Source organism: Papaver somniferum, chromosome 11 (assembly GCF_003573695.1).
Source record: "Papaver somniferum cultivar HN1 chromosome 11, ASM357369v1, whole genome shotgun sequence".
Lineage (NCBI taxonomy): Eukaryota > Viridiplantae > Streptophyta > Magnoliopsida > Ranunculales > Papaveraceae > Papaver > Papaver somniferum.
Genome location: NC_039368.1, coordinates 129102815 through 129173998, shown reverse-complemented (window position 1 = coordinate 129173998; position 71184 = coordinate 129102815). Strand labels below are relative to the sequence as shown.

Sequence of the window (71184 nt, the reverse complement as noted above, 5' to 3'; positions counted from 1 at the left end):
AACAAGATACTTGGAACATGAGAAATTTATACTATTAAGAAAGACATTTCTAACAAGATAATTTTTTATTTCTTAGAAATATTGTAGGATTATGTGATATAGGATTTTTTTTCTTCTTTTTAATCGACAAAAGTAAAGTTTTATGAAGTGCTTATTAAAAATAAGCATAAAAGATACAACCCAATTGCCAATAGACTTTGTTTAGTACAGACACCTACGGCAATATTAGAGGATTTTGAGGAAGAGGAAAAACATATGAACAACTAGTCCTGGCTTGGTTTCTTCCAACAACTAATAGTTCCCAAGTCAGGGAGCTCCGCAAAATTGGTCAGGTCAGGCTTAGAAAACAAAATTGTTCTTGTGCTGCTCGCATTTTGGTTAAGCTAGTAGAATCACAATAACCAACTATGAGCGTTTTTACGGTGTATCATCGGTTCAATTGATTTCAACAAGCTTTCGTTTATCATTTATACAATTGTTAGATCAAGCTCTCCAGTCTCCAGAAAGAGATTTGGCGAGAATTAACAGAGTTTAGTCTAGGAATTATGGCTCAATGTTAATGGCCCTCGTAGGATATTAGTTTACACAAAATTGATTAAAAGGACTAAAATCAATAATTTTTGGGTGAAAAAGACATCTAGTTTTGATACTATTTGAATGGACAAAAATATACAAATAGGCAGGATTTAACCAGTTTCATCTTACCGATTTTCATCTTATTTTTAATTTACATCAGGATGCATCCAGTTTCATCCTCGCTATTTTTTAAGTTTAAGTCAGGATGAATCCAGTTTCATCTTTCCTATTTTTTTGTGTCCATTTCATCCATACTAATTTTTTCTCGTCCATTTGGACCATGTTTTAAATTTTTTTGGACAAATGACCCATTTTCCGTTTAGTTTAACAATAAACATGCGGTACTCGTGTCTCCTTAATACAAAGAGAACTAAGAGCGTCTCCTATGACGAGTACAAAAAATCGTATGTGAAAATTTTATTAAGATCCTTATTTAAGAGAAACTGAAGTAATTTAAAATAAGAAATCACATGCCACTAGATGTTGACGAAAAACAAATAAGCTGAAAGTACCTCAAGAAAAAGAGATCAAAATAGTTCCCAGAGATAAGAGGGGACCCTTAAGCAGGAGGCCAAAGGGCCTGAATCATCTCAGTAATCGTTAATGAAATATAAATATGTTGAAGGAATTCACTATCTTCTTTTGCCAATGGAGAAGTGAATCCACCATCAAAACGTCCTTGACATGAAAGCACAATATTCTCGGCAGTATCCAGTCCATTCGCGCCACCTTCCGGATCTCCACGACGGAAGGATCCAGTTGCATCTTTCATAACACTGCCAATATCCTTATAATCCCGCCGGCAACCTTTCAAACGGACCATTACATCTGAACTTTGTTTTCCATCTTTCAAAAGCTGATGGATGTATGAATTAACCGAAATTCCTTTCTTCGTAGCATGTTCATATGCTACTACAGCAAGGTCTTCAATACCATAATTTTTACTTTTAGGGTTGGCTTCCAGAGATGCTACACAAAAACTATATGTTACCCTTTCCTGAAACCTTTCTACCGCATTCTTACATGCAGTATTTATTAGACCAGCACCATGAACATGACCTCCATGAAAGTTCACGAGAATAACAAGAAGAATGAACACCAAAGACGAAGAGAAACAAACTTGCTTCATCTTTCCGTGAAGAGAAGATGAACAAAGATGGAGTTTATTGTGCGTTTCGTGCATATATATATAGATTTTCGTTTGATATGGAGACATAGCCAGCTCATGAAAATTGCATGTAATAAAACATAACTAGTAACTTTTTATTGCCATATATATAATGTTTTATAACGGTAGGAGTAAAGATTTAAAATATGGTACAGTGTTGCTGGTTCTTTGATGTTTTACGTCTATTATACCATATGAGATGTTTGCCACAATATTTTATTTCAATACATTGAGATATGAAATTAAAATAAAATTAGAAAAAAAATTAATATGGGGAAAAATATGTTAACTTGAGGATTTTTTTATTCTCTCTTAAATAAAAATTTGGATGCGTAATGACTCAAGTATTTGTGGGAAGAAAATATGTTAACTTGAGGATTTTTTTATTCTCTCTTAAATAAAAATTTGGGGCGTAATGATTCAAGTATTTGTGGGAAGAAAATATGTTAACTTGAGGATTTTTATTCCCTCTTTAATAAAAATTTGGAGCGTAAACTCAAGTATTTGTGGGAAGAAAATATGTTAATTTGAGGAATATTTCTTCTTTTTAATCGACAAAAGTAAAGTTTTATGAAGTGCTTATTAAAAATAAGCATAAAAGATACAACCCAATTGCCAATAGACTTTGTTTAGTACAGACACCTACGGCAATATTAGAGGATTTCGAGGAAGAGGAAAAACATATGAACAACTAGTCCTGGCTTGGTTTCTTCCAACAACTAATAGTTCCTAAGTCAGGGAGCTCCGCAAAATTGGTCAGGTCAGGCTTAGAAAACAAAATTGTTCTTGTGCTGCTCGCATTTTGGTTAAGCTAGTAGAATCACAATAACCAACTATGAGCGTTTGTACGGTGTATCATCGGTTCAATTGATTTCAACGAGCTTTAGTTTTTCATTTATACAATTGTTAGATCAAGCTCTCCAGTCTCCAGAAAGAGATTTGGAGAGAATTAACAGAGTTTAGTCTAGGAATTATGGCTCAATGTTAATGGCCCTCGTAGGATATTAGTTTACACAAAATTGATTAAAAGGACTAAAATCAATAATTTTTGGGTGAAAAAGACATCTAGATTTGATATTATTTGAATGGACAAAAATATACAAATAGGCAGGATTTAACCAGTTTCATCTTACCGATTTTCATCTTATTTTTAATTTACATCAGGATGCATCCAGTTTCATCCTCGCTATTTTTTAAGTTTAAGCCAGGATGAATTCAATTTCATCTTTCCTATTTTTTTGTGTCCATTTCATCCATATTAATTTTTTCTCGTCCATTTGGACCATGTTTTAAATTTTTTTGGACAAATGATCCATTTTCCGTTTAGTTTAACAATAAACATGCGTACTCGTGTCTCCTTAATACAAAGAGAACTAAGAGCGTCTCCTATGACGAGTGTAAAAGATCGTATGCGAAAATAAATTTTATTGTGCGTTTCGTGCATATATATATATATATAGATTTTCGTTTGATATGGAGACATAGCCAGCTCATGAAAATTGCATGTAATAAAACATAACTAGTAACTTTTTATTGCCATATATATAATGTTTTATAACGGTAGGAGTGAAGCTTTAAAATATGGTACAGTGTTGCTGGTTCTTTGCTGTTTTACGTCTATTATACCATATGAGATGTTTGCCACAATATTTTATTTACATACATTGAGATATGAAATTAAAATAAAATTAGACAAGAAATTAATATGGGGAAAATATGTTAACTTGAGGATTTTTTTATTTTCTCTTAAATAAAAATTTGGGGCGTAATGACTCAAATATTTGTGGGAAGAAAATATGTTAACTTTGAGGAATATTTTTTTTTCTTAAATAAATATTTGGAGGATCCTGGGGACATTTTAGAGTTTCCAAGCAAAATGATAAACATATGGATGGGAAAGTCGCACCTAACAAGCCATTATTTTTTTATTTTTTTCTTCTTTGAAGCAAGTGATGATTTCTAAGCCTGATTTCTCAAGTAATGCAAGTCTGCTATCCACTTGGGTTAACCTTACCTGGCAACCCAAAATACATCCAAGTCTCCTCCTACCGTTGATTTCTTCGGAATCACCACCATTTCCGACTTTCTTCTTCTTTGAAATCATCTGTGTTGATTCCAAGCATGCTATATGTATTGCTAGAAAAAACAGAAATAAAAAGGGGACACATAACAGTGCAACAAGGAACTAAGACACAGTTTCGACGACGACAGAGAAAACTGAGTAACAGCTTCTCACAGAGCTAAAAAGAAAACTAACAAAATAAATCCGAAGCTGCCAAATACACGAGCAGCGACCTTATTTTTTCCTCCTTGAAAACTAACAAGTGAAAAAACCTTAAGAAAATCTTCATGATGACTTTCTCTATACCTGTCATCGGCTTGCTGATGATGAGAAGAGACCCAACAGTAGAGTAACAAGAGCTAACAGAATAGAGATTGGAGCAGTTGGCTGTCCATTGTATTTCATTTTCATCGTTCCAATTGAGAGAGACCACTTCAAATACTCTGCCTTCTTGTACACCCTTTAAAATCTACCTTCCATTGTCAAAATCTACCTCCCTCTCATCTGGCTCATTAATTTGTACTAGAAGCTCATCCATAACCTATCTACACAAGTACAAGCAGGAAAGTCCTGAACGATTGCCTTTATTTCTGTCCTCCAATGGCCAGGTTACACTGTAATCGCCTCCAGAAACTGCTGGTACATCCCAAGGTCTCTCCATAGCTTTCGTCTTTGCTTTCGATGTTGAGGACCATATACCGATGCAACAAAGCACTCTGAATTATTGATTCTACCCTGCTGACCATAATTAGCTACCATCTTCCACTGAGAGAGAGAGAGAGAGAGAGAGAGAGGGTGTCAATGATTGAGACAACTCAGGGGAGGTTCTATCCTCCCCCAAGTTTTGCCCTTTGCATTAATGCAAGTCGACTTGAGTTTCACTGAATTTCTTGCGGGTGTGAAGAAGATGTTATTGAAGTAAAGACCCGTACAGCTAACCAATCTGCTGCAACCCAGGTTGATGGCTGATGGGGTTAATATGTTAGTTGTCCCATGCAAGTTTTCATAAGTAATGTTGCTGATTTTTACTGCACTTGTCTGCAGTGGAAAAAAAACAGTATATACGTTAGCAAAAAGGGCATGTAGAAGACAGATGTATTGGAATAACACTTTCAGTGGTCACCAGTTTCTTTTTTTTTTATACGCTACTGTTAACCAATTGATAGATGCTAGTTCAATGTCTTGGAATGACAGTATCCTGAAGGCCCTCTCAAGTATTGTGAATGAAATTATAAAAATTGGAATACCAGATCATGGTATGGATCCATTGCTCAAGTATCTCGACGCACTATAACACAACTATATGGAGGGAGGGAAGCGGACAACTTACATCGACATTCAATATTCAAATTTTCCAATACACAGATAAGTTGAAGTTAATGATTTTAGAAAGACAAGTTGAAGTTGATTATAATAACAGTATATACGTTAGCAAAAAGATCCATTGCTCTGTTTATCTTCCTTCCCCATAGATTAATCAAAAAAATTTATCATCGACACTCTCTGTTCACAAGTTTTCGTTCCACTAGAAAGTTGAGAAAACCCACTTTGATATAAAAATGATAACCAAAAGTAATTAGGAATATAGCTGTGTTGTAAAACTTCAATAAAACAGGACAGCAGCACAAAGTTCAAAACATTTCAGTTTGGACAGCTCGTGTTCAATAATTTGTGTAGGACTTATTACACAATGAAAAAGAGGGATTCTTATCTCATTTTAAAGAAGAAAGGATAAGTTATCATATAAAAAATATATGAGAAAATAGTAAATTCAGGAACAAGTCAAATTCACTCTAATAAAACCTGTCAGTGTTTGCTTCAGAAAAACTTCACACAAGATTCATTACTCAACCAAATTCATTGGTTCTTGGATCATTTCAAAGAAGAGAAGATAAGATATTGAATAAAAAATATAAACAAACGCAAAGAGTTGAGTAACAAGTCTAAATCACGCTGAAAACTACTGACAGTAAACTCTCTACAGAAACCAAACAGAAATGCTTACAATAATGTAACTTACCTCTTTCGCAGATTCCGCAAAGTAGTGTTGGTCAATCAGTAAGGGATTCATCACATTGGTGAAGTTGGAATGCTTAAAAGAGATCGAATGGCACTCTCCCTGTCCGCCCTTCAAGAAAAAAGAGTTTAATTTGTAAGAATGACGCAAAGTAAATAAAAAATTATCGTATGTAGCGCAACAGATACTTACATGCCATGTTTTGATCCTTACACCATTCATTGTGCCAAAAAAATTTACTCTTTGCACATGAATTTCTTTAACCTCTGCCCTGTTCCCAAGCTCCCCCAAAGACCCGATACTACATCAAAAAAAAAGTATAAGACATTAGAGACTGTGTTTGACATTGATACACTTGAAGGTGTTCTTCGTTCTGCACCATTCATTTCCATCTGAGTAACAAAGAAATTCCCCCATCTAGCTATTTTTTGATTCACCAAAAGAAAAAAACTTATCTAACAATTTTGTTGTCATAGTCCTGCAAAATAGTGACATCTAAGGAAACAGTATAGTGGCAGCAAGTAAGAGATAAGCCTAGCTCCGACAGATATTCAGTAGGAGTTACAAAAGTGTTGATACATAATCACATGTACAATTTGTTTCCTTTATGCAAGACGAGAAGATCAATTCTTTAATACTACTGTAAAGTAGAGCTTCATGTGTTTGCATATAAGTAGTCAGGGCCTGGCTGATATGTTGTTACTCCACTAAGAAGTTCACACACAATGAACAAATTAAATTCAAACAATTTGAGAAGAAGTTCAGACACAAGGCAAACACACGAATTTTAATTTAGTAGAAAAATTATAGAATTTAGCAGGAGGCTCCTAATTTACACAAATGCAGAGTTGAAACAAAGTTTCAAAGATGTTTCTATTCCTATTCTAATAAGTGTGCTATCATAATGCACAAGCTCAAAAATGACATAATTAAATGAAAGCCTATCCATCATATCCTCTACTGTAGGTGGGAGATTTCTCAAATTCATGTTCTCTGCAGGAAGTGGAAAAGCGCTTATTTGGCAAAACAAGCAAAATGACACTACTGTACTACGGCTAGGTCTTCAAAGATTACAAGGCTGATACCAAACAACAGAACTTTTTAGATGAACTACTAGGCGTTCTGTGGAAAGATGCTTATTACAACTTGGATGCAAGGAATATGATCCTGCAGTCTGGTCGACAACTTGAATACCAGACTAAGATCGTGCAGTTCCAAGACTACCATAGTTGATAGTTGTTTTTTATGTTCGAATGTCTTTTTATTGTGTGGCTGATACCTCTTATCTACCACTATGCCATGCTCGCATCTGAAGCTGGGAAAAAGTATCAACCTTAAGGTATACTCAAGGAATTAGGTATAATTCATACAAAACCGATACTGGAAGCCTGCTTGTCTCCAATCTTCATAAATAAAGCAGCAAATTCTTGCATCAGAAGAATTTGTCCTGCCAGACTAAAGCTAAAGAACATCACATAAGAAAACATTTGGTGTATTGATTGTACCTGATTCCATGCCCAGGTCCGCAATGGCAATCATTGATGTAGACGTGAAAGCTGCTGTTGCCAACGGAAACACAATCGTCGCCTGAAACGACGACAAAGTTTGTTAGAGTTGAAATTATGTTTTTTACATAAATCAGATGTTTCAGAATAACGTACCGCTCCTGAAGTAACTGTTTCTGATGCTAACATTCTCAACGCTTTGTGTATGCAAGCCGTCCGTGTTTGGACTTTCTTCAGGGGAATCCACCTTCAGGTTTGTGATGTTAAAGTTACTCAAGTCCAACAAAGTAACGTGGAACATAGGGCTATTGGTGACCGTTACATCCTTCAACTGACTATTGCTAGTGGCAACGAAGTTAACTGAATGTGGCTGCGATTGGGAGCAACCCTGCGCAAACCAAAAGAGAAAGTCAAAGTCAATGGTCAAAGTAAACGGCAAAGTCAGGGGTCAAAGTCTATTGGAATTTACCGGACGGTTTCTATGTTTACTGTTGTGGCAGGAGTTCTCCCACCAACAATTACCACGACCATCGATTATTCCCCTCCCCTGTACAGTAAGCCCATCCACGTTTTTGAATACGATCCATTTATTAATGAAATTTGGCCATCCCCATTCTTTAAGGGTTAGAGGACCAACTATTGTTCCAGATATCTGCAAGATTGCATTAAAAAAATATATATTAGAATTAAGTTCAAATTGTTTGAATTTAAGCTCCCTGGAAATTATGATTTTTCAAATTCAGTTTCGCTGCTTATATTTTCATATGATTCTTCTCGTTTTCATATAATCCTGTATGTAAAGGCATAATTTTCATGGCCGTGAAAGCATCATGTCACTAGCCGAACACGACAGAGAATACTTCACTCACAATTTTGGATAACGCCCAATGAACATCAGTTTGTTCGAGTATGGCTTATCATTAATCTTATTTAGAGAAAATCAATCAATGATTAACTTAATCTAAACATGATATGCTGTGTAAACCAGAAAACTCTAACAATACACACCTGAACGACGATATTTCTAGTCACACAAGGGCCACTAAACTCGATTGATTTAAGAAGAAAGGTTTTTCCTTTTGGAACGACCATTATCGGTGTGCTTGTTCCTCCCTTGCACGTCGCATTCCAAGCGTCCGTAAATGCCTAGAGATGAAACCAGAAAAAGGATATCAGACAATCATCAATAACTTTACGTAAAAAACAATATCCAAATATTGACAAAGGAAAGTATATAAATGGATTCTCATAGAGACTTTGCTTTAACATACTTTCAGAAGTCATTCTCCAAATGAAGTTATAACCAAATATACCAGACACGGTAAAGAACATATAGTGATTTTCACATAAAAATGGTCAAAGGTTCCAAACAAGCTCAAAAACAAGTTCAATACATTGTGATACAGATACCAACTCCTAACAACACAAAAAAGGGTTTAAACTCACATGGTTTACCATCACCAATTCATTCCACAACAAGCTACTACCCATGCTTGAATGGTGAGTCAGTCAAATTTAAGACATGGAATCGGTAAACCAACTACTCGCGCGTTATGGGAAAATCTAAAACAGGATACTGATTCTTCGTACAAAACATGGATATAATCAAATCCTTGATCAGTGAGTTTTAAATTCATACTTGATCAAAAAAGCAAGAACTTCGATATAGTTGGTCAAAAATTCAGTCAATTTCGTCGCAAAAGCAAATTGAACATGGATTAAGGGATCTTTATCAGCAATTGGAGAAAAATCAAAGCAAGTGGGGTTTGAGACAGGGAGATTAAACCAATAACTCAGAAGCATCAGTATGTGCAAGAAACCAAGAACCGAATGAATTACAATGTCTGTCTAGTTCGTCTGTCTAGTTCAACATGAAAAGCAGCTGTGATATGGATGTATTTTGTTAACAATACTCAATTGTTGCAACAAAAGGATGGTGTAGCAGTTTTCTATCCATTTACCTATCTTGCTAAGACCTAAACAAGAAAAGACAAATTTATTGTTGAAGAGAAACCCCATATTGTGTCCAAATTTACAAGCTTATTGGTTTAGGGTTCAGACATATGCAAGAGGGAAATCAGAGAAATTCATTCAAGAACAAGCCCCAACTATTTTTTGGGGATTTTTTTTTTCTCAATCAACAAAATCCAGGAAATTAAGATCAAAACCATATAAATAGAAAGAAAACGTACCCTTTTATGATTAATTTATCTCTTATTCAGAAACAGAAACCAAAAACAGAAACCCCAATTGGGGTTAGGGTTTATCTAGCTAGAGAGAAAATTAAAGAGCTCTATCTATCTATCTAAACAGATCCATCTCTGTAATTTTCTCAATCTAAAGCTAGAGATTTTGATTCCTTTTTGTGTTTCAAATCACCACCAACTCCATTATTAACTCTCTCTCTCTCTCTCTTTCTATTAAAAATTGGGGGTTAGGGTTTACTGGTTTGAAATCTGATCTGATGGTCTTGGATCTCTCTCTATATAGCTAGAGAGAAAATCACAGAGCTCCTCTATCTAAACAGCTCCAGCTCTGTAATTTTCTCTCTATTTAGAGATGATTTTTCGATGTTCTGTGTTTCTACTCGCTCACTCCATTATCATCTCTCTCCCTCTCTTTAAACTTAACGGTCCGAATTCCTAGGTCATTGACTAATTTTGACTTGGACCAGAATTTAACAGTGGACTAGACCCTTGACCTCGGCCCAGCAAATATGGTTTTAGACCGACTCATGAAAATTCAACTTAATTATAAATAAATCAGTCGATGCTGGGTACTAACTTGAGTTTCATCATGAATGCCGTCGCCGATAGCACCGAAATTCAAGACGTTGAATGTTGATGGTATTGTCCTTTGAAGCAGATTTTGGTCATGATATATAGCTGCATCTGCAAGGCCGATAGGATCACTTTGTAAGGTATACATACTAATTATATATTAATGATCAAAGAGATTAACATAAAAAGGTTGATGTCATTTTGCAAATAAAGAACATGCATGGAGAATTACAGCTACAATTACCTGAATTTACTAGAAGAAATGTGATGAAGAAGAAGAAGAAGAAGATTGCCTTTGTTGGTCTTTCTTTTCTTAATGACTCCATGAGAAATCTAGAAGAAACAGAAGAGTATAATTAATTAATTAGAAATTTGGATCAAAGTTGAAAAACATTTGTAATCAACATGCATATGAGAGAACCAACATATGAAACTACCCTTGAAATCAATTTGCTAGAGATCTTGGTTCAAATAAGTGAAATTATTCTTGGGTCTGGTGTGGAGAAAGATCTTTGCTATATTAAGCAACAATACTACTTCATCGAGGTTAACAATGGCAAGAGCACCAACATTTGCTAAGAATTGGGTTGCAATTGCAACTCATTTGTGCATATCTCTATACTCCTATTAAGCTAGTTTTCACTATAATCAAGAACAAATTGCAAATAATGTACAACTTACAGAGAATTATCTGCCCTGGGGATGAGGATACTGTGAGTACTAATTAAAGATCTTGGGTCGAACGCAATTGATCCCGAGCAAAGCTGATATCTAAAATCATTTAAATCAACACTCGTGAAGACGGATATCAATCTCCACCATTCTCAAGAAGATCTCTGCAGATTTGATCTATTGAAGAAGACGGTAATGGTTTAAATCAACCTTTAAGATCACAATTGTAGAAGATCATCAAAGATAGATAACTATTGTTATTATTCTAATCTTTTCTGTAGATTATTTCTTTTCTGTAGTATCTGGAGACCTCCTCAGTTTCAAAACCAAAGATGAATACCTTCACAATGGCAAGAACACCAACATTTTCTAAGAAAAGGGTTGCAATCTCAAAAAGATCTCTGCAGATTTAATCTATTTAAGAAGACGGATATGGTTTCAATCAACCTTCAAGATCACAATTGTAGGAGATCATCAAATTGATAACTATTGTTATTATTCTAACCTTTTCTGTAGTAGCTGGAGACCTCCTCAGTTTCAAAACCAAAGATGAATACCTTCACAACAGTTTAGGGTAATTTTTGTCATGATGATTTTTGTTACCTAGTGGATCTCAACCATGTTAATCATATCGATTACCTTCTTAGAATTGAATGAGTTTACCATCTCATTTCCTCAAATGTTATTACAAGTTGTGTAGTTCACATGGACTCAGTTATGACATGCTACTTAATTTGGCCTTGAAAGAGTGGCTCATATATATAGTGAGGGTTGAATTATGTATCATCACCCACTCTTACCAGCCAATAAATTGATAATCTTCCTGCAAAAGACTTTCCCTCAGAGATTAGAGTTTCACGTTATTTGCTTCCAAAAATTAACATTCATAACCGAGTTGATTGATTGACTAATTGAAACCTAAAATTAAACAAATTAGCTAAGGCCATTATGAAAGGCAAAAACCCTTGATAAAGAAGAAAAATGGAAAGACCTTTAACATGCATGCAATTGAAAGGCTAGTAGTATATATAATTGTGAAACTTATGTATTTATGAATCTTTAATTAGAGATCAAAAGAATAAATTGAATGAGATCATAGTAGTTAAGCTTTTAGTCAAAAGGCTTGTGTCTTGCCAACTATCAAGTCCCAAAGGCAGGTTCAGTTAAGTAGAAATTCTTAATTTAAATTTGCCAGTTGAATTTAAGTTTGGTAAATTACATTGATGATGATGATGATGATGGATAGTGAAAGTTTTTGTTCTAGGAATAACTTTGACTAATGCATATATAGTTCAGTGCAGAAGAAGCAATTATAACCCTAGCAATTTTAGCAAATAAGGGAAAAACAGAGGAAACAGTAACCATGGAATAATTTAAGTAAAACAGAGGAAGGGGTCAGTGCCAAGTTCCCTTTTGTTGTTTTTTCATGTGCGCATTATCCATTTTCGAACTTTTTCCAAAAATGGCTTCTAAAATGTCACTCTCGACGTTTAAGGCTCTTAAAGAAGTTAGTCACTGAGCTGTTAAACACCGAACATGTTCACACCTACTGCAACTTATATACCGTCAGAGGATTAGATCTAACGGCGTGGAGGGAAGCGATTCAAACACTTGAGTTAGGTTGGGAAATGTTGCGGGGGATACTAAGCATTTTCAATATCTTTGTACACAAACAATGCTAATTATTGGATTTAAGTATTCTCCTTTATCTCTATCATAAAATTATCTTATTTTTGCTGTGGTAATCATGATTAATGTGTTGTTGTCGTTAGTTATACTCATGCATAGTCATGAATCTCTAATCCACGGCTCGGCCTTTAAAATAAAAAAACGGTCATGCAGAAATTCATGTTCAAAAATTTTGGACTCAAAGTGCTGAAGATAAAATTATTAATGTAAGGGGTGTTCAAACCTAGACTGCTCGACGTAAACTCTGGTCTATTAGTCGTTATGAACAATTGTTTTACACGAACTTTGCAAGAAAAAAAAAATAATTATAAGATTTCCCACCTTTCCAAATACCGCTCTATGGCCTAAATGCTCCAAAATACCCTGTAATACCATGACACCTAATAAAAAAACAGAAAATGGGTTTTATAGCCAAAAGAGCTCTTTTTCTGAGTTAAATGGACGGGCAGACTATTAGTCTGGGTGAAATGGATGGTAGCCACGTGGTTTCAGTTCAGACACTCATACCCTACTAATTCTTTAAACACGGGAAACATCTCCCAGTTCTCATCTCTTTCCTCGCTTTCTTCTTCTACCACAAAAGAATTTTCATCCTCTTCCGTCTTCATCCGCAGACAACCAACACCACCAGGATCAATATTATCTCCACCACCATCAGCATCTCCATCTCCACCATCACAAACACCAACAACAACATCATTAACACCACCATCGTAAAAATCAACAACATATCATCTCCACCAATAAAAACAACAAACTCACCATCAAAGACACCACCACCACCATCAACAACATCACCGTATTCCTTCATTATCTCGACCACTACAAACTCCATCAACACCATCATCGAAAACGCCGCCAATATCAAATTTTTTTTTTTGAAATACCCTAATTAAATTGAGGTTAATTTCTTAAACTGATTGAAGCTAATTAAAGAAATTGGGTTTCGTTTTCTATCAATTTCACAAGATGAGTAAGTTTCCAAAACCCAATTTTGATAAAGCCCTAAAAATATTTTTGATGCATTTGAATGAATGTTTCATATATCTTGTGTTATTACTGGATGAAACCGGTTTCGTCTTGTGTTTCCACAAGATGAGCCTGGTTTCATCATCTGTTGCTACTAGTTGAGTTTGTTGTACATCTTATATTTTACTGGATGAAACTGATTTCATCTTGAGTTTCCGTAGGATGAGCCTGGTTTCATCATTTGTTGCTAATAGATGAATGTTTTGTACATCTTCCTGTTTAGATTGGACTGATTTTAGTTTCATCCAAATTTTATACTAGGATGAAATTGGTTTCATCCTGTTTTATATGAAACCAATAATCTATTTCATCCATTTTAAACTAGGATGAAACCGGTTTCATCTACAGGTACGATAAATCTATGATTTTTGAATTCGGTATCACTCATTTTAAACAAGGATGAAATTGGGTTTCATCCTATACTAAATGGGGTTGAATTTGGTTTCACCCATTTTAAACTAGGATGCCACTGGTTTCATCCTACACTAATTTACTTTGTTTTTTGCTCTGTTTGAGGTTACTCTGTTTGAGGTTACTTATGGTTGTTGGAGGAGAAGATGTTCATGGGTTAATTGGGTTTGGTTTGAATTGGTGTTTGGTTGAGACAATTTGAGCTGGGGGTGGTGGTGCTGGTGGTGGTCTGATGTTTCTAAGAAGATGTAAAATTAAGGGTTTTACAGGCATGAAATGATGGTGATTTGAGCTGAGATTGCAATGGTGGTATATGTTGGACAGAGCATACTCTGTTTTTTGGTCTGTTTAGCTGTACTCTGTTTTTTTCTCCAATTATTGTATGGAATATCCACGTACTATGTTATTCTGTTTTTTGTTCTTGTAACTGAAATACACGTACATGTTGAAGGAGATTACTCTGTTTTTTGTTGAGATTGCAGGGTACTATGTTTTTTTCCAACCTTTACTAGCCCAGTAAACATTTGAAGAAGATAGGGACATATTGGTCTTTTCCAATTAATTAATAAAAAATATTCTGGGTGAAATATCCAAATTGGCTATTTAAACAATATTTTTTTTATTTCTGTCCATATAAACAGTATCTAAACCTAGAAATCTATTTCACCCAGAAATTCTTGCTTTTGGTCTTTTTGACCAATTTTGTAAAAAAAAATAGTCGTCATAGACTCATAGGTGATTAGTTTTCTCATGGTATGTTCATTTTTTTTTTTTGTAATACATATGGCTAATTGCAGCTGCACATTCAATACCCAAGGTTTTCGACTTTTGTAGGTTGGAATCTAATTCGCCCTTATTTGTTGGGTTTATTCGATTCAAGTAAGATTAGAGGCTGCACCCTCATAAGGTGTGTCTTAATAAGGATGCTATGCATGATAAATTTTTCTAAAGCTCGCCATTACCCTATTGGGATACTATTTTGTGTTACGCTGTGGCTCAATAGTTAACACACCCTCTAGTTTAGAAACATGGCACCGGTTGGGAAATATCGGTAGTCCGAATGGTCTTTGTTGAGCTAGCTTAGCGACATGCGTCATGCATGCTATACTTTAAAAACACCAACATGCAAAAGAAATGGCTTCATAAAATGACTTTTAAGTCATGCATGCTATGGCGGAGGGATCAAGTACTATAGAATTTTATTTCTTATTAAATCTAATTATAAATAAATTAGTAGTAACAAACAAAAACAAAAAAACTCTGAAATCTAACTGTTTTTGAAATTAATATTCATTTGTTTATTAAACTTAATTTAAATCTATTTGTCTGCGGTAGAAAACCAAAGATGATCTCATTATCTTAAGATGTTATATTTTAGTTTTGATCACGACATGTTCTAGCTCGTTAACGGTATCTTTAAAAGCTTTCAATCTCTTTTGTTACCACGGGGCACGAGTGACACCGGAATTCAGTCAATATATACTTAATTTCTTTTTATATCATTTGGTTATAGAGGGAGGATATGGACACTGTCATAGACTCATAGAGGATACCGTCATTTGCGCTGCAAAACTCTATGTTACTAGAAATGGTGTGTACTTCACATGGGTTCGGCTACTTGATTTGAAACTGTGACTGCTATGGGGCTCCATTACAAGTTCTTCATCTTAATTAAGAAACTTTCAATAACGCATTAGAGAGCACAAAAGTCATGAGTAATGCATTAAGATACATAGGTTTTGTGTAAGGAGTAGGTATGGTGTTTAACCCTTTGTAATAAATAAAATCTGACTTACACACTACACTCTCCCTTTCTCAATTTCTCCATTTGTTTCATTGTTTGCATGCCGCTGACAGAATCTGGTGCCAATAATAGGAAAAAGAAGGAAACAGGGAAGGGAGGGATGTGTTCAAATCTATACCGTCAGATGTGCTCAAATCTAGAACTTAAGAAGAAGAAAAAAATGCTAGTTGAAGCTGCCTAAAGTGCCAATTCGACAAGGGCACATGGTAAATTTCGCAGTGCTTTCCTAAACGAGGGACTAACCTTGAAGGTGCGTAATTACAAGCTCTCCATTTTAATTATAGAAAAATGTATTAGAGAGCAGAAAAGTTTAGTTTAATGACTTCAACTAGTTCCAAGTTGTCCATCTTCAAAAGAAAAGAAAGAAAGAGATCATGTTTAATGCATTACAGAAGATAGGTCCTGCTGTTTAAGGTAAGTGGGACTAGCAGAGATCACAAACTCAGTTCCCATTTATAGTAAGATGAAAAAAAGGAACAACCAAGGAAGAGGGGGGACCTTGGACTAGCAGAGATCACAAATTCAGTAGGGTTTCAACCTAGGTTTTGGCTAATTCCTTAAATCAGTATCCTTTAAAATTTGTTTCAAGTCTCTATCAGCTTACAACTTTTATGAAGATCTCATCCAGGTTCTACTCTAGCAGTAATAATGAATTGAATAGACTTCTAAAGATAAAACCCAGTCATTTACTTACACCACACTCTCTATTTCTCAATATATCCATTTGTTGCATGCTGCTGACAGAATCTGTTGTCAATAAGAAGAAAGAAAACAAGGAAGGGAGGGATGTGTTCAAATATATATCACATCAGATGTGTTCAGATCTACACCGTAGGTTGGATGTAATTAATTAACTCGGTTAAGAAGAAAAATGCTAATTGCAGCTGCCTAAAGTGCCCATTCAAGATTTCAGTGTGTATTATATATGCTGCAGCTAATTACGGCCTTCAACTTGAGAACATTAAAAATAAAATCCAACTGGTTAAACTGCTCATGTCATGGGGCACAGGGTGTACTTCACCGTTACCAGTGAAGTACGTTTTTGGTAACGGTGGCAGAAATCTGGTCAAGGGTACATGATAAATTTTGTTTGTGATGGTTCCCAGGCGGCTGAGTATTTATTCAATGCTTTTGTGAATGAGGAGGTCACTAAAACATGTTTTCTGTCGCATGTCTGATATTCACTCACTGTAAATATTTAGATTAATTAGATCACAATGTGAACACTGGCACAAAATTCAAGTTACGCGTCGAGATTTCGTCCAAAAGTCGGGTTTTGGATCACTAAGCAAATTTTTGATAGCTAGCTAGGCTAATTTAAAGAGACAAAGTGATTTTTTTTTAATAAGAGACAGGTAAGTTGGGTCAAGTGGAAATATTTGGGGCCACAACGGTCGACTTTGGGTCTCTAAAGCACGTCCAATTTTTGGCCACAGCCGAAACCCTTGAACAAAACTTAGATTACGTGTTAAAATATAGGCAAGAGTAGGATTTTGGATCGTTCATGAAAAAAATAACACACACGGACGAGAACAACCTCAGAATCCTTAATTTCTTTCGCTCTCACAAAAATTATATCAAGTAAAATGGTGAGCTTATATGTTGGCCGAGGACGTTGAGGGAGGATCATTCTCATAAAAATTAAACTTGTTGGAAGGATTTGATATGCACGCGTTGCTTAATGTTCCTATCCATCCTACACACAGTCATATCAACTTCATATAGTTGCTCGACTTTCGGTCTTGTGGTCATATGCTACTACTAAAGTAAGCTTGCTAGTATTCTTCTCTTTGTTGTATATTTCGACTACTCTAGTTACTGCATAATATCACACCAACGCTACCACTCTTTGTTACTGGGGTTGAACTTTCAAACTATACGTTCTTTTATATAAATCAATATAAGTAATATCAACTTACAAATGGCACAGTCTACAGTGGGGAACGGAAAAGGGATAAGGTCTTGGAAGGATAAATGACTAGATAGAGGGAGACTTCAATATTTATTTCCGGTTATTTTTAAGGCTGCCAAGGCGAAAGATGCGTCAATAGCTGATATGATTGTGAACAATAGATGGAATTGTGATTTCAGGAGGGCTTTGAATGCAAATGAGAGGTTAGAGTGGGACTTGCTTAGACGTGATTGTCCCGTTCCAGAGTTAGGGGAAGTTGAGGATGAAGTGCGTATTATGGAGAATTTTAGTGCCAAGAAGTGCTACGAGATTTTGACAGGTAATTATCCTTCATGTAATTTCGATTCTCATTTATGGAAGAGCTATATTCCAAACAAGGTAAGCTTCATTCTTTGGGCAAGTTTTCATGACTCTCTCCCTACTAGAGACATGTTAGTTCATCGCGGAATAAGCGTTCAAACTGATTTGTGTGTTTTTTGCAATGATGAAAGAGAAATTCTGATCATATGTTTCTCCATTGTCCGTATTCTTTTGCGATATGGGATTATTTTATCAAGGATTTTAATATATCATGGACGATGCCAAGAAATTTGTTACAATTGTTTGAAGCTTGGAATACCAATGTGCTTAAAGGAAGAGGGAAGGAGGTTTGGAAGATTATTCACAATGCTATTTGTTGGATATTATGGAAGGAGAGAAATGGGAGAGTATTTGGTGGTCGCCAGAAAAGTATTGCGGAGAATATTGATCTTGTTAAGCAACTTGTTGTCTTATGGTCTTGCGACTCAGATTCTTTTAAATTTGTTCCTCCTAGCCTCATTTGGAGCAATTGGGAAACTCTCATGAAAGAGTGATTAGCTTTGTCATTTGTATTTCTATTTTTCTCTTTTAATATAACATTCTTCGAAAAAATATAAGTAATCACAACTTAATATAATGGAAACTCCAGAATGCTCTTGCTAAGATTATCTAGGGGCCAAACATTTGTTCATTTTCGCACGTCATAATGAATTATGAAAAAAATCATGTTTAATGGCCTTGTTTGGTAACCATTATGATTATCTATTTATGATTATAGATAATCATAAACTGAAAAATGATTATATCATAATTATTTTTGAAATAAATTTTAACAAACAACTTTTTGGAATAACTGATTATCAAAAAATGAAAAATGATTAAAATGAGAAGTTGTTTGGTACACATGTTTATCATTATCATTTTAGTGTTTTTTTTATAAACCACAACACAGAAATTTAATTATAGATCTTCAATACACCAGCAGTTTGATCTTAGCTAGTTTCGGTATCGGAACCTATACATGGCATCCGCAATTTCTACTCTCATGTGATTCATTTCACTTCTTCTTTGTTGATGTGCGTACATACCACTAAACGTTGGTTCATCGGGCGGGGATGTATCAACATCTATGACATTTTCTTCATTTGCATAATATGCAAACAGTTCATCAGACTTGGATTCTGTCCTAATGAAATTGTGAATTGCACATGTTGCTATTAATATTTGTACCTGGGTGTTGTATGGAAATGAGGAAGGATCCCTCAAAATTGGAAAGCGAGATTTAAGAACTCCAAAGCTTCGCTCGATTGCATTCCTTAATGAAGAATGCCCAAAATTAAACAACTCCTTTGCAGTGAACCTTCCATTGCTTCCTCTTCTACAGTCATGTAAGTGATAACGAACTCCCCAATATGGAGCAAGAAAACCAGGCATGTTTGGATATCCAGCATCAACAACATAATACTATCCTAAAAATGTAAACAATGTTAGAGAATATTCGGCAACAATAACATCATTAGTCACAATACAAGTAGAGGGAATTCACAAGAAGGAAACGCATTCTGGTCAGAAAGAAGACATGGTACACAAACGACAGTGGTTTAGGTTCTAAGATATTCATGCTTATAATCCTGGACTTGACAGATTGTACTTCGAAAAGTTGAAATGAAAACTGCCATTAGCTACTACTATACATTCAATCCATTGAAAGTATGTCAGACCAAAGGAAACCCACAAAATTATAAGACTCTTACTAACACAACTTGTTTTAAAGACTATTATAAAAGGTGCAAACTCATATACTGAATTACTGTGTATATTCCATTTTGCTAAAAACGTAAGTAGTATATGCACATTTATGATTTATGTAACAAGTTAGCATCGGAAGATGAGACCTATCTTACTGACCATATTACATTTTGCCGGCTTAATATCTTACTGCCTCGCCTTAGAGATTTGATCCTGGTTAAACAACAAAAAGGCCGGTGCCATACATATATGTTGGCAACCATATAAAGCGGAAATTCAAAACAAATACCGGCGCACACTGAAATTTCTAAAGATTATAAATTAATCACCAAAAACATACCTTAGAGATGTTTCGCAGCAACCCATGACACTTACACAAAATGAGTGACAATGACATAAAGCTATTGCTGTTACTACTGGAAAAACTTAAATTTCTAGGCCGAGTTCCACTACAATACTAGTTCTACCAAAATAAAAAAGACTAACTATACTGGTGACTCAATGTACCAATCCAGACTTCTTGAGATGCAACTAAATCTGCTTCCACTATGGAGTGTTCCAAGCTTAGTGATACACTTTCTAAACAGCATTCGCTTTGAATATATAGACATATGGTAATCAAAAGTTAGGATACAATCGACAATACATAGCATACAATCGACAAAGCAATACCAATGACAGCGCAAAAGAGAGTACAAATTCATTGAATAACTATCTCAAATCAGGATATAAAAAAAATCATGTAGTTCGAGGTTCATATGATAAGCAAAATGTATAGCAAAATTAACTAACCTTCAGGGGCATGAGGAAACATCAGACTTCTATTACTCAAAGCTTCCCATAAAATTCTTGAGTCATTTGCAGATCCTTCCCATCCAGCGTAGATATATGTGAATTTCAAATCAAACGAACATACTGCCATCACGTTTTGCGATATATTTCCTTTCCTATCGAAGTATGGTGTTTGTTGGGATAGTGGTACAATCACTTTAATATGTGTTCCGTCTATAGCGCCAATACAATCCTATAAAATGTTTATGGAAATTTAAATTATAAGTTAAAAATGAGAATAAAAAAAAAGACAAAGCTATAAGAGATATCATCTGACGTACCTTGAACCATGGGAAATATTTAGAGTTGTTGAGTATTTCAGCTGGAGTCTCAGAAAAAGAAGGAGGTTTTATAAGTTCATTGGAAAGTTCCATGATGACTCTCAATACTTCATTGAAGTATCTACTTATAGTTTCACCGGAATGTTGAAATCTTTCTTGTAACATTCTATTATCTTCATTATGTCCAATTGTGAGTAGGAAAATCGCCAGCTGCTCTTCTATGGTAACCCATCTTCTGTCATGTAAAAGTTCTCTTTCTCTTAAAATGTGAGTCAACCTTAAGAAAACAAATTTATCCATGCGATACTACTCATAACATCTACGGGGATGGCCGTGCAAAATCTCTTGCATGTGTTGATGTCCCGTAAGTATAGAAGTTCTACAGGATTCCTTACATATGCGACCCTTAACGTTTTCGATAACTGCTGCAACCACAAGTAATAAGGTGCGTTCTTCAATCTCTTCTTCGGAGTCCATATCCTAATATATACAAACAATTGGTAAGGCTCAGTAAGAGGGAAACTAAAGAAGAGTAAATTGAACCAAACTGAATGTAGAGTAGGAAAACTAGAGAACAGTAGAATAAACAGGTTATCAATTTAAAAATAGTTCTCATGCCTCATCTACAACCAAAATTCAAAGGAAAGAGCAAGTGCATTAATCAGGACATATGCATAAGAACCAGTTGCAGTTGAACCGCCAAAAATGGTACACAACTCTTCATAGATAGGGAAACCATTTGTCTTATACTTTTTTTTATCCGGGTTTTCCTACGTCAAAACATTACAAATTATCTACTGACTACTTCCCATAATAATTCACAAATCAAAATACAACCTACAATAAAAACAAAGAGGGTGTTGTCAATTAAATTTACCCCAAGATATGCATCCCACACTCCTTCATCGTCAACTATAATCTTTTTATCTTCTGAATCCCATTCAATGCCACTAAGGGACATGAGTTTCTTCATGTCATTGTGTCTAACCCTCAACACATCATACCTATTCTTAATCTGATCCATAGTAAAACTCTGTCCATTTTTCTTGTTGAATTCATCTTTTACTTCAATCCAAGCTTCTTTCACAAATGATTTAGGCTTCTTACCGCAAAGTATTTGAACGATCAAAAGTTCGCATAGGCTTTTTTCCAAACTATTACACCATTTGGCAGTTTCAGTCGACATTCTAATGAACCCAATTTTTAAGAAAATGTTAGTAAATACCAGTCGGACAATTTCACAAACAGTTGGTGGGATTTCCAAAATCAAGAGCAGAGCATACTAAATTGAAATTAACAAAGAAAAAATTGATCAGTCTCACTTAAAATTTGTTTTGAGTCTCTATCATCTTTGTGTAACTTTTATGGACAGTCATCAAAGTGATCAGTCATTTACTTACACCACACTCTCTATTTCAGAATTTATCCATTTGTTGCATGCTGCTGACAGAATCTGTTGTCAATAAGAAGAAAGAAAAAAAGAGAGGGAGGGATGTGTTCAAACATATATCACATCAGATGTGTTCAGATCTAGACCGTAAATTGGATGTAATTAATTAACTCGGTTAAGAAGAAAAATACTAATTGCAGCTGCCTAAAGTGCCAATTCAAGATTCAGTACGTGTGTATTATGCGCAGCTAATAACGCCCTTCAACTTAGAATATTAAAACAACCTCGTTTGATTGGGGGCCAAAGAAACTAATTGGGATCCGGAATTTCCAAAACCGAATATTCTCAAGATATGCAATAAATTCTCAAAATCGGTTTTCAAAATTCCTGGAAATGCTTTGTCCAATATTTTCGAAATCTCTCATAGAAAATATCCAATTAGTAAATGAACATTACTAATTTTTATTTTCTAGAGATATGCATTTAATTGGTGGTAATTAAAGCATATTAAACTAACATAAAATATTCTTAATTTATTTCGGTCTGGGATCTCCTTTAGTAATTAAGGAATATATCTTTGAACAATAAAAGATAAGAGTTATTTTTCGTGTTCAAAGTATGTTCACATCTTTTCTTCGTAAATCCTCTTTCATCTTTATAATCTTGGAATCGATTATACCACACTTTGAAACAAGTTTAGAATTGATGCATCTGTATTCCAAGCCAACTATGTGATTGATGAAATATCAATTTACTAATCATGGGTTTACGGTTCTACCAAACACAAAGATCGGTATTACCTCAATATGGTTACTGGGACCGATTACATCGGTTACCAGGATCGGTTACATCAATTACCAGGACCAGTTATCATATACTCATGGTATTACTTGTGATCTGTTACACACAAGTCACTAGGATCGGTTACACCAATTACTAGGAACGGTTACGCCAATTACAAGGATCGACTGCACGTCTCTTTTTTGATCGGTCACACCAATTACTAGGATCGGTCACACCAATTACAAATTTCGATCATACCATCTTAAGTGATTACTTAGGATCGGTTACACTAAAAAAAGTCATATCAATACATAAGTCAGGCACTGTGACTAGTTATACCAAGATACATAACAAGTTATGATTGGTTCTACTAACTCACACATATTGGTAATCCAAATATATGCAATGAATAACAATACCAATAAGGCTAGCGATTTCCCTTTCGATTCATAAAACAAGTTCATGAATGTACTTTCTTTAAAAAAAATGTAAACATTGTTTCCTAGGATGAGATCTACACCTATACACATACACATAATCACAATAGCATTCATATGATTATGTCGATGTCATATATACGAAGTTCAAAAGATAAGTGTTATACTTCAGATCTTAATTCCTTAATACTATGATCATGTGATCATGTCTCACTACTAGAGTATATTCATTCACAGCTTCGCAGTTATGTTTTCAATATAGCACGAATTGAAAGATACGTTAGGAATGAAACTGTTCAAGTCAAATACTATTAACCTCAAGAGGAAGGATGATGTCATCGTTGTAGCTCGTTACTTCTTCACATTCTTCAAGTCTTCTTGTAATACTTGTATGTCTCATAATCCTATCTAGTCTAACCTATACGAAGTTTTCTCTAGTACATAATCAAGCGACTCTTTATATGAGTTTTGATTCACTAAAATATGACAACCAAACTTGACATACCGACACTTAATGAGTTCAACTGAGCTAAGCTCTAACAGAACCTTCGTATGACAGATGAAGATTCATTTGATGAGTTTAATCACAGTGTCTGAAATTTTTAATGCATCTTTTGCGTTGGGTAATACTATTCCTGAAAAGGATATTGTGATGAAAATTCTCAGATTGTTGCCATTTAGATACGGTTCTAAGAAGCATGCCATCGTTGAGGTAAATAACCTTGATACACTTTCCAAAAACACACTTGCTAGAAAGATAAAGATTTTTTATCTTGAACTGAGTCAATGAGAGAAACGTCACTTGTTAGGAAACCCAGTTGCTACATCTAATAATTAATATCGACATAGTAAAATGATTGATACAAGGGATGAGAATTGCTTTAATTCAACTCTTTCACTGTTCGTTCAACAGTTAAAGAAAACTCTTAGACAAAGTAAAAGAAAGTCTCAAAAGAAAACACATTCAATCAATAAAAAAGATGGAAAAGTTCAGAGGAAGATGTTTGTGAATGTTCTCTTAACTGCTTTGTTGATAATCACACTTGTCCTTCTAACAATTCTGATTATTCCATGATGTACAATCTTACTTCTCCAGAAGAATTTCAACTGGAAAAGGAATCCTTGATTAAAAGGATTGAGAACATGGAATGTCAACTGCTTAATCTAAGACAAGAAATTGCTATCTCTCGCAATTGTGATCCTAATAAGAAATGTCGAACTTCTTCGATAAACTCTTTTAAGTGCTATCAGCAGGTTACTCCTAAAATTATGTTATTCTCAAATCACTCTGACAAAAAGGATGATATAGAAAAACACATGGACATACCAAATGGTTCGTCTCTCTTGTGTGAAAATTTGGATCATCTAGAAACAATGTGCACAAAGGATCAAAAAAATTTCTCCTCTGTTAAACCATGTTTTCAGAAGAAGAAAAGGAAAGCTCCTAAGAAAGCTTCATCAAAAGAGATTTACAAAGCCATTCATAGTTTTCGAAAATCAATAAACACGGTATTCGGAGTTGTGTTGGAAAGAAAGGTTGTTATACATGATCCTTCGTCCATAAAGGAAAATCAGAAATATTGAATAAAAAATACTTCATCCCTCGTAAGAAACCGCCCCGTCCTGTTTTGGACTGGAAAAATTATAATCTGTAATAAGGTTTAAGATTGTTCTTGTTTTCCCTTGAGCAAGAACCATAATATTCAAGAGGGTTGTGATGAAATATCTCTGTTGTTTTTATAATTTGCTTCTAATTTTTTTGTTGCACGATTTTGATTATTGAGCCAAGAGCAGTTTATGTACATGAACGGTTTTCCTAATAAGACTTTTTCCTGGGGACATCCAAATTCTGTTAGGGTTTTTGGTCAAATGCCTTTTTGGAAAATTATCCCATATCTCATTGTTTTTCATATTAAGATTTCTCCTTGGTGAGAGCATTTCTTTTATCTCTTCTATCATGTCCTCATCAAGTCTTTCAAACAAAGAAAGTCATGTCTGGAGTGTCCTTTTTCCCTCTAATAAGGTTCGTTTCGATTCTTCTGATAATGAGACGTTCTCCGGCAAACGTGATTCCTCCCTTGGTGGGAACCCTTCTATTTCTTATTTTGATAAGCTCTCTTTAACCATGAATCTCGTCTTGGAACAAGTACGTGCCTTGAAGAGTGAACTTGAAGCTTCTTCCAAAAGACTTGAAGAAAAGATGGATAATCTTGAATCCAGGATTTATTTAATCAAAGATGTTCTTGATGAGTATAGGGAATATGAGAAGAGTATTCAAAGTAAGTGAAACGTTCTTTAGGAGCTGTTTTTTTTATGTCTAAGAAACTTCTTATGAGAATTTATTCTTGTGTTTTAAGAAGGATAACTAGGGTTTAGAATAGCAATTATTGTGATTACACATAGCTATTGCAAACGGTTTTCATCTTGCAATGTTTTTAGATTATTTAGAAGATGATTTTGCAATATTAATCTTTATGGTTTTATATATTGCAACTTGTTATGGGATATGTGTGTTTCCGTTCGTGAACTATGATTGTCCCATATATGCTCAAAATTTAAGCCTGTTATGTCATTATGCAAATAATTGGTGGAAGATAGGATGAACTTTTGTTTACAATGATTAAGTCTATTACATGTCTATATGCAAATATTGATGAAAGATAAAATGAATCTTTATTTATTCCGCATTGTTGGTCCTTCCCTGATCCACATCTTTGTGAATATACTGTGTTGCTCCGTAAGTTTTCTTATATTGAGCATGATGAATTAAATTAATCATTTACTTTATGGTTATTTCAATTGAGATTTTTGGATAAAAATTCATGTTCATGTGATTTGATTATGTCCAAAGAAATCCTTATTTTCTTTTAAAAGTAAGGTCACTCTTGTTATTCTTTCAGGAATGACATTTTATGGGGGATAGTTCTTAATTGAACTTCTGCTTAATTGCCATATCTTTGTGGGGAGTGCGTCTGTGAAGTATTGTATGAGTTTTCTTGTATGCTTATAAACTCCTTGATGAATACACTAAGTTTCGACTATGTGAAATCATCAAAACAAAATTGAGTTCTCTTTCGGTCATGAAGTATCTCTATGAAAATTTCATTAGGATCCCACTAGTTTTCGTAACTTTGCCAATTTATATTGACAAAAATGGGGAGTATTAATGTGTAGTTCACACTACAAATACATATGGTTTACGGATCATTATGTAAGGGGGAGTGGTTTTCATTGTGAGATGAAGTATCGACTAAGGGGGAGTGATACATATCACCATAGTATTGTTGTCAAAGTTGTGATACAATTGAACTTTGATGCTGGGTAATAATACTATGACATTGTATAAAAATGATTGAGAGCAAATGTTTTCTCATTTTTATGGCTAGGATCTTCAACAACTATGATGTTGAGTTGAACACGTTCAGAATCACTGGAGTACTTCAAAGTGACGAAGATTTCGAGTAATGTTGAAGAACCAAGGAGATCAAGCATTTGGATAAGAAGCTACAAAGTTTATTTATTTTGTAATCCATATGTATTGATAGTTTTGTCACTAAAATTGACAAAGGAGGAGGTTGTTGGAGCACTCGGTCAAACTCGCAAGCGTTTCTATCTCAAGCTTGTTTGTCAAGTTTAATAATCAAAACTATAAGTCTTGATTTCTAGTCTACTTATAGCTATGTCTCGGACTAGGATAGATTGTGTAGTTGAGCTTTATACTTCACGACGTTCATCAATTGAAGACGAAGAACTACTAAGGAGAGCTTATGGAACTTTACCAACAAAAGGTATGTGGAGACTGGAACTCATCTATCACTCGGAAAGTCTATTTCTACTTTATCTCCTATATTGAGACAAAAGTCGTATAACTATATAGTATTCGATTATACACCTTTGATATTTCGAGCTGAGTTTAATTCGCTTACATATTTCTTGAAATATGTGTTAGTAAGATTTCGGTTTAACCAAGTTCATCTTATATTGTTGACGAAAGAAAAAAGATGATCATGTGAAAATCGCCTGGAAACATCTTACATGATTTGTGTGAGAAAGTGAACCGCTCAAATTAAGATGTGGTCGGTCCACATATATTTTATATGTGTCACCTCTTAATATCTTGACAAATACTCGTATTAAAAACCCTCCCCCTCTAAATCTCCGTAACTGCTTTTCCTTTTTGAGAAAAAGTAGGTAGGTAAGACAAAAAGATAGATAATAAAACTGTTTTGGAGAAAAAAAATCTATGTGTCATTACATAAAGGGGGTCCACATACCTCAAGTATGTGGCCGACCACATCGTAGTCGTACCGCATTTGATGTAGACCTGGAATGTTTCGTATTGATTATTTCAATAAATTGAAAATTGCTTTGATGTTAATAGTTCGTGAAAACAACTATTGTCATCCTCTAAGAATATTCCAATGATCGAAATAGAGTTTAGACAACTTAACCGTAATTGCATTACAGACATAATATGTGTACTTGCATGTATGTTGATCTAAGACCGGTTTAGTATGCATACACATATGCGTACTGGCGAGGTCAGGTAAAGTCTGAGATCCTTGGTATGTGTACCAGTATGCGAACTGGTGAACTCAGTTGATGTTCGGGAACTGTTGTATGCGTACCTGTATGCGTACTGATTTCAACTGTTGTTTTGGATGGGTGATAATATGCGTATATGTACGCGTACTGTCGGACACAGTCCAAGTTCGGCTACTTTAGTATGCGTACCCATTTTCATACTTGAGTGGGTTATGTTCTAGAATCTGTTGTGTCATGAACCAATATATTTATATAATAAGGAATGCAATCTTTTTTAAACTGTGACTATAATGTTCATGAATTGATTCGAGTGAATCAAACCGATTTTGCTTTAATTGTGTTCTTATATACTTTTATGAGAATATAGCAATTGAAAAACTCTATAAGTGGTTTCATTTGAGTCATTTGAACTAGTTGTGGTTAAGATGAATAAGGTTAATATGAAAGTGTTCATATGGCTAACTTCGGTTAACTATTGTTGAGCGAACCTAGTGTACACGTGTAGGTACGGTTACTCAAACCTAAATGAAGTTACATTTTATTTGTTTGTAACAAGCTAAGTCCATCTAACGATGGAGAGATATTGCTTTGGTTTCAAGCAAACTTAGCTTGGCTCTTAGATCAGATTTCATCTAATAGTGAATATTGATTGCTCTATTCCAAAGTTATCAAACCCAGATTTTAAGTCTATATAAGGGAGAATTCTAGCAACTGGGAAACCTAACCTCCTATGTGATACTAGTTGCGACTAGAGTCGATTCTCCTTTTACCTTATGTTTATTACAAAACTCTGTAGGTTAACGACTTAAAAACTTCGTTGGAATTGTGAAGCCAGACCCAACTATTTTCTCTGTAGTTGTGTGTTCTGATCTTACTTCTACTATCGTTCTTGAGTATTATCTTTTCTAAGATTTTCTTGAGATTTATCATAGGTAAAATTAAAAGAAATCACAAACATCTTCATCTCATCGTTTGTGATTCCACAATATCTTGTATTGCTTCCATACGATTAAGATTATTGTGAGGTGATTGATAATACTAGGCTATTCTCCGGGAATATAAGTACGGTTTATCAATTGGTTTATGTTCACCTTGATTTATCATAAGACGGAACAAAACTCATATGTATTTCTGTGGGAGACAGATTTATCTATATGAATAGACTTTTCTATGTGAGATAGGTTTGTATATCAAGACTTCGACTTTGGGTCGTAGCAACTCTTAGTTGTGGGTGAGATCAGTTAAAGGAATCAAGTGCGTAGAATCTTGATGGGGTTCAGAGACGTAAGGAGCGCAACTGTACCTTGACCAGTGTGATATTTCTTAGGGCTCAACTACATTTCTGTGGGAGACAGATTTACCTATCCAAATAGACTTTTCTGTGTGAGATATATTTTTTTTATCAAGTCTTCGACTTTGGGTCATAGTAACTCTTAGTTGTGGGCGAGATCATCTAAGGGAATCAAGTGTGTAGAATCTTGTTGGGGTTCAAAGACGTAAGGAGCGCAAATGTACCTTGACCAGTGTGAGATTGGTTAGGTCTCAACTACATTCCAGTTTTTAAGTTCATTGGTAGTAGACTAGTGTATGTATCGGCTTAATACAGTGTGGTGTTCAAACTGGACTGGGTCCCGGGGTTTTTCTGCATTTGCGATTTCATCGTTAACAAATTTTTTGGTGTCTGTTTTATTTCTTTTGCGCATTATATTTTTTTATATAATAGAAATATCACAGGTTGTGCGTTAAGTTTAATCAGTTCTTGAATCCGGCCTTTGGGTTGTTGATTGAGTTGATTGATTCTTGGATATTGGTTTGTGATACCGTCCTAGTTATTTATCTTATTCAATCGGGATCAAAAATTCCTATTTGTTTGATTGCGGAATGAATTTAGAAATTGAGATATAACTCTTTGATATACTTTTATAAAGATTGTGTCTGAATGTCTAGTTGATTCTCTTGAAGGTATATTGGAGTTAGTCTATGCAGATTGCCGAACGAAATATTGTCTGTGGTTGTTAGACCCATGTTGTTTCACAAACCAATACATATGGATTACAAAATAAATAAACTTTGTACCTTTTCATTCATCATGCTTGATTTCTTTGGCTCTTCAACATTCCTTGAATTATTCTCTACTCCAAGTACTCCAGTGATACTCAACGTGTTCAACTAAGCATCATTGTTGTTGAAGATCCGTAGCCATAACAATAAGAAACTAGTTGTTCTCAATCATTTTTATACAGTGTCATCGTATTATTACACAACATCAAAGTCCAATTGCATCACAACTTTGACAATAATACTATGGTGATATTTATCACTCCCCCTTAGTCAATACTTCCATCTCACAATGAAAACCACTCCTCTTTACATAATGATCTGTAAACCATATGTATGTAGTGTGAACTACCAAATAATTCTCCCCTTTTCTATCAATATAAATTGGCAAAGCTACAGATTCGTTGTTCCTTTGTTGTTTGGAATACGATCAAAAGAAATTGTACCAGTGGGTGACTCTTGAAGTCGGAAGCGAATGGATACTGAGGAAACTAAGTGAATTAGGGGTAGTTGCTTAATCTCAAGGTATATGTATACTGAAAGTTATTTATTACTATGAAGTCTATTCAATTATATCTTCTAGTGAGACTAAGTCGTATGGCTATATAGAATTCGTGATAAACACAATTGAAATTTCGAGCTTAGTTTATCTCGTTTATATATTTCTCGAAATACAAGTTGGAAACTTTCTAGCTTTGGCTTAACTTCATCATCTACTTGACAACTTTAGTTGTAAACAATTCGTTGTTGGAAAATAAAAAGGAGGGGGTCTAACAGCCACACCCAATATTTCGTTCGACAATCTGTATGGATTAACTCCAATATAATTCCAAGAGAATCAACTAGACAGTCAAACTCAGTGAAGAAAATATATCAAAGGTTATATCTCAATACAATCTGCAATCGAGCAGATAGAGATCTGTGAGCCTGATTAATATGAGAAATAACTTGACCGGCACCAAACACCAATGTTCAAGTGTCAATCAATCCGGGACCTAGTCAATAATTTAACACCACACTGTACTAAGCCGCTACAAAAACTAGCCTACTATAAGTTAACTTCAGACTGGAATGTAGTTGCGCCCTAACCAAGTATCACACCTATTAAGGTACAATCGCGTTCCTTAAGTCTCTGAATCCCAGAAGGAATTTACGCACTTGATTCCCTTAGTTGATCTCACCCACAACTAAGCGTTTCTACGACCCAAAGTCAAAGAATTTATAAACAAAACTGTCTCCCACAGAAAAGTCTATTCTGATAGATAAATATGTTTCCCACGAAAATACCTACGAAGTTTTTGTTTCGTCTCTTGATAAATCAAGGTGAACAGGAACCAATTAATAATCCGGTCTTATATTTCGAAGAACAACCTAGAAATATCAATCACCTCGCAATAACTTAACTATATGGTAGTAGAATAAGTTATTGTGGAATCACAAAGAATGATGATACGAAGAGCTTTGTGATTACTTTTTATATCTTACCTATCAGAGATAAATCTCGAGCCAATCTTAGAGAAGATAGTACTCAATACGATATAAAATAGTTGGGTCTGGCTTCAGAATCCCAATGAAGTCTTTAAGTCGTTAATCTATAATGGTTTTAGGAAAAACCTAGGTTAAAGGAAAATCGACTCTAGTATGCAACTAGTATGACACATAAGGTGTGGGGATTAGGTTTTTCAGTTGCTATAGTTCTCTCATATATAGTCTTCAAATTAGGGTTTGATAGATTAGAAACAAAGCAATCAATATATATTCACCGTTAGATGAAAACGTGATTTAAGATTCAATCTAAGTTTGGTTAAAATCAAAGCAATATCTCTCCACCATTAGCTGGTCTTAGCTTGTTAAACACAAACGAAATATACCTTCATTTAGATATGGATAATCTTACCTAAACGTGTATATTGAGTTGGCTCAACAAGAGTTAACCGAAGTTAGCCATATGAGCACTTTTGTATCGACCACATTCATCTAAAACTTCTAGATCAAATGAATCTAATTGTGTTACTCATATAGTTTTTCAATTGTTTATATTCTCATAGAAGTATACAAGACATAATTGAAACAGAATCGGAATGATTCAAGAGAATCAATTCATGAACATTTAGCCACCGTTTGAAAAAACTGGATTCCTTAATTTATATTGTATATGCAATACAAGTCTCCAAAGTTTTCATGTTTCTTATGTTTGATTAATTTCAAACTTTTTTAATAAAAATATATGTGATTCTTGTGATAATTTTTGCATTTCAAAATGTAAAATGTTATATAGATCTTCTAATACTATTTTAATAATACTTTACTTTTCTAGGTTTTTGTTTATTGAGTTTGTTACATGGCATCACGATTTAGTATTTAATGGTACAAATTTATTTGGACTCCATATATATACAAAGTTAGTGAAAGTCGGAATAACAATGTCGCAGAGTTCTTTCCCGTTAAAGAAATCCTGCAACAATTGTTTCACTTTAGGAATCCGTGTCGATCGTTCACTAAAACAACATCTCTCAAGCATTTCTTGACATGATCCATACACTTCCTGTGCAAATCCATGTTCATCTGTTTGAATCTGACACGAGTAACAAACTGTGGGATGCCTTGCTTGCATTCTGAAAATATATCAACCTTGAGGTATATCTTCACGAATGTCTTACCGCTGCGAAATGTGTTGTTGGTAATATTAACATGCTTGACATTCTGCGTGTGAAGCCTGTCCGTGTTTGGACTGTTTCAGGAGAATCCACCCCGATATTCTGGACTTCAAAGTTGTTTAGATCCAACAACGTGACATGAAACATTGGACTGTTTTCTGGCAGTAATGTCTTTTAAATTTCCATTGCTTGTTCCTAACAAATTGATCGCATGCGGCTGATGTTTGGAGCATCCCTGTCGAAGACCAGAAAAAAAAATAAAAACCAAAACAATAAATTATATAATTCACTATTACAGAATGAATATCATGAGCATATAGTCGAGAATTGGGTAAAGGAAAACATAATGAGTATCGTGATTATTTGTGGAGCGATTCTAGATGTTATTTGAAATTAATATTTTCGATACTCCTTAGAATACTTGGTGGTCACTGGTTAGACACCGCATAAACCATTCATGTTGCTAACCCCTTGCAGGCATTCAAAAGACATAGGAAACTAAGTAAGGAAAAGCAGTGTCTATACATGCCAAATGCTCAATAAGTGAATTACTTTTTTTTTTGTTAAAAAACAGAATTCAATTTAATAAAACCGTAATAGTGACGAAATGATCACGAACAAGAATAACGAAAATATTAAGAAAATGATAACCTCTAAGTCGTAAACCTACAAGATTAGGTGAAAAACCTAAGGTTAAAGGAGAATCGACTCTAGCTATGAAACTAGTATCACACAGGAGTGTGGGGATTATGTTTCCCAGTTGCTAGAGTTCTCCTTTATATAGTTTTCAAATGAGGGTTTGCATCTAAGTTACCTTGGTAACAAAGCATTCAATATTCATCGTTAGATGAAAACCTGATTGAATCCAAGATAATATCTTTCAACCGTTAGATCGAACTTAGCTTGTTATACACAAATGAAATGTACCCTCATCTAGGTTTGAGTAACCATACCTAAACGTGTACACCATGTTGGCTCAACAATAGTTAACCGAAGTTAGCCATATGATCACTTTCATATCAACCTTGTTCATCTTAACCATAACTAGTTCGAATGACTCAAATGAAACTAGTTAAAGAGTTGTTCAATTGTTATATTATCATAGAACTATACAAGAACACAATTAAAGCAAAATCAGTTTGATTCACTCGAACCAATTCATGAACATTATAGCCACGGTTTGCAAAAAAATTGCATTCCTTATTATATAAATGTTTAAGTTCATGTATCCAACCGATTTTAGAACTTTAACCTTCAAGTACGCGAACGGGTATGCATACTTGAAATACCCGGACCAAGATTGGTTTTCTCCAGTACGTAAACGGGTACGTGTACTTCCAATCCTAGCAGAAAAACTCGGACATGAACCTCACGCCAGTACGTATACGGGTACGCATACATAGGTTCCCGGATTTCTCAAACCAACAGGTACGCATACGGGTACGCATACTGTGGTTCCCGGACATGGATTACATATGTGCAGGAATACACAACAAGTCACAATCTAATAATGGTTAAATGTTCTAAACTCTTATTTCAACCATTGAAATTTTCTTAGAGGATGACAATAGCCGTTTTCACACACTATTAGCATCAAAGCAATTTTCAAGTTATTGAAATAATCGTTACGAAACATTCCAATCATACGCCAAATGATTGTATCACAAACCATGTAAGGTGTTACTCAGCAATTTTTACATGATCATCTTTTTACTTGCGTCAAGAATATAAGATGAACTTGGTCGAAGCGAAAGCTTACCAACACATATTTCGAGAAATATGTCAGCGAGTTAAACTCAGCTCGAAATATCAGCATAATAGAAAACTATATAGCACTACGACTTATGTCTCAATATAGGAGATAGAGTAGAAATACACTTTCAAAGTGATAGATGAGTTTCAGTCTCCACATACCTTTTGTTGATGAAGTTCCACAAGCTCAACTTAGTATTTCTTCGTCTATAAATGATGAACGCCATGAAGTATAAAGCTCAACTACACAATTTATGTCCTAGTCCGAGACATCTATAAGTAGACTAGAAATCAATAAATATAGTTTTGATCACTAACGTTGACAAACATGCTTGAGTTAGCAACGCATGCGAGTTTGACCGAGCAGTGCTCTAACATTCTCTCTTGTGAACGACTATATAATTCCAGCAACTATAATCGTGTGAAAAATTGGAAATAGTCAGTTGATTTCTCTTGTTATAAGGTTAAAATTGAGTATTCAATTGAAGAAGTTAAAAGTGGTATGTATTTCTTTTTGATGAAGAGAAGAAAAAAACCCCAACAAAGTAGAGACTTCAAAGATGATGGAGGTGATGAACGAGAGAAAGAAGATGGAGTAGCAAGAGAAAGAATTCGATTTCCTAAAATCAATAAACCCTAAATATTTTAGGGGTTTTTCTAAATTAATCACGGTCATCGATTACTTGTCCTTTACCACCGCACACTCATCAAACAGAAGGAACAATGGTCATTTCAGTGTTTAACTAACTTTCGTAACTGTTAACATGGTCAACAACAGTCTTGTGACCCAAACTCTAATAAAAAATTTTGGTGACCTAAACGCAACTTTGGTCATTTTGTTACGACCCAATTTCAAAATATCCCTTCATTAAAAAAAACGCACGACTAAAATATTAATCATTTTCTATGAACAATATTGAAATAGATGAAACATCTGGCGATTTTGGGGCGACTTTTCTGGCGACTGAAAACCAGATTCGTCATCCCTCTTTCGCCTGTGAATTCAGCCCTTGCATCATTCCAATCTTCCTCCTCCTCGTTATTATTGTTGCCTACATCCAAAGATGCCATTGTTTTTCACAATTCGAGATTTCTGTTTCGGTTTATAGCAGTTACAGTTTCTTGTTTTTATTTTTGAAGAACATACCTAGAACACGATCATCCACCCCTAACCCCAGAACTCATCATCCTACCGCGTCTGATTCGCAATCTCCTACACTATCTCGAAGCCTAGCCATATCTACACAACGGGTTCACTGCCCCTTCAAAAATTATGATGGCTGCAGCGATGGAGTTCGAGGAAACGGTTATGTCAAAAGTGCATTGTATCGGCACGTCTCAGATATGCACTTTTGTACTGACAACACCAAAGAGATTTGCAGAGATAGAATACGGAATAATGCTGATTGCTTCGATGCTTGGGAGAGATTACCGTCGGACATGCAAATGTGGTTATGCATTAAATGCTTGCACATTCATGCATGGAAGAAACCTTGATCCTCCAAATCTCATCCTGCTGAAGTTTATGCCGGTCCTTTGAATGGCAATGAGGTTGATTTCCTTATTTATGTTGTAGTCAAACCTCCATACAACGCTGGTCCATCAAGTGTTAATCCTGAAAGGAATCATCCCATGACAGATGAAGAGGCAGTTCGTCTTACGGTGGAAATGTTAGACATGGTTATGAAGAAGCGTATCACCACTATTGTAAGTATCCCTGCACCATGTCGTCTGCAATTTTCACGCACCTTCAAAACTGCTTTGGACAATGTTATTGCCAGGCCAACGTGTGTGCAGACTTGGTTGCAACTGCTATTACTCCATGCATGCACTTTGAATCTCTATATCCCCAAGAGTTCAACTGAAGAGCGCTCCGGCACAAGGAAGAAGCTCCAGATAACGGCTATCAACCAGGCACTGCTGCAATGGAATGAACCTAATGGATGTTTTAATCTCACTCAAAAACTGTTGGGCTTTTCTAAACCGAAACCAAAACTAAAGCACAGGCCTGCTGCCAACAAGAAGAAGAACTCCAACGTAGATGCATGCAGAAAAAAGATCAGCTATGGACATTATTCTGCAGCTATTCGTATCTTGTCATCCAATGGAGTAGCACCTGCAACACCAGGCACACTATATGAGCTTCAGCAAAAGCATCCACCCTCACCCCCACCTGTGATTCCTCTTGCAGACATCTCAACTGCTGCTTTGACGGTAGACACAACTTCTGTGCTAGCAGCAATTAAGAGCTTTCCGAAAGGGACCGCATGCGGCAGAGATGGCCTTAGAGCCCAACATCTACTTGATGCTTTGAAAGGACCTGCCGCTGCTGAGGACTTGCTCCAATCAATAGCTGCAGTTGTCAACCTATGGATTTCTGGTAAGTGCCCATCTATCCTTGGAGAATATGTCGCCAGTGCGCCTCTCACCCCATTGCTGAAACCTGGCGGAGGCCTGAGACCAATCACAGTTGGCACTATATGGAGGATATTGTGCTTTAAACTAGCTGCAACCTCCGTTAGCAAGGAAATGACGGAATATCTTGGCACCTATCAGTTCAGTGTGGGAATACCTTATGGTGCTGAAGGTATATGCATGCTGCTAACAGGCTACTAGAAGTGAAAGGCAGTGATTCCAACACGACCATGTTGTTGATCGACTTCTCCAATGCCTTTAACCTTGTGGACAGATCTACATTAATCCAGGAGGTACGGACTCATTGCCCTAGCATCGCACGATGGGTAGAATTCTGCTACTCAACACCGGCCAGGTTATATTACAATGATAATATCCTCTCATCGGCAAAGGGCGTCTAGCAGAGAGACCCCTTAGGACCTCTCCTATTCGCTTTAGTTTTGCAGCCACTAGCACAATCGATTGCATCTCAATGCAAGCTCGACTTCCATGCATGGTACCTAGATGATGGGACCATTGGAGGGGACACTCTTGAGGTTGCAAAAGCTTTGAAGATCTTGAAAGTGGAAGGCCCAAGGAGAGGATTACATCTGAATATTGCCAAAACGGAAATCTTCTGGCCAACACCTGATCCTAGAAGACCTGGTGTTTTTCCGACACGCATAGGGAAGCAATCCGTTGGTGGTAAGCTGCTGGGAGGGCCTGTTAGTATCGACATGCAATACTGCAGTAATCTGGTGCATGCTAGAGTAGACAAAACCGTGCAGCTTATGGAGTGTATTCAAAAACTGGAAGACCCACAGAGCGAACTGCTTCTTTTACGAAGTTGTAGTGGCGTCTCAAAGTTATACTTTTCTTTGCGCACTACTAATCCACAGGCTATACAATCAGCTGCTGCAGAGTTTGACAAGCACCTTATGCAATACTTAAGCAAATTAGTGGTTGGGGACGGTGCAGATTTTGGCGTGGTACAACAACGCATCGTTACCCTGCCAATCAAAGAAGGAGGGCTCGGTATACTCACCATGTCGGACACAGGAAAGTACTGCTATATTGCTTCTCGTGCTCAAACTCAACTCCCGCAAAAATTTATTCTATCTAGCTCTTCTACCCTGGAATCGAGTTGTAGCTACCTGTCTGCCTTGGAGTCATACACACAGGCCTGTGGTTTATCTCAATCCAACTTTAACATCAACGACGCCGCCCCTAAGTTCATGAAGACACTGGCGGTTAAATACTTTGGTGTTTTTAAGGACAAGATACCCACAGACTACTTCCTCTCTGAGCGTGATTTATTTCTTTGGCAAAGCAATAGATTGCCGCACGCAATGGATTTCCTCAAAGCCATCCCAATCAACGGGCTTAACCAGACTGTTGGGCCTAGACATTTCCGCGCAGTCCTTCAATACCGCAGTCCATAATATTGGGCCTAGACATTTCCGTGCAGTCCATAATATTGGGCATACCAAAATCTTCTTAGGCATACAAGGCACTAGTCCTAACTTGGGTGACCTTATAAGGGGTACCCTATGGGGTGGTTCAATTACCTATATGCCCTTAAATCCTTTAAATTACTACTAATCTATCCATAACCCTAATACAAAACCTATAATCAACTACACCTAAAATCAGTTTCATTCACCTTCTTCTTCTTCCTCTCCACAGCCGAACTCATTCACCCTTCCCTTTCTTTTTTTTTTCATCGCGGAAATTTAATTGTCGATTCGTGAAACTATATAATGGGTCGTCGTAAGGCAGTATCGATCGAGTGAACAACCTATTGATGAAGAAGAAGATTTAGAGAGTGAAGAACAAACTCAAAATCAACCACAAAATCAACCGGAAGAAGAGATTGAAGAAGAACCAACTCCGTAAATGAGAATAAGAAGGTTAGTTCTACAAACCCATCTCATATTTGATGTTTTTGATTGTTTTGGTCGATTTAATTCGTCAAAATCATGTGTTCTGCGGCGGTTACAGGGTACGGTTCAGCGTAAAACAAATGTTAGATGTGCGCCGAGCTGTTCTTGAAACTGAACCCTGAAAGTGCACATGAACGACTCAGCGTAGATCTGACATCCGTTTTGAGCCGAACTTAGTGACACAGAGACTTATATTTAGGATCGGCTTATTCGATGGTTTTAGTTTTGTGCCGAATATGTTTTGTGAATTTCAGAAATTTTGCATGTGCGTAGGATCGGTTTGTATGGTAGTATTAGTTTTGTGCCGAATAAATGTTGTTTGAATTTCAGAATTTTTGCATGTGCTTAGGATCGGCTTGTATGGTTGTATTAGTTTTTCGCCGAATAAATGTTGATTGAATTTCAGAATTTTTGCATGTGCTTAGGATCGGCTTGTATGGTTGTATTAGTTTTGCGCCGAATAAATGTTTCAATTCATAAGTCTAGATTCGGCTTATTCGATAGTATTAGGGTTGCGCCGAATATCATTGTTAAAATTTCATAAATTTTACAAGTGTATAGGATCGGCTTATTTATATGATATCATGTTGCGCCGAATACATGTTTGAGTTCATAATCATAGTTTCGGCTTATTCGACGGTATCGGTTGTGAGCCGAATGTGTAGGATCGGCTTATAATTGTTTTGTGGTATGAGCCGATCCACTCTCTGTGTAAGCTAATAAAAATTTCAAGACATGATTCATACTTGCGCCGAATTAGTCTTATAACTTTCATACTTGTGTCAGGACCAATGCCGTGGGTAGGGAGATGTTGAAAAAAATGAAGGAAAAAATTGATTGCAAAACACCAATGACCGTGGAAGAACAAAACTACCTCTACAAAAAGTGGGATGCAATCATCAACAAAGGAGAAGGACCCGAGGAACCCGCACAAAAGCCTACCACTAAGAAGAGGGGTCGTGGTTAAATGCCCTTTTATGTTTCCAACTTCCTTTTAATGTTTTTTTTAAGTTTTAAGTACACTTTTATGGTGTTGCAAACACCTTTGCTTTTAGGTGCTCAACTTTGTTTTTAATGGTGCTGGGATTGGATTATGGACACCTTCAATTTCATGTTTTAGTGAATAGCTTAACAGTTATGCGCCGAATGTATAGAGTTCGGCTTATCCTCTAATGTTAGTTACGCGCCGAATCATTTGTCCTTCAGGTTCGGCTTTTTCTATAATTTGAGTTATAAGCCGAGCCTTAAAAATCATTATTGGTGTAATCCAGTATATAGTTCGGTTTAAATCTCACCAATATGGTGATCCGAATCTGTAAAAATTTTCAAAATTTTTAAAAAAATAGCCGTTATGTATATAGGTTCGGCTTATGTTCTAAAATTTCTATAAGCCGAACCTTTACTTTTTTTCACGAAAATCTAGGAACGACTCTTTTTTTTTTGAAAGATATAGCCGTTGTAAAACTATATTCTATATATACCTACATGTTTTTTCATATTCTTAACCACATATGCTCAACAAATGGCACCCCCAACTCCTAAGTTTACTCTAGAAGAAGATTTATCTCTTTGCACTAATTTTATGTAGCATACTATCCAAAGAAGGGTGAAGAACGACGAGTAAATGGTTTGATGAGTATGTACTACTTGGTTAGAATTCATGAAGCCTTCAGCACGGAAACAGGTAATCCTCACAACCGGGATAGTGCGTCCTTGTTTTGCCGAATTATAAGTATTAAGAAAAAATAACAGACTTCATAGCTTTAGTTCGGATTGTGAGTCGATATCTACTCAAAGGTGAAACAAACTCTGAGATTGAAGTTCGAGCTCTAGAGGAATGGCGACGATGGAAGGGAAAGAATTTCAAATACAAACGTGGGTGGTTATGACGACAATCCATATCTTTATTCATTATCCAATATTGATCTTCTTTGTTCATGGACTTATTCTTGAGGTTGAAAACGATCTTGAAAGGGCAATTTCTTTTCTTCGTCTTCGTCCTATTCTTTCTCCCGGTTTTCCCAACGTATACAGTACCCTTTTTAACCTTGCTAGCGCCGGTTCCACTACGCTCACAAATCATTTCAAACCGATCCCATCGGCTTTGTTGTCCTTTAACTAGTACACAATTTATCTTCATCGCGTGTTCCTCAAGCCAATCTAAAACTTCTGGTTTAGTTTTCCATATCTACGTTCATTCCAAAACAAGTAATTTGTAAGAAAAACTTTGGAATATTCCGACAATATTAAGGTAAACAAAAGTTTCTTACATACCAAATCATTTTGGAAGTGATCCTTGGTATCCTCGTGAATTATGTCTATTGGATCAGGTTGATTTTCCATGGGACCAAGCACAATCTACAAAGAATATCACAAGGTTAAATACTAGAAAGGGAATATAATAACAAGGTTCGGCGCATTCGATAATCACATTATGTGCCGAACTAAAAACATTTACAGGTTTCGGCTTATACGATATCCTCAATATGTGCTGAACCACGAACAATATTTTAACCCAAAAATTAACAAATTCATGTTCGGCTCAGACGATAATCATATTATGTGCCGAACCTTGAACATAAGAGGTTTCGGCTTTTACCATATCCTCAATATGTTCCGAACCACGAACAATATTTTAACCCAAAAATTTACAAATTCATGTTCGGCTCAGACTATAATCATATTATGTGCCGAACCTTAAACATAAGAGGTTTCGGCTGATACGATATTCTCCATATGTGCCGGACCAATAACAATATTTCAACCCAGAAATTAAAAAATTATGTTCGGCACATACGATTTTGGATATGTAAGCCGAATTAGTAATGATTCTATTCCGGGCTATTCAGGATGTTGTTCGGCTTACTATGAAACTTTCATATAAGCCGAACTAGTGTCTAGCAAAAGGCTTGGAATTGGAAATTATAGGTTCGGCGCATGCAGTAAACAGATTCAATAAGCCGAACCGTTCATCAATTGGTAGATGCGGCTAATAGATGTAAGCTGAACCTCAACCTGTTTCGCCGAACCATGATTCAAAAAACCTAACTTTTGATAATTGAGAGCTATAAAAGTGAGATTAAGTATATGATATAAGTGTACCTGTGTATTAGAAGCATTGGGTTCCTCATCAATGTCTTCATCATCAGGATTTGGCTCATAAAAATCATCATCTTGAGTTTGTGTTTGAGTTTGAGTGGGTGTAAAATCATTCACATAATCTAAGAAATCAGCCATTTGGGAATCATTGGTGTAGTTGATGTGTATTTTTCTAGGTTTTTTAGATGATATATGACCCTCCTCATCCTCCATTGAATCAAGAATTAGAATTTTCTCACTTTCTCCTTCTCTTTCTCTCCTTCTTAACCAAACCAAAACTTTGATTTTTTTTCCTCAAATTTTTCATCTAAACAACTCTTATAATTCTAAAAATTATTTTAATCACTAAACAAAATATTTAATCACTAATCAAGATTATTAACACTAATACATAAAGGGAAGATTTGCCATTAAAAAAAAATTGGGTTAAGGGGTTATCTGATTTTGCTATTTCACAACCTTTTTTGTCTTCATTCAGTATGCCTTGGAAGATTTTGGTATGCCCAATATTATGGTTCCTTGGTATACCCATTTTCGATACCGATACTCCGTGTATTAGCTGCAAGAAACCCATGGACATTTTTGATGATCATGCTTTGCACTGCGCTAAGGATGTGGGATCCAAATTTCGACATGATCTCGCTAGAGATGTATTGGCTGATATATGTTACAAAGCCAGTGTACCTGCTAGGAAGGAAGCATCCTTAGGTATCTCCTCCAACTCCAATAAGGATTTAAAGCCGACAGATATTATGGTCTATAATTGGGAGAATGGCAAAGACGTTTACTTTGATGTCATAGGAGTGTCACCTTTTACAAGTGCCAGAACTCGCAACTTTACGCCGGGACATGCTATTTCCGCTGCAATATCACGTAAGTGCAATAAATATCTTGATAAATGCCAATGGATACGGATTTAGAGTACTGGCTTTCACTACCTTAGAAGAGTTAGGTGAAGATACTATAGCATTTCTGAAACGATTAAGAAACTGCCTTGCTAGTCATGATGTTAACACTAACATGGGCGGCTCTCTTTTTCATAGGCTAGGCATTGTCATTCAAAAAGGTCTTGGCACCCAGCTTATCGCCCGTTTGCCCACCTCCAATGTAGACATTGACGACGATATGTAATCGTTGTCAATTTATTTATATTATTCAATATTGAAATGAAAAAAAAATAAAAAATAATTGGACAAAAGTTTAGATTCACAAAGAAACAATAAATGTAGAACAGTTAATTTTAGAAGTCGAAGCAACAACGAAAATAACAAAAAGCAAATGCCACTTTAAAAGTATAACTATTCAAGACCACCAACGGAAAACATCTTTACATGGATAATATTGCAAAATTGCACCCTTGGGCCTCAACTGTGGTAAAACGAGTTACAATATCTTATTATGAGCATAAAATGCTTAAAGAAGAGTAATCAGATCCGATATCGGAATTATCATCGTAGTTGATCAGGCTGGGATTTTAGCCAATTGCTTGATATAAAATGATGCAGCATTGGTACATCAAGCAGATTTAACCAAATCCGGCACGGCAGGTTCAACGGGTCCTAGTATAGCTCCACGGGCATTTTTAACAGTTGAGACAAGTTTCACTCCAGGCTTCACAGGTGTTATGTTGATCTTATTGAATTTAATACCGTCACAACCCAACATCTTGCTACATTTCATTGTGATAGCAGATGGTACAAGTGTGTCAGCTGTTCCTGTCAAACCTTCGAAGGTTACGTCACTAATCTTAACAGCGCTTCCCTGCATCAAAAGAAAAAGAAATGAAGTGCCTATAAAATTTTGGATGTTCATTAATACCAGAATGAGAGGTAAAAAAGTGATTTACACACCTCATTTACGGTTTCCGGGGTAAAGTAATACTGATCGATGAAGATTGGATTCAATACATTGGTGAAATTGGAATTCTTGTATGTCACTTTTCGGCAATACCCTTTCCCGCCCTGAAATGTATGAAATTGTTAGGCCAAGTAGCTCTATGGAGTCTCCATAAAAATGCAGGTAAGTTACCGGATAAGTCTTGATTCTGCAACCAAACATGGTGCCAACAAATTCAATCTTTTCAACATGAATCTCTTCCACTGCTACGTTCGTTCCTCCTGAACCTAAGCTTCCAATACTGCACATAAAGCAACGGTCGTCAAATAAAATGGAAAACATATAGACTCCATCTACAAATACATATCAACATTGACTTATTACTAACCTTACTCCGTGTCCAGGTCCACAGTGACAGTTGCGGACGTAAACAAATGAACTTCCTTCTCCAATTGACACACAATCATCACCTGATGAAATGTTTACAGAATTAAAACAAAAACTAAGAGTTCTATGTAGTTGGATGAATGAATGAAAAGAGATCGCATTATGCACTTCAAATATATGTGAAACTTACCGCTCCTAAATTGGCTGTCAGCAATAACTACATTTTTAACATTCATGGTGTGAATTCCATCAGTGTTGGGAGCTTCTGTAGGAGCGTTAATCTTGATATTGTAGGCCTCGAAACCATCCAGACCCATGAGAGCTACATGAAACATTTGACCGTTTTGGACCGTAATATCTCTGAATTGGCCACCATCTGTTTTAATGAAGTGGATAGCCTGCAATCACATGCAAAAATGTAGTGTGTACGTTTCTTTTTCACTGAACCCTGCAAAATTAAATAAAATAAATACATCGACTCGATCCGCTGATACTTACTGTTGGTTGTCGCTTGCTGCATCCCTGTCCAGAAAAGAGAAGATATAATCAATCAAACCATATTGAAAATATAAAATCTGTACAAACTACATATATCACTAGTATTTACCGCATGATTCAACGACTTAGGGTTATGGCATGACTGTTCCCACCAAGCTTTTCCGCGTCCATCGATTACACCACCTCCATATACTTTAAGGCCAGCAATGTTGGCGAATATGAGCCATCCCCCTGAATCCTTTCCAGCCCACGCCTTAGGAGACTCAGGTGCTACAATTGTTCCCGCGAGCTAATTAAATAAAAAATGCAACAGAAACATAATATTTACATCTGAAATCACTATGGGGGTGCAAGAGATAAAGTAAAAGGCCAAGCTTTATACGACAACTACCTCAGTCAATACTTGGCTCTGCAATGCATTTATCTGAAAAAAAATAAAAACACAGACCGGTATGCGTATATACGAACCTCAACGGAGATGTTTTTGGCTTTGCATGGGCCAGGAAATGTGGTTGGCATAACCAAGAAACTCTTTCCTTTTGGAATAACCATTTTTGGTATCCCGGTGGGTTCCTTGCATGTGGCATCCCATGCTTTGATGAATGCCTACAATCGTATAAAAATTCATTAACCTCAGTCTCGATTATAGGATGGTACTGCAGTTGTTCACACACACACACACAAAAAAGTACTTGTTATCTAAAATCATTTTTACTTACTTGTGTGTCGTCACTTATGCCATCACCTTTCGCACCTGAATCTAAAACGTTAAAAACACCTTGTGCTACCACATCATGAATATGGGTTGCAATAACAACCCCAAAGATCAAAAAAACAATGTTCACAGCTTGCTGCAAAATAAATTCACAAGTAAAAATAGAAAAAATATATTTAGTTAATAAATGAATTCAGATGTTGAACTAAAATCTGAATGCTTTTTAAGATCAAAGTATTTCTTTTTTTCAACTAATACAATCAAAAACATTTCTCACCATAATTTTTCTTGAGACAATAACTCAAGTTGATATGAGAAATGAGAAATGATCCGACAAGTATTTATAGAAGATTAAGAGAAGTTTAAGGGGGGAAAATAGTGGAAACTTATGGTTTAAGAGACATTACATTCTTATTTTTATGCATTACTATTGTTAGATTATAGAGTGATTAATAATAGAGTTATTATATTGACCAATTCGATCTCTATTTATTATCTTAGATATAATCAGTGCGGATGTAGGGGTTCAAACCCGTAATTGCCAAAAATAACTTTAACTCCTAAGACCACTGTTCCAAACCATATAAAAAAGAATGTTAATGCCATGTATTTTTCTCCTTCTCATTTTAAGACAATGCTCCACTCCTGCAACCTACGTTTGGCCACGCCAAGTTGCCAACTAAAGGCTGAGCTCGAGTTCGTCCGAATTTTGGCTAAATTGAAAAAAGGGATATTATAGGGTCTTTGAACTTTACTAGAATCTTCCTTTTCTAAAGTATTTTTGCTTCTCGAGATGCAGAAATCAAGACCAGAATTCAAAAGCAATGTGTTTTATTTTACTTTACTTCACAAAAAAACTTAACTTGTGGTCAATTTTCTATCACAACTTGCTTCAAGTATGAAGGTCTTGAGGATCGGTATATCATGAAAAGTTAACTTTTTTGTTTCTACAAATGAAACGGTGTCACTAAAGTGACTAAACTAACTTATCGCTTATAAGTGTTTGGGCTTTGGATACCCAACACTTTAATGAGCCCATCCTCCTCCCTCGGTTCCTCTAAACCCACCGCGATGCTTCACTTTCTCAAATTCCTCCCACTTCAAAATCCTTACATCCCAAACCCTAGTTTCTATTCCAACATCATCCCAAATCCCTCAACTTCTGGATCGGATTGAAAACTTGAAAATGCTACTCCAGTTCATTGATTCTCGTATCAAACCCTGAAGAGTTCTTGAAGTTTTTAGCAATTCAAGAATCTGTTGCAGTGAAACAAAGACTTGCTGGTTTTAGGGTTCAGAACTTCAAAGTAAGTTTTTACTCATTGTTTAGGATTTAATCTTAATTGTTTTTAGCAAAATTGATCTCTCTTAGGGTTTAGATGCTATTCAATTTGTACTCTAACAAATGGATATACACCAAAATCTGTGAAATGCTTTTACCGGATTAGTTCAAATGGAAGCTTCTGTCTGTGTCATTTTTTCTCCATGAAACCAAGAAACTTAGTCTGTGTTTCTCTGCACATGTTAATGTAATTATTGTTAATTTACTTCTGTATCCACAGATTTCAAGTGAATTCTATCCAAGATGCAAGCAAATCAAGCTGACGTTTCAAAATAACCTGCTGTTGCTTCGAAGAAAAAGGGGCTGGACGAATTCAGCACTGAAGATGATAAAAAAGCAGAATGGGAGACATGAAAGAGTTCTGCTCGATCACTGGGTAATGGAAGATGAAGTGTCAAAACAACCTGCAATTGCTTTGGAGAAAATGATGCTGGAAAAATTCTGCACTAAATATGCTAGCAAAGAGGAAGAGTAGGCACTAAAGAGTTCTGCTCAAGAAAAGTGATAGATGAAGTTTCAAAAAGACAACCTGTTATTACGTAAGAGAAAAATGTGCTGGAATACATTATGCCCCAACATGTCAAGTCATTCGCGCCGATTCCAATACTTTCTAATTTAGGTGGCAAGAATTTCGTGGATTTAAGTGATAGGCAGTCATGGTAAAACGTCATTTGAAGATTAGATCAACATGCTGATAGACCCTTGTCCATCTACATCCGAAGAACATGATGGAGGATTTGGAGTTAATGTGAAAGAGTGTTCTCCTTCTATAGATCCCTCAAGTTGTAAGTAGACGAGATTCTGTTCTCCATTTATGCATGATTCTTTATCTAGATGTCCTAAAGAGTATAAATCATATCAAAGGATCATTAAGAATTCTGATCTTCCTAATGCAATTTACATTCACCGTACTTTTGCTGATCATGTGAATCTCTTTCAAAAGAATGATGTTGAGCAATCTCTTTCAAAATAAAAAGTTGGCCGTTTGTGGTGTTGGGAATGACTTTGTGAAATTCCTTCAAGAGAATGCTGGTGAACGATCACCTGATGCTCAAGTTAAAATGACAGATTTCAGTGCTGTGGATAATTTTAATCTTGTTCTAAGTGATGGTACTGAATTAGTTTATAAGCACGTGGAAGGACCATGCCAGTTTCACTCTGTTGACAAGGTATGCTGCTTTCGTTCACCATGATTTTCCTTGCTTTTGACATCTTAAATTTCACAGTATGCTGGTAAAACTTCCCGGTATATTAATATTGATCATTGGTCCCAAGATATTTAAATAAGGTAAAGAAAAAGAGAGTCAAAAATAATCTAAAGCTCGTAACTGTATTTTTTTTTTCTTTGATCAGATGTTTTATCATTATGCTCAGTTTAGCGCAATAACTCGAGTGTGATAGTAATGTCATTCCAGGTGTGAGATAGCATGATACTAATGAGGTTGAACATGTGAGGTTATTAAGAGTTTGTTCATGTGATGCTAACATACTAAGTTACTAACATGCATGTTAAAGTCTCATAGGGTGAAGATTTGAATGTTGATAGTTAGTCCTAAACGTGATGTATTGTCGTACTTTAGACTTGTCCTCAAGTAGAAGTCATCCTTGAGAGGGCTTGGGCGTGTCCTTCAATGATTGGATGCTAGAAAAGTACGTCTGCATTTTATGTTGTTATTTTCATGAATTGTGATGTATTCTGGATTTGGTAGAACAGAATACATTGTGAATACTTCTACCAACAAGTAAAACAGAGAAAAGGATTATCATTAGGGGCAGAAAACCAAAATTCATGGTTAATGTTACTTTGATTTCTCTGTACAGAGTTAAATGGTCTATTCAGAGGGTAGCGGTTGCGCTATTTCATTTTGTTTTCCATTCTTTCTAATCATTTCGACGCTAAATCTTATCTGTATATGCACCAACAGTATTGGCTAATGATCGGAATAATAATAGGTCTTGGGTTCATTATCACTATGAGAAAAATTGATGGATATACTACAGAACTAGACTGGACTTTTACTGCCCACACAAATCATCTGAACCTGGTTGAGGGCTCCAAATTCAACCCAGATTAGATATATGGCATTACGAACCTGCATAGTAACTGGGAAGGTGAAAATGATTTCAAACCGTTCACTGATATAGTTATAAGCTGTGTAGGAGTTGTTAGGGCTACAGGGATTTTTTTCTAGATGCATTCAAGTGGTGCAGGATAAATTCAGGGCCCGGGGATTTTTTTTTAACATACATCACTTTTGTTAATATTAAACTACTTAAAAGTTTTGGTGAGTGAGGTGATCAATGGAGGACACTAATTGTTTTGTTAAATCCTATATTACTCGGTTGAAGTGTATGAGTAGAAAATCCTAATCTTTTGGCTTTTAAGATGGATTGGAATTTGTGAGCATCCTGCAGTGTTTGGGCATCTTTGGTTTTTTGTGTATCTGTATTTCTTGATTTGTCGCTTTCTCAAGTAATTGGTGTTTAAAATGGGCTTCATTGTGTAGTTTTATGTTTGTAAGCTTAACAAGAACCCTCATGTATCTTCTGAAATATTTCTGCAGGTTTGACTGCTGATGGGATTTTGAAGAAAGTTGGCACATCTTTTGAAATAATTCATTGCACTAAAGAAGCAGATTCCCTTCCGGACTAACTACTTATGTGCTCAAGTAGGTTATGGGAGTGTAAGGTATAGGTTGACACACCACGTCATGGTGAATTCTTCAAACTTTTAGAGGCAGTCTGCTCTGAACTTCCTTATGAGGCAAATTGTTCTCATTTTAATATGTGACTGGTTTGGTCTCTTAGGAAGCAAAATCTAGTCTCCCTCGCAGCAACCATCCTAATTTTATTCATCAGTTCCTCTATAGTCTAAACCCTTATATCCACCAAGATACTTTCTTAAATCCCCCCCCCCCAAAATCCTTACGCTCCAAGCCCTAGTTTCCCTTTCCAACAACATCCCAACACTTCTTCTTCAAACCTCGTCAAAATTCTGGATAGGATTGAAAGTGCATGCTGTGGTTCCTGATGTTTTTAGCAAGTAAAGAATCTGTTGCAGACTTGCAGTGAAAGAAAGACTTGGTGTGAGGATTCAGAACTTGAAGTAAGTTTTTACTCTTTGTTATCTATCTAAGGCATAAATGGGTTATAAATCTTGTAAAAATGTTTCACGTTTTTGATTTCCCCCCCCCCAAAGAACTTAGTATTCTTAATTGGTTAAAGTGTTAGTTTGTTTTTTGATTCGTTTAGAAACAAATTAGTGTGTCGTTTTCCTAAAATTCATTAGGATATGGCTGAACGAATTTCCATGTTCTAACTGATGATACTGAATAAGTTCTTAAGTACATGGAAGGATGCTCCCTGGTGCACTGTGTTGATGAGGCATTCCTGCTTTTGCTCAGACCTTGATTTTCTTTTCTTTTATCATCTTAAATTTTACAATATGCTATATAGAATGCAACACTCTCTATTGATCTATGCTTATCGTTTATAGTTCACTGTTTTGGATGATATATATATGGATCATTGCTCCTAAGATATTCAAATAAGACAAAGATAACGAGAGACATTAGTTGAGATAGGATTATTGTCAGTGTTTATGCTGTAAGGCTGTAAGGATACTCTATTATCGGGTTATCGGATTATTTATGAAATATTATTGACGCTGATTTCCTTAGCAGAAGTTACTTGTTCCTTGTCTCTCGAATTCTTGTCTAAGTATAGTACAGCTGTCCATTGATATGGCACACAGGAAACTTGAGGAGAGTTATAAGCTGTTTAGGAGTTGTTACGGGCACTAGTTAGATGCATTCATGTAGTGCAGGGTAAATTCGAGGCCAAGGAATTGTTTAATATGCATCACTTATGTTAAATTAAATACTCAAAAGTTTCGGTGAGTTACGTGATTGATCGAGGACACTAATTTGTTCTGTTAAATCCTACATTACAGGGTTGAAGCGTACGAGTAGAAAATCCTAACTTTTTGCTTTTTAAGATGGGTTCGAATTTGTGAGCATCCCGCAGTGTTTGGGTGTCTTTGCTTTTTTTTTTGTACCTGTATATCTTGATTCATCGCTTTCTCAAGTAATTGGTGCGTAAAATGGTTATGTAATATTATGCTTGTAAGCTTAATAAGAACCCTCATGTATCTTCTGAAATATTTCTGCAGGTTTGATTGCTGATGGAATGTTGAAGAAATTCGGTACATCTTTTTACATGAATTATTGCACAAAAGGAGCAGATTCCTCGCTGGGAAAACTATTTATTTGCTCAACAAGGTTATGGAACTGTGAGGTATGGTTGACAAAGCAAATTTCAGTCAAGGACTTTGACACACTCATGGTGAATTCGTCAATTTTTTTTATAGGCAAACTCCCCTTAACTTCTTTATGGAAGCATTACTGGAGATTTGAGGACGAAACCTCTTCTGGAGGTAACCATGGTTGGTCAGCGGCTGATATTGTTTTTATCACTAGCTGCTAGTAGCGGCTGATATTGTTGTACTGCCAGAAGAATTCCCTGCATAGAAGTTAGTGGGCACGATATCTTGGCAGATCTGGCGCGAACAACTGGATTGAAGTCTGATTTAGGGCTTAAAATGGAGGCTCTTGTATCTGTTTTGCCTAAGGATGCACTCAAGTGCTTGCTCAGAGCACCAATGTTATCTGATCTTTTATCATGGTCGTGGACCTTTGTTTGATCTGTTTGCGTATAGGTTGTTAAATGAAGTTCACACTAAGGGTCAATTGCCGGATAAATAGAGCAGAAAGGCATAGGCTTCAAGTCACTTTTCCGGGCAAGTGAAAAGAGCAAATTATCAAAATATGTGAAGTTTGTTAGTAGTATGTATTTGATCTTGTAGCTATTGTAATTACTAGTGGGAGAAAAATGTCGGTTAAGATCTGTCTTTAGAAAAGTAAAGTATAGGCTTGGAATATATTCATAAATTCAATGTTGATAGTCAGATGCATGTTGGTGGGTGATATAACTTGATGAAATCAACTTGAATATACAGCTAAGAGGTAACTTCATGTAAGATTTTATAGGTGTAGGTCCTTGTATAAGACATGGGGCACACTTGATCAGATGCAACATTTTGGACAGTTCAAGTATAAGCAGCAGTTTTAGTTTGAGGTTGGTTAGCACCTTAATTTTACGCGAGAATAGATAGATGCATTTAATTTGTATTATGCCTTCAATCATTTTTAGGAATTAGGATGTTAAAAAATCTTTCCTAAATTCCCATTTCGCATAGTGCAACTACCGGATAGCCGAGAGGGGCATATGTCCCCAATTTCCCTTCGTCTCAGTTAAGTTTCACATGGTGCAACTACCGGACATTCACCATCTTCAGAGGCGGACGCCCCCACTGTATTTTGACATGATCTAATTCTGGATTGCGGGGACCCGTAAGGTCCACTTATAAATGCGATGGACACGTGAACGGTTGTAACATGAGTCATAATGTAACATCGTTATCTTATGTTACATCTTAGTAGATTACAGCTCAACGACTTTTAACTGTAAAAATTCATTTCTGCACAAAATGTAGAATCAATTAGGGGACGAAGAGAGACAGAGATTTCAGTAACTCTCTTCCTCCCCGGAATCAAAATCCTAGACTTCTTCGGTATTTCATCCTCATCAGTGTTGTAGATCTCCGCTTCGTCAAGGTACATTCTCACACTGTTTATTGAATTTTTTTAATTAGGGATCAAGTTGCAATACAAATGATTGACGCCATTTATTTGTTTCTGGGTTCTGATTCGTCTGTTTGTTTTAATGTGAATTTCTTTTGAACGGTAAGCGGTAATGTCGCATTCGATTTTGTAGGTTTTGAGATGGAGATTGCATCTGAGAGGGATGATTTTAGCCGTTCAGGACCTTTGTACCTAACTATAGTTGATTGGTAAGACGCGGATCATTTGTTATTTGAATTTCTATTGATTTTGCTGTTAGGATCCCAAATCCATACTTCATTTTAGCTCAAGCTTTCGGGGATTAGAACATTAGAGACTGAGTATGCACTAAAAGCGTCTGCTGATAAAAGAATTTGTATATTGTGCAATGAAGGGGAAATGTACACCACCGAAGATCAATAGCCGCTTGCTTAGTTCAGGGTGTATATGTTTTAGAGCATGACCGCCAAGAAAAACGGCAAGCTCTTGCACCACCGTGGTGGGAATTCTTCGATTTTCAGTTACTGTGCACGCTTGTGGATGATGTTGACTCTTCTATCTTTGGTGCTATATATGAATTCAAACCAGAGGCTAACAGCCACTATTCCGCGGAAATCCCACGGCATGTGATTGCTTTTAGGGGAACTATGACTGAACGAGATTCTGTGTCGCAGGATCTGAGGTTAGACCTGCGCCTTATCCAAAATGGACTTCACCAAACGTCTCGTTTTGAAAATGCAATGCGAGCTGTTAGAAACATGGTAGCTGTAAGTGGAGCTAGTAACGTTTGGTTAACAGGACATTCTATGGGTTCTTCCATTGCAATGCTGGCAGGAAAAAATATGGCGAAAACCGGTGATTTTATTGAATCGTATCTGTTTAATCCACCATTCATTTCCGCTCCAATTGAAAGGATTAAAGATAAGAAAGTGAGGCATGGGTTTCGTGTTGCTAGCAGCGTGATTACAGCGGGACTCGCATTTGCCATGAAGGGTAACAACCAAGAGAGACAACCGTCAGAAGATCCGTTCACAGTTCTATCGAATTGGGTTCCGAATTTGTTTGTCAATCCAGCTGATCATATCTGTTGCGAGTACATTGGGTATTTCGAGCATCGAGAAAACATGGAAAGTTTCGGAATTGGAGGAATCGAGAGGTTGGCGACGCAAAATTCATTGACGGGATTATTCATGAATGCAATGGGATGGGAATATCAAGAAGAGCTGCAGTTAATTCCATCAGCTTGTCTGACTATCAATCGCAGTCCGTCACCGACATTCAAACGAGCTCATGGCATTCATCAATGGTTTAGAGGTGATTTGAGTTTGCAGTCTAAGGTATACCAATACAAATTATGAATTTTAAAAGTGTTCATTTCTTTTGTTCCGTGTTTATCTAATAAGCCAGTTATCAAATTAATTTTATATATGGTTGCATTGGGGACTCTGTATCTGCACTATTCGCATCCCCCTACCCACATTGAATCCAGTAATTCACCAAAAAAAAAAACATGAAACAAAATGTCCGATCGATCGTTAAGAATAGTGTAGACTTCAAACTGAAAGCAGTATCTGGCGCCCTACAAACTTAGTGACTGAGAGATTGCATTAGGCCAAGGACAGGCATGAGTATATCTGGCTCGACATGAATATGTAATACTATTGTTGTATGTAGTAATATGATAACAACACCGAAAAAACTACACCAAATGTCATATAGTATCTCATTCACCTCAACAAGATGGAGGACTCCCAAACCATTCTCCACTGGCAGTTCTATTAGCTATGCAATCAGCTATCCCATTAGCTTCCTTGCAAGGTTTAAGGAAGCTAATGGGATATTTCTAGCCTTGCAAGGGCCATCTCTTTACCACATCTCACATGTCTGAAATCTGATCATCGTCGACTACTTTTTGCTATCCGTAGCATGGTGTATACAGTAATGAAGTAAAGAGGTAGTATAGTAGCAATACCGAGGGTCTGAGGATTGCATTCCTCCTAAGACACACATTTGGGCCATATTCAACGTATAGGCCAATATGTAACAGCCCAAACTCAATGTGTGACAGAAACCCAACTACACTACCGGGCCGGCTTAGGGGCAAGGCGACCTAGGCGGCCGCGTAGGGCCCCAAAATTATTATTTTTTTAAGCTAACAGGGAAATCGTATAAGTGTTACGAAATTTTTTTGTAACAACAACGTTCATGTAACAGTTATAATTGTTACTAAATTTTCTATATCAACAATAAATGTCACTAACAACCAATTTCTGGGGCTTATTTTATACCAAATAACAAGTTTACAAACTAAAATCTAGCTTAAAAACCTGGAAAAAGTTTTCGCGGCCAAACGACGCATAATTGGATTCAAATTATTACTTTAAATACATAATTTCTCCACTATGAAACCCACGCGCATCCGATTTTTGGGAAAAAATTACTCCAACACCCACAGTTTCTGAAATTCTGTTTTTCATTTTTTTCTCCATGTCGGTAAGCTTAAATCTGGTTTCTCCCTTTTATCCAAGGAAAGATCCAAGAGAATCAAGAGGAACAAAACTATGTTTGCACAGACAACCAGTGTTCCGAGATCCAAATTCGGTAGTTTCTTACGTTCAGACCCATACAATAACAATAACAATAACAACGAAAACGATGAGCAATTCTCTGTTCGCAATAGTAGCTCTTCTGCATCGAGTACACAAGGATGATATTACGACGACGAAAATCGATTAAGTTTTGAAAGCTCTCTGTGGAACCAATCAGCTGCTGCATCTCTCTAGAATCAATCTGCTGCTACATCTCCGTGGAACCAATCAGCTGTTGTATCTCCGTGGAAACAACTATGTGAATCAAACGTATACTTCCGTTTTATAAATCTCCATGGTCTAAATTCGCAGCTGTTACTCCATTAAAATTCTGATGATTGTAATCACGGTTTAATTGGGTCTCTTGTTCGAGAAGAAGGAAATATCTATTCTCTTGCTACTGTTGGTGATCTTCTCTACACCGGTTCCGACAGCAAGAACATCCGTGTTTGGAAAAACTAGAAAGAATACATTGGTTTCAAATCAAATAGCGGTTTAGTTAAAGCAATCATCATTGCCGGTGGGAAAATCTTTACTGGTCATCGAGATGGAAAGATTCGAGTTTGGAAAGTTTCAGGAAAGATTCGAGTTGTGATGATACATGATGAGATTAATGTATGGTATAGTATTGGTTGATGATGAGGAATTATGGGTTTGCATTAAAATCGTGTTTGCAAGGAATGTTAACAACAAGCCTTGGTATACAATGCCAACAACATGTTCGAGAAAAGGCCTAAGTGGCTTGTGTGCAACCAGGTTACAACAACGGCTAGCTCTTGGGTCTGAATGGTTCGTGGATGTAGTTTGGGAGACCAGAAACAAGAAACAGAGAATGGGTATGACTTTTTATCGGGACTTTGGGTAGAGTTTTCAAGATACTCTGTGTTGTATGAAGAGTGAATTATCATGGAGCTAGTGTTTGGTTTACTTTTTTGTCACAGAGGCAAAGAATGTTCGTCATTCACTCATTTGACAAAAGAATGTACTCGAGTGTCACATGTAAAGATATTACAATTTATGAACTATGAACAATGTACTAGAGCGGTTGTTGTCATGATTGAGCTATGAACAAATGGATTGATGAATGGATCAGTGAAGTGAGTTAGGAATGGTGGTGTTGATGTTGGTTTCAATGGGTTATGCATTTAAAAAAAATGGAGCTAAAAGGATGCTGCAGTGGCAAGGAAAAGGGGATGAAAGTGCAAATGGGTTTGGTGGGCGTGCACTACACCAAATTTAGTGATTAGAAACGTCACTAGCAATTGCAAAACGGGTTCGCAACAGTTCAGATCTGTTACGAAAGTTGGTGTTGCAATATTTCGCAACGGCTGTGCTGGCTTTACGAATTTTTGATCGCAACCGTTTGAAACTGTTGCAACGTCAAAAAGTCGCAAGTGTTTTAAATTGTTGTGAAATTAGATGGTCTAACAGATGACACAGTTGCGAAACTGCGGTTGAAATTTTTTGCATCAGCTCACTGCAGTTGCGAAAGTTTTGCAACATTTTAAAAATAGTGGTTTTGACCGGTCAAAACCACCAGTTCCCCTCTTATCAAAATGAAGTTTCCCCGGTTCATTTGGAAATCGTAATCAAGTTCCCTGCATTGTGTGCCTAGTATTAAAAGAATGACAAGTATATAGATAGACATTTCCCAAGATTTCAGAACATACATATTCTGCAATTGTAATGTTAAGTGTAATAGCAGTAGTAGACACAATCTTAAAGGCACAAGACCTGGAACAAGCTCAACATCATTCATTACCTACATGCTCAAACAAGTGTATAGCTTCTTGTTGCTTTAAGTAGTGGCACTTATTGCTCATATCTGTGGAATCAGCTTCGACCTCAACAACCTCTTCTTCCTGGGTTCCCTGCTCTTCATGTTCTTCTCCGTTCTATTCTACCTCCTGAGACAAGAAAGTGAAACAAATCTACATCCAATTCCCAACATGGAAGATAAGAATAAGAAAAGGGAGCATTTCACATAGAGCACAAGGATACCTTGTGAGCCAAATCACCATTTTACAAAAAAGTCAAACGTATCAGCTTGTCCAAATATATTAAAAAATTATACCATATTTCACTTACTAGATTATGAACACAAATGACTATATAGAACTATAAATAGTGACATTAACAGATAAGTAGTAGAAGACACAAATTATATATACGGGAAAATGAAACTAAATGGATACCTTGTCTCCGAAATTTTAGATTCCACGGAGCAACCTGCCAATCCTCGAACAAGATAGGGTACTCCTCAGGGTCAGCTAAAGATTATACAGCTCTGGTTAATCTGTAAAATCCATGGCATATATAGAGGAAAGTCAATCTAAATAGTATATATCAGATAATAAAAGCAAGGTTTTTCAGTTCATGAATTTTATCAAATGGTAAAGGCGTTACGTAAAAGGAATAATTTTAGTTGCAAGGATAAAGAATCATAAGCTGGAAAAAGAAAAGAAAAGAAAAGGAAAAGAAGATACGACATGAGCATATAACTAGGGGCTATATTCAAAGATAATTGGAAGAGAAGTGCAGTAACATTTCAACTTAGATGCAGAAGCTATCTTGCACTTAACATCATCACTAATCTTATGACCCAGTAGTGGCATGTAGTTGCCATGATGAGTATGGCTTACTAGTGAATTATGGGCATCGTCACTCGTCACTTACTTTAAATTATACTCAAACTCCATCCCTACAAGGCTACAATAAATGATATATTAGTCACGCAAATGTATTAGTCAACAAATACAAGAGAAGACAAGGAAATCGTTAAAATTCAGGTTACAAAGTGCACTGGACATATATATATTTATCATTATCAGTTAGGAATTTGGGTCCTTCGTGATCTGAAATACCTGTAAATTGTAATTGTGAAATGAAAACAGTGTACATTTTCACATACTTCATGTTATAGAAGTCTCTAAACTGAAGGGCAGCTACCTGTGAACGTAAAAGAGTTGCTATGCTACCTAAATATCAGCACATCAAAGAAAGAACAACGAGGAACTCTAGTAGGATGAGGGGAGAGAAAGTTTAACAGTACCTCGGACAAACATTGGAGAGTAAGATTCATATACGCTGCCACACAAAGAAATTCAAAAGTGTCTTTAGCTATAATATACCCATAAAAAAGGAAAAGAATATGCATTAGTCAATTAGCCTTCAGAAGATTGGAAGGAAGAGACACCAAGATTGATTAAAAGACAGTGTTTTACTAGACATGAGCTTTTTTTTACCATTCTAAATTTTTATTATTTGAAACAAAAAATGGCAACAGTCTCGTAATTAGTGCGCAAACCAGTGGGGATTCAAAGATGTATCCCAGAGGAAACCATGAAAGGAAAGCGTGCAACGTAGCCAGTGTTGCTCTTAAAGCTCAGTTCTTTGAGATTAAAAGATAGTGTTTTACTAGACATGAGCTTTTCTTTACCGTTCTAAATTTTTATTATTTGAAAAACAAAAAATGGCAACAGTCTCGTAATTAGTGAGCAAACCAGTGGGGATTCAAAGATGTATCCCAGAGGAAACCATGAAAGGAAAGCGTGCAACGTAGCCAGTGTTGCTCTTAAAGCTCAGTTCTTTGATATGCAGATAGCACATATAGGCATAGCTCGTGAATAAGTTGAAACTCACTGCAAGGAAAAACGTGTATGTAAGCTATGGGAAGAGAAAAACAAACCATGCGACGTAGACCAACTACAGAATTTATTCATAATAACTGCGTTTAGCTAACACAGATGATAGGGTAGACTAACGATAACGAAGCCGATTAAGCGCCCAAGGCATTTTTCTAACATATGTACAATCACAACTTTTCTATTCGATAAATAACCCCGTAGACACATGATGATGTAACATAACAATGAGAATAGCAACTTTTCTATTCGATAAATAACCCCGTAGACACATGATGATGTAATTTTATATATGACAACTTGGATCAGAGGGGTCATGTAAATTGGCATGTAATGACTATTGTACTAACATGTTCTGCTTCATGCAACAAACATGGGTTTACTTCATTACTGTTGGTTAAATTTATTCTCTGTTTTTATCTCTTCGACGACAACCAGACGAGATGCCAGAAAGATAAAATTTTAATGCAGATAAATAACCATTCTTGCGTGTTACAGAGATTGACCAAACTTATTGCCCGTGCCGTTACGGCACCGGTCATACCCTAGTATATATATATGGATAGAAATAGAGAGTAAATGGGTGTTGGCTAGTCATGCATGGTGGGAACGTGAGACTATAGAGTATAGAGAGTAATGTTAGTCATGCTTGTGACTGGCAAGAGAGTGCGTAGTTGTAGGAAATCCTACACCACACCCCATTAACTATTCTTAAATCTAAATCTATTTCACAATCAAAATAAAGATTAAAGTGCTAAAATTATAAATTGGACACAAGATTTACGTGGTTTGATCAATATGATCTACATCCACGGGATTAGGTTTCACTATGATTGAAGAAATTACATAAGGATTACAATTTAGACTCCATTAATGAGTATTTGGAGCTCTAGTTTTTATGGAGGAAGAAGAAGATAATACTAATAATAATTCTACCTTCTCTATACAAATTGTGTCCTTATATAAAGTGTATATCTTTCCTAAAAGTGTATCTCCCCTTTCTTTTTATACAGGTGTTACATAGTGGATGACAACTCAATGTAATGGAGTACAACTCATATTTCCCTTATTTACGGAATCGTCATGCGACACTATCGCACGCCCATACAAACCGTCTCATGAATGCTAGAATAAGAGTTCTGTTCTTTTAAATTTTAGGATCCGTACATGTGCATTAGATAAACTGTAATCTCCAACCAGGTTATATAGTTTGCATTAATCAAACGAAGGTCAATAATCAAACACAAAACTCAGTTATTGTTAACAAGATTAAAAACCAATAATTGACAACTGAACATAATCTGGTGCAACCAAGAGTTCTAATAAGTTAAAGTAGTTGAAGGTGTCATTCCAGTTGTACTTGTGTCACTTTCATGTTCCTCGTGGAGATATGTAATGGAGAATGGTTTATGTGGGATTTGCAGTAGTCTTGACTCTCCTTCTAGCATTTCTACAACTTTGGTCATGGAAGGGCGATCGATAGGCTTCAGCTGAATACACCATAGTGCAACTATGATTAGTTTCTTTGCTATTTCATTTTCTTCTTTGGTAGCATCTTCAATTTCGATATCTTCTCCTTGGTTCAATTGGTTGTAAATCCAGGATGGAAAATATACTTGGCTTGAATTCTCTACTGAAGGGTTCAAGTTTTTTCTTCCCCCTACTATTTCCATTAGCAACATCCCAAAACTGTAGACATCTGACTTGTACGAGACACCACCGATACTTCTGTAGAATAATTCCGGAGCCATGTATCCAATAGTTCCTCTAGCCATTGTTAATGAAATGACACTATCATCCAACGAGTATAACCTGGCTAGCCCAAAATCTGAAACTTTAGGATTATAATTCTCATCAAGTAGAATATTATGTGGTTTGATATCAAAATGTAGTATTCTCATATCACAGCCTCCGTGTAAATATTCAATACCACGAGCTGCCCCTAAAGCAATTTCATAAGATTTCTCCCAACTAAGAAGGTTACTAATTTTTCCTTCTTGAGGAAATATGTATTTGTCGAGAGATCCGTTTGGCATGAGTTCATACACAAGAGCTCTTTTCGAACGTTCGGCTACAAATCCAATGAGTTGTACCACATTTACGTGATGTATCCTTCCTATAGTAGCTACTTCATTGACGAAATCTTGCCCGTTTCCTTTTGATGAGCTAAGAATCTTAATTGCAACAGCACGATTGTTACGAAGAAATCCTTTGTATACTGATCCATACCCTCCCTGGCCTAATTTTTCTTTGAAATTGCTAGTCATTATTTTGACATCGTTATAGGAATACCTCATAGGCATTTGGTCTCCATAGGTGTTTAAGAAGTCTTCTATATCTCCATTCATGGCTCGGTTTCTTCTTCTTACCATATAAATTAAAATAGAAAGCACACATAGTGTCCCAAGTATACTTCTTCCAAGCAAAATTGAACCTAATTGAAGGGTGCCCGTCATAGGCAAAAAGACAAAAATTTAATCAGCCAAGGAGTATTTGTTTCCCATGATCTGCTAAAAATCACAAAATCATATTGCAAACTAGAGAGCTGGATCATTTACCTCCAATAGTAAGTATCAGTCTGCCGTATTCTGGAAGAAAAATGAAAGGAAAGAGAAACCCCGAGGTCAAGGTTCTGTAAATTTTTAGCAACCTAACAGATAATTAAAAAGATGTCAGGAAGAATTTGAGCTTACCAAGGATGTTATATTTGACATAATACAGAAAACCTGCGTTTGAATAAAAAATAGCAAATTAGTGCAGTAAATAAATGAACCAAATAAGAATTTGAGAGGGGTGGAGCTGCGGTGGTGATAGGAGACACTAAATTCTTATTGTATATTACTTGCCTGGTTGTTTGTATTTGTAGTACCAAGAGACCTGAAAGCCATTCATCATTTCGTTATGAACATCCAAGTACGAACCAAAGGTATCCCTATCAGTAGACATCCAAGAAGTAAAAAAACTGTTACATGACTCCTTAAAATCTGAAACAAGAGGATTCACGACCACATATGTGAACATGTTAAACGATGACTTAATACAAGGTGAAGCGTTTATGTAACGTGTAAAGTCGCTTGTATTCATCAAACAATTCATGTATACTACTGCCTTTGACCGATACGATATTTCTGAATAATTCCGGAAATGACTATCAGGTAGTGAATGTTGGGGCATTGAAGAACAATTATCTCTTTCCAGACCTAGATCAATTAATCGAATGTTTTGATATTCATAGTTAATGTCAATTACATAGAACTTTTTTGAAAAATAATTCAGAACAGTTCTATTGTTTTCACAAGAGAGGATTCTCTCGGCTGGACTATATCCACAAGATAGTGGTTTCATCAATCTCCCGAATCGACTGCTGCAACCATTTGGGCAGTTTCGAGGACGGCCTTCTAAGGTAAAAGGACACTTGATGTTCAGAGCTCCACAAGAGAAAACTGTTGATGATGATGAAAAACTACCACTACTAGGAATAAATAAGAAGAGAACAACAAAATATAGCAGAAAAGGGATGATGAAGCTAGTATTCATTTTTGTGAAGAAACTATTGTTAGCGGTATATGATATCATTAATCCTCATATACTTGTGTCCTCCATAGACCTTTCTGGCAAATAGTTACAGATTTTCATTTTCCGGCCTTTTTCCTGTTTTGTTTAATGCAATGATGATCGCACACATCTAACTCAACAATAATTCTGTTGTCAGTGGTCTTCATTCAAGATTGTCAGCTGCATAATTTTTTTGTTGATTGTAGAAAGATGCTGTAGTCAAAATCATGACATCAACGGAGACTAGTTTTCAGTCAAAACCAGTAATTGTCTTCATTCTTCAGTCATTACCAAAGACTTTTGAACACGATGGCGTCTGGTCATTACTGTTCTTTCATTATTTGATTAATTCAGTTAGTAACAACTCTTCATGTTATCTTCTGAGAATGAGTACCTTGAAGAACAAAAAGGCCTTCATATCATCAGTTATCTTCTTTATCATCATCCTTCAACACATAATAACAAGTAGCAGTACTGGTGCAATTGGAAGCAGCGATGCCTGTCGAAATTTATCATGTGGAAGCCAACATTATATACAAATTCGGTTTCCATTTCGCTTAAAAGATCAACAACCGGAACATTGTGGATACCCTGGATTTGAGTTATTCTGCACAAACAACAACGAAACAATAATTGAGCTGCCATTTTCAGGGAAATTTCTTGTGAAATCCATCAATTATAAGTCTCAGAGTCTGGAAATCTATGATCAAAATGGTTGCATCCCTCGAAGACTTATAGGTTTCAATATATCTGATACGCCATTTAGAACACAACAGTACGGAAACTATACCTTCTTAAACTGCTCGATAGAAGTGGCAAATCAAATAAGCTATAATTATAAAACCATAAGTTGTCTAAGTAGTCCTAGTTCGACGTACAGAATTTTTTGTCTCGATTCAGGCGATTCTCTTGTAGGGATTCCACCAGCGGGCAACTGCAAGTTATTAGCATCTTCAATTGCATGGCCAAATGAATATCCATATTATGGTGGTAAAATAGCACTAACCAGTCTAAGCATCAGCTGGGATGAACCCGACTGTGGGAGCTGTGAATTTGCTGGAGGTAAATGCGGATACAAAAATCAAAACTCTAGCCTTCCTATTGGATGCTTTGGAATTCCGCCTTCTTCGCCATCTTACCACAAACCCAAAGGTAATGAATATTTTTCTGTCTTTACAGCACTTTCATTTATGAATTGAAAACTGAACCAGTTAATTTTGATCTTACATGGAGATTAACAGGTTATTGGGCATCATTTTTGTAGGAAACAGTATTGCAATAAGTCTGAGCATAGCAGGACTATTTCTTTTCATATTATCCGTGCTGATAATAATAATCAAGATGCACAAGAAAACAGATAAGCAAGAAGAAGAAAATTTATTGATGATTGAACAGTTTTTGGAGAGTTACAATGCTCTCAAGCCCATGCGATACAGTCATGCTGATATAAAGAAGATTACAGATAAGTTTAAGACCAAATTAGGACAAGGAGGGTACGGGAGTGTTTTCAAAGGAAAGTTGCCAAATGAGATTCAAGTAGCGGTTAAGATTCTTGATAACCCAGGAGGAAGCCATAATGGAGAAGAATTTATCAATGAAGTTGGCACTATTGGTAGAATCCATCATCTAAATGTTGTGCGCCTCTTGGGATTCTGCGTGGAAGGATCCATGAGGGCTCTTATTTACGAATTTATGCCAAATAGTTCGCTAGAGAAGTTCATTTTCTCAGCTGGGAAAGCAGATAAAAAATCAAACCATCTGGGTTGGGACAAGCTTCAAGAAATTGCTATGGGTATAGCTCGTGGTATAGAATATCTTCATCAAGGTTGTGATCAGCGTATTCTTCATTTCGATATTAAACCTCAAAACATCTTATTAGACCACAACTTCACTCCAAAGATCTCCGACTTCGGTTTGGCAAAGTTGTGCACTGAAGGAGATAGCTTTATCAGTGTATCTATGGCCGCCGCTAGAGGAACCATGGGTTACATTGCACCTGAGGTTTTCTCTAGGAACTTTGGAGCCATATCGTACAAGTCAGATATTTATAGTTTCGGTGTATTGTTACTTGAAATGGCTATAAGAAGGAAGAATACCGAAATTAAGACGGAAACAAATGGTAATCAAATATACTTCCCAGAGTGGATATATAACCGTTTGAGTCATGGGGAAGAGTTGGGAACTCAAGTTGAAGCAGAAGATATAAACATAGTAAAGAAATTAGCAATGGTGGCATTCTGGTGTATTCAATGGAACCCTGTCGACCGCCCTTCCATGAAAGCAGTCCTTCGTATGCTTGAAGGGAAGACTGGAAATTTGCGTATGCCACCTAACCCTTTCGCCTCAACATCTACTACTGCAATTTCAAGCTCTACAAATCGTATGCATGACATAGAATTGACAGTTATTTTAAAAAATTAAGACTGATGATTAATGTTACATAGCATCATTACTTAGAGAATATCTTGCTTGTATGGCTCTCATTTTGGTTAGTCAAGATTGACTGCGTCTTTCCGGTTTTTTGTTATGGTTGTATCTCCCCAAATAGTTGGTAGACTTTTAACTACCAACTATTTCACTGTTTTACTCTATCTAGTCTTAAAGAGTCAAACAGAGATTTTTTTTTTACCACAGTATCAATTTACTGTGTTTTCATCAGGTTCATGTACCACTCTAATTTCTTTAATTTCTTTTTCTTTTTATGAAATAAAAAAGTTATTAAAAACTAGATAATATCAGATTATGACTGGTTTGAGACATAATATTGGATCTATCTACTACCAGGCTTAAACTAATATCCATAGTCCAACTTACAAACACTATTATAAGTTGTTGCATCCGTACCACGCCACTTCTTTCAACATTTTTTTTCCTTACATTTTGATTATTTTCTTGTTCATGTATTTTATATCCTCTCTACACAGCTGCAATACATTTTGACTACAATTATTTATGGATTTTTTTATCTTTTTTTTGCACTAGTTGTAGTTGAAACTAATCTCTCACAGTCCCACTTGCAACCTGCAAGTTCTGTAGTTTACCAATTCTAATTTCTTGGAATTTTATAATGCCATAAGCACAATTATACTCAAAAAAGAACTCTCATTTTTGGTAATTCATTCAATTTATAAAACCATTTCTGGTAGTTTAGCTATCAGGTTTGATTCTTCCCTCTTTCCATGTCTCTTTGACACTAACATATTTTTATTTGTATCTTCAATAATTTAGATGTATAGAGAATATTCGGCATATAAAATGAGTAAGTTACCCTGTCACATTGTAGATTTTAATTTATGAGCCTTGTTTTGCCATTTTTTTTTATATATGACTTTGGTTGAAAAGGAAAGTATATGTTAAAAGCAAAAATGAGAGATATACAAGAATATGGTCTAAGACTAAGAGAAAGAGCCCTGAGAAAGAAAAAGAAAAATGACAGAGAAACTATTATTCCCCATTGAAGCAAAATTTGTTTGGAAGTCAAGTTTCAAAAAATAATCATATATGAACTCCAAAGATTTCTCAAAGATATATGTCTTGTTTCCCGGGCATTTTCACCTCATCACTTGACTTCATCCTGCGCTCACCATGCAGCCTCCCATTTCTTTCTTTCCATATCTCCCAAGCATTATCATAAAAGGTAGGAGTTTCCATTATAATGCCATTATTTAAGTTCTAACGCAAATCTTAGTTTACGATGCGAATTTTGGTTACATTGGTGGATGTTTTGGGTAGCTAGACAGATTTTGAATCTCATGACATATTTTGTATCAGGGCCTAGATTTTCAGATTTTTACTCCTCCGTACTTAAGAAAACTTCTAACGCTGCTGCATTGTAAAACTAAATAAAGATGGCAAGGGAATATTGCACTATATTTTACAAGGGCAAAAGAAAGTAATCATTTTCTAGATTGGTTTATTAAGAGAATGGAGGCTTTAGATTCTTTTTCATTCTAGTAAACCATTTTTCGGGATTTTCTTCGCAAGGGCATGATGTCAAACATGGCTCATTTTTCTTATGTTCCGTAACCCTTTTTGTAAAATTGCATAACTAACCTAATAACTCACTCACTCTCAGATGTCACCAGTATGACTACCATCCCTTTTACCCTCTCTATCTCTAGTTTAGATAAATATACTTCCCACTTCTAATACACTTATTATTATCATCCAATCATTCCTAACAAAAATATGTCTCTACTTAAGATATCACTCCTCGCTATGATCTTCTTTTCTTTAATATTTGTGTCCAAGCCATCTTCTCAAGATCTTGAATCATATAACAACTCAAAAAGTTACATGCACAGAGGCACCAAAAATCCCTCAAATTTTCTTTAAAACCCGCCAAAAATTATACCACCTCACTTTACACTATCCAAAAACGTTTGTCTCTCTGAAAGTTGAATATGACATAAACACTACTGTTCCTGAATTATAGTGTGCAGATATGCAAAATGTCTTCTCGCACCTTTTTTTTTTTTTACATAATAGTACTAGATCCTGAATATCACGTATACTTGAGTCATTTTTCAGAGAGATTAAGGGCGTTGCAAGAAATGAAATCCAATTATATGATAAGTCTAGTGGTCATCTGATTCAACTAATGTTTCTTCATGGTACTTGATCCTTGTTTAGGGTGGATCATCATATAATAAGTCGACCGCCTTGGCCATGGCTCCATATTATGAAGAAACAGTGCAACACTAGACATGATCATAACATGTATTGGATTTCATTTTTCTGCAACCCCCTCAACTCTCTTTTCCTGATAAATGATCCACGGGAACAACATCTCACGTGACGGGGCAATTTTAAGGAGTTTGTGAAGGCCTATTAAGTGCAAACTTTCATTTCTCTGTTTGACTCTCTCAACTCTCAAGTCTTAAAGAGTCAACATAGAAATATTACCTCAAACTACTGTTTCTCGGACATCATTTTTTTCTTAAAATTTTGATCATTTCCTTGTTTGTGCATTTTATATAGATATAGTTTGTATTAAAATCTTATCTTTGAACGTTAAAGCGACTACCCAACTTGGCCAGACGAAGGAGTTACATGATTGATAGTACACATTATTTAAAATTGGTTGTTAAATAGTGCCAATTATGAAAGCTTAATTACAATTGGTTTTTGTTTAGTGCAATGTATAGTTGGTGTACATTTTGACTTTGATTATTATTGATTTGTTTTTTGCACAAATTGTAATTTAGCTAATCTAATAATATCACTTGCAAATTTTGGTTGCGTTTATATAATGTATGTAATGTCATAAGAATAATTGTACTCAACAAAGAAAATTCTCATTCTTAGTAAACCATTCAATTTCTTCGACGCATATTTTCGGTAGTTCTCCATAATGAGCTTTCAGGTATGGTCAAATATAAACACATTTCTCGATTTCTATATCTTTGATAATTTTAGATGGTATAGAGAATTTTCGGCACTTTTGACATTGTTGCAAGGATTTCAATGGATACAGAATCTCTTCTATATGTTGTGTTGATAAGCCTCTCTATGTTGAATTTTGTTTTGTAGGAGCCGAAATTGAAGCAAAACAAGAGTGAGAAATTAGACAAGAAAAATAGTTTCGACTATTCAGGACCTGTACACTTGACCATCGTGGACTGGTAAGATTATCTTTCAGGCTTCTGTTGAATCATTCCATTTGTTTGCGAACTCAAATATGATCAGTTTGTGTGATTGTTTTGAGAGTGAAATCATGTCAACTTCTGTTAGTCTAGTCCAATTTCTGATTGTTGTTGTATACTAGTTTAGTCCGGAATTGCGTAATCTGTGCCACTACTAACTAGACATTTTTATGGTAATTTGAAGGCAAAATGCACATCACCGAAGATCTATAGCTGCTAGCTTAGTTTCTGCTACCTATATTCTGGAGCATGACCGTCAAGAAAATCGGCAAGGCTGTGAAGCTCTTGCACCACAATGGTGGGAATTCTTCAACTTTCAGCTATTGTATCCACTCATCGATAGTAATGATTTCTCCATCTTTGGTGCTGTATATGAATACAAACCCGTGGCTTTTAACAAATATCAGACGGGAATTGTTCCACGATATATAATAGCATTTAGGGGAACCACTATCAAGAAACAATCTGTCTCACAGGATCTGTGGTTAGACCTGAATATTATCAAACATGGACTTCACCAATCAACTCGCTATAATGTTGCAATGGAAGCCGTTCAAAACATGGTATCTGCAGTTGGAGCTAGTAATGTCTGGTTGGCAGGACATTCTTTGGGCTCTTCAATCGCAATGCTTGTAGGAAAAAACATGGCGAAAACGGGTAACTATCTGGAATCATACCTCTTCAATACACCTTTCATTGCGGCTCCAATTGAAAAGATTCAGAGTGAAAAAGTGAAGCGTGGGGCTCGATTCGCTGGCAGCCTTGTCAAAGCAGGACTCACAGTTGCCATGAAGGGTTCCAAAGAAAACAGAAGTCCAGATGATTCGTTTACTGCATTAGCTACTTGGGTACCAAAACTTTTTGTAAATCCAGCTGATCATATATGCTGCGAGTATATTGGGTATTTCGAACACCGTGACAGGATGGAATACTTAGGAGTTTCAGGAATTGAGAGACTGGCAACGCAAACATCAGTGACAGGATTATTAAAAAGTGCAATTGGAAGAGAATCAGAAGTAATACACGTTGTTCCCTCAGCTTATGTGACTATTAATCGAAGTCCATCACCAACTTTCATGGAAGCTCATGGGCTTCAGCAATGGCTTAAAGATGATTTGCATTTGCAATCCAAGGTCTACCAATACAGACTATGATTGACAAATTGTAACTACATTCTTGATTGTGAACAAAGGTTCAAAGTTTTTTTTTTGTTTGTTTGTTTTAAGCAAACTTACTCGGAGGATTTGTTACCAAAACGAAAGTTTGATTATGCAGCTCCATGTGATAAACAAAATAAAAAGTTTTTTCATTGAGGATTGATATCTAGTTATCTGGTTAGCACTCACAAAATGTTTTGCACGTACATGTCCTAGCTACAAAACCAGTGTGGTATAATAAGTGACCAAAACAGCTCGTAACTGGCAATAGAGAGTGTGGCAAATGAATACAAAGTATAAAGATTTCCGACAACAAGGTAACCGGAGGAACTAAAAATATAAATTATATCGATTGAAAGGGACGGAAATTTAAGTACAAAAACCAGCTATCAAAATACGAGTTATTTCAAAGAATTTATGATTATAAATTGTACACTAGAATTGGCCAAAGCCATGCAATACGAGTTGGTTTTAGTTGCAAAGTGTAATCTGCATAGGCTAAAGGCCGAAGGGTTTTCCCACTTTCAATTTCATTATCTCTCATATGGTTATCTTAAATCCATAAGAGGTTTTTCATAGCCTTATAAGTGTTTCTAGCGATTGTTACAACAATTGTTTCAAATACATCAAGGACAAATTTTTTTCCGGCTTGACGTATATCTACAGTTTCATGAAGATCAATGGCTATCGGATTTGATTGTGATAATGATGTTTTGTGTTTATTACTCCCTTTTGGGACAACATCTTAATGAAAATTTCAATGAAGAAGAAGATAAATTCTTCAAATCAAAATGGCAGAATTCTAATTCAAAGTTCATCCCTCAAGTATCATCAATTTCCTTTTTGAAATTCATGTATTTAATACGTTTGTATTACAATTTGCTTATTATTGTGATACAAAAAATATGTATTTTATCATGTTTTTCAATGATGTATCTGAACATGATGTATACAAATCTTTCAATATGAATGAAATTGAGAGGATTACCTCTTTTCCCCTCAAAAAAGAATAAAAAAAGATAGCAACTTGAAGGATAAGGATGGTGTTGTCTTCACAATTGCCTGGAGCATTTGGAAAGACAGATGCTCATGTGTCTTTCAAGGAAAACTCTTAAATCATCATGTTTCAGCAAGATTAGCAATGAAACTAGTTAATGACACTGAATTTTTTTTTTGAATAACACTGTCTCGCAAGAGTATAACAATCATACAGCCTCTACTGAAGAGAAAAATCTCTCTACAATTACTAGTTCTTTGCCAAAGGATTGTGTGATTGTTTTTAGTGATGTTGCATGTAAAAAAAAAACACTAATTTGTCAAGAATCAGATTGATCATGAATAATATTGCAGGTACCTTCATTGGCAGCAAACTCAAAGCAGGGTCTGTGAGAAATGCAGAGGAAGATGAAAGCCTATCCTTATTGGATGCAGTGACATGGGCAAAAGCTAAAGGACTGGATAAAGTGTGTTTCACCAGTGATGTTAAATCGGTGATAAATGCTTTTAATGCTAATAGTAATCAATTATTTTGGTACAATAAATCAGTCTTAGATGACTCTAAAACAATTATCTCTAGTTTTCAATTGGTTAAATTTGAATTTCTAAAAAAAACAATATTCTTTTAGTTGATCAAGCAGCTAAGTTTAGTAGGAGGTCCAGAACCTCGGGAGAATGAATGGGGAATGTCCCTGATTTTCTCAACTCTGCAATGTAACTTTCTATTATCCAATAAGATCTATTTTTCCTAGCAAAAAAAAAACAAGAAAAAAAGGAAAAAGAAAAATGAATTTGAAAGGTAAGCCATCATCAAATGCAAAACTAGATGCATGCACATGCAGCTATTTCTGCTTAGCAAGGCTACCACGGGGTTATCAAATTCCAAAATAATCAATCCAGTGGAACCAACAGTGAGTGACAACTGTTTTATTTATTTCTTGTATAGATTTGGTAATCTCCGCCAAATTTGGTACCCCTAACTATAGGTATAAGTCTTAAGATGTTTTTTGAATTTTTATTTTTATAATCCGGTTGTCATAAGATCTATCTGCAGTAGTATCTTTTATTGCTAGCAATTAATATAACATAAGAGTCGTGCTGTCACGCGGATGCACGCGCGGCGTGACAGCCAAAATGAACTCGCCGTTACCCACCGTCGGATTCCTATCGTCGTCCTTAAATCCAGATATCAAATATTTTGTCATTATTTTCAAGATTTTGTTTGTGAGACGTCCCAAAAGCTTTATAGTATTTTTGAATCAACCTTTCTATCTAACCTATTACTAACCAAGGTCC

The 71184-nt window shown here is 35.9% G+C and overlaps 8 protein-coding genes and 2 long non-coding RNA genes across 10 annotated transcripts; 4 read left to right on the top strand and 6 right to left on the bottom strand.

The window, feature by feature from the left end:
* Positions 1-1135: 1135 nt before the first annotated feature.
* Positions 1136-1705, bottom strand: LOC113325132. Its single transcript, XM_026573354.1, has one exon. It carries the CDS (start codon positions 1703-1705, stop codon positions 1136-1138), a length of 570 nt encoding a protein of 189 aa, XP_026429139.1.
* Positions 1706-3651: 1946 nt separating this feature from the next.
* On the bottom strand, positions 3652-9906 carry LOC113321210 (polygalacturonase QRT2-like). Its single transcript, XM_026569089.1, has 8 exons — positions 9521-9906; positions 8337-8474; positions 7798-7980; positions 7485-7716; positions 7329-7410; positions 6016-6124; positions 5827-5934; positions 3652-4844 (listed from the first exon to the last, which is right to left on the bottom strand). The coding sequence occupies exons 2-8, from the start codon at positions 8418-8420 to the stop codon at positions 4605-4607; spliced, it is 1038 nt and encodes a 345-aa protein (XP_026424874.1). The 5' UTR covers positions 8421-8474; positions 9521-9906; the 3' UTR covers positions 3652-4604.
* Positions 9907-18921: 9015 nt separating this feature from the next.
* On the bottom strand, positions 18922-19359 carry LOC113325131. Its single transcript, XM_026573353.1, has one exon. The coding sequence runs from the start codon at positions 19357-19359 to the stop codon at positions 18922-18924; it is 438 nt and encodes a 145-aa protein (XP_026429138.1).
* Positions 19360-43049: 23690 nt separating this feature from the next.
* Positions 43050-45618, bottom strand: LOC113321086 (polygalacturonase-like). The gene is made up of 10 exons (XM_026568969.1): positions 45558-45618; positions 45285-45416; positions 45034-45171; positions 44675-44854; positions 44566-44589; positions 44258-44465; positions 44069-44150; positions 43873-43981; positions 43695-43805; positions 43050-43605 (listed from the first exon to the last, which is right to left on the bottom strand). Exons 1-10 carry the CDS (start codon positions 45558-45560, stop codon positions 43360-43362), a joined length of 1233 nt encoding a protein of 410 aa, XP_026424754.1. The 5' UTR covers positions 45561-45618; the 3' UTR covers positions 43050-43359.
* A 768-nt stretch (positions 45619-46386) lies between these two features.
* On the top strand, positions 46387-51588 carry LOC113320431. Its single transcript, XR_003346097.1, has 5 exons — positions 46387-46587; positions 46843-47791; positions 49187-49728; positions 50794-50918; positions 50992-51588. It is a non-coding gene; the product is annotated as an uncharacterized LOC113320431 (long non-coding RNA).
* A 577-nt stretch (positions 51589-52165) lies between these two features.
* Positions 52166-53746, top strand: LOC113321109 (GDSL esterase/lipase At4g10955-like). The gene is made up of 3 exons (XM_026568993.1): positions 52166-52297; positions 52458-52533; positions 52698-53746. The coding sequence occupies exons 2-3, from the start codon at positions 52466-52468 to the stop codon at positions 53659-53661; spliced, it is 1032 nt and encodes a 343-aa protein (XP_026424778.1). The 5' UTR covers positions 52166-52297; positions 52458-52465; the 3' UTR covers positions 53662-53746.
* Positions 53747-56438: 2692 nt separating this feature from the next.
* LOC113325395 lies at positions 56439-57284 on the bottom strand. Its single transcript, XR_003348026.1, has 3 exons — positions 57087-57284; positions 56654-56798; positions 56439-56489 (listed from the first exon to the last, which is right to left on the bottom strand). It is a non-coding gene; the product is annotated as an uncharacterized LOC113325395 (long non-coding RNA).
* Positions 57285-59661: 2377 nt separating this feature from the next.
* On the bottom strand, positions 59662-62136 carry LOC113325394 (rust resistance kinase Lr10-like). Its single transcript, XM_026573585.1, has 4 exons — positions 61382-62136; positions 61229-61261; positions 61094-61123; positions 59662-60969 (listed from the first exon to the last, which is right to left on the bottom strand). The coding sequence occupies exons 1-4, from the start codon at positions 62109-62111 to the stop codon at positions 59855-59857; spliced, it is 1908 nt and encodes a 635-aa protein (XP_026429370.1). The 5' UTR covers positions 62112-62136; the 3' UTR covers positions 59662-59854.
* Positions 62137-62438: 302 nt separating this feature from the next.
* On the top strand, positions 62439-64810 carry LOC113325393 (rust resistance kinase Lr10-like). Its single transcript, XM_026573584.1, has 2 exons — positions 62439-63242; positions 63355-64810. Exons 1-2 carry the CDS (start codon positions 62477-62479, stop codon positions 64509-64511), a joined length of 1923 nt encoding a protein of 640 aa, XP_026429369.1. The 5' UTR covers positions 62439-62476; the 3' UTR covers positions 64512-64810.
* A 2568-nt stretch (positions 64811-67378) lies between these two features.
* On the top strand, positions 67379-69055 carry LOC113324849 (GDSL esterase/lipase At4g10955-like). The gene is made up of 3 exons (XM_026573134.1): positions 67379-67455; positions 67623-67714; positions 67920-69055. The coding sequence occupies exons 1-3, from the start codon at positions 67444-67446 to the stop codon at positions 68887-68889; spliced, it is 1074 nt and encodes a 357-aa protein (XP_026428919.1). The 5' UTR covers positions 67379-67443; the 3' UTR covers positions 68890-69055.
* The last annotated feature ends 2129 nt before the right edge of the window (positions 69056-71184 follow it).

Bases quoted from the DNA above. Each gene is read 5' to 3' on its own strand.
- LOC113325131 (XM_026573353.1), bottom strand. From the start codon at position 19,359: ATGCCTGGTTTTCTTGCTCCATATTGGGGAGTTCGTTATCACTTACAT.
- LOC113325132 (XM_026573354.1), bottom strand. From the start codon at position 1,705: ATGAAGCAAGTTTGTTTCTCTTCGTCTTTGGTGTTCATTCTTCTTGTT.
- LOC113321086 (XM_026568969.1), bottom strand. The intron at 45,172-45,284 runs GTAAGTAAAAAT...ATACGATTGTAG, and splicing joins GCATAAGTGACGACACACAA to GCATTCATCAAAGCATGGGA. The intron at 44,855-45,033 runs GTTCGTATATAC...TTATTTAATTAG, and splicing joins CCAAAAACATCTCCGTTGAG to CTCGCGGGAACAATTGTAGC.
- LOC113321210 (XM_026569089.1), bottom strand. From the start codon at position 8,420: ATGGTCGTTCCAAAAGGAAAAACCTTTCTTCTTAAATCAATCGAGTTT. The intron at 7,717-7,797 runs GTAAATTCCAAT...TGGTTTGCGCAG, and splicing joins GTAAACATAGAAACCGTCCG to GGTTGCTCCCAATCGCAGCC. The intron at 6,125-7,328 runs GTACAATCAATA...TTTTTGATGTAG, and splicing joins GGACCTGGGCATGGAATCAG to TATCGGGTCTTTGGGGGAGC.
- LOC113325393 (XM_026573584.1), top strand. From the start codon at position 62,477: ATGAGTACCTTGAAGAACAAAAAGGCCTTCATATCATCAGTTATCTTC. The intron at 63,243-63,354 runs GTAATGAATATT...TCATTTTTGTAG, and splicing joins ATCTTACCACAAACCCAAAG to GAAACAGTATTGCAATAAGT.
- LOC113324849 (XM_026573134.1), top strand. The intron at 67,715-67,919 runs GTAAGATTATCT...GGTAATTTGAAG, and splicing joins CACTTGACCATCGTGGACTG to GCAAAATGCACATCACCGAA.
- LOC113321109 (XM_026568993.1), top strand. From the start codon at position 52,466: ATGGAGATTGCATCTGAGAGGGATGATTTTAGCCGTTCAGGACCTTTG. The intron at 52,534-52,697 runs GTAAGACGCGGA...TGTGCAATGAAG, and splicing joins TACCTAACTATAGTTGATTG to GGGAAATGTACACCACCGAA.
- LOC113325394 (XM_026573585.1), bottom strand. From the start codon at position 62,111: ATGATATCATATACCGCTAACAATAGTTTCTTCACAAAAATGAATACT. The intron at 61,262-61,381 runs GCAAGTAATATA...ATTCAAACGCAG, and splicing joins CTACAAATACAAACAACCAG to GTTTTCTGTATTATGTCAAA. The intron at 60,970-61,093 runs GTAAATGATCCA...CCCTTCAATTAG, and splicing joins ACTGATACTTACTATTGGAG to GTTCAATTTTGCTTGGAAGA.